This window comes from Nicotiana attenuata, unplaced genomic scaffold (genome assembly GCF_001879085.1).
Source record: "Nicotiana attenuata strain UT unplaced genomic scaffold, NIATTr2, whole genome shotgun sequence".
Taxonomy (NCBI): Eukaryota; Viridiplantae; Streptophyta; class Magnoliopsida; order Solanales; family Solanaceae; genus Nicotiana; species Nicotiana attenuata.
Window position 1 is genome coordinate 74936 of NW_017672974.1, and position 72089 is coordinate 147024.

Consider the following 72089-nt stretch of genomic DNA (forward strand, 5'->3'; position numbering starts at 1 on the left):
TTGTATATCCATTCTTCATTAGGCAATCATATTTATAGGTCTTAATCAGTCAACTGCAATTAGATATCATGTTCATATGCTTTAAATAAAATTCAGCACCTAGATATCATGTTTATAGGTTTTCTGCATTTTACCATGTCTATGAAAGGGTTTAAAGTCAACAACGCATAGAAAGCATGTCTATAGGAGCTATTAATCAAGTCTGAATCGCTTCACTCGCTTATAAGTCTAAAACCAGTAATAACGATGTGTTACCATTTGCAGAACCTATAACCTTTTGCTAAACTTGTCTTCCTTTAATAATCTGGCAACCTTTCTTAAATCAGTACGTATTCAGTTTATTTCATTGTTTCTGAAATCAGTAGATATCATGCCTATAGGACCATCGTCCAACACTTAGGCAAGCCTTAGGGTAAAATTATAAACTGAATCAGATTTTATTATTAGCTACAACCAACAGGTAGGCTTACTTCGGGCTTCTTATCTGAACTATGTAATAAATCAGTCTGCCTCAACCTTTAAGTTTTAATCAGACCCTAAACAGTATGTGTAAGTCGTGCTAAAATTATGTGCTTCTCTGTCAAAGGAGGTATATCTGAGCCTTTTACTTGTTATGTGCTCCCCTCCCCCCCCCAACTTGCTATACGTGTTTTTGTATGTCGCCTTAGAGTTTTACCTTTGAAACTATAAACAAGACTAATATCCCTTCCCTTTAGGATTAGTAGTCCCAAATGCCTCCGGGACTGATAGGATTGGGGCGGGTAATAGCATGCAATAAGCAAACGAGACCATTCCGCGCTTTAATACCTTAACGGGGTGGGAAAGGGTAGATATGGATATGATGACCATGCGATAACATCACGTGTAGCCCCTCACTGAGGAGTGATTACCGGATGTTGTGTTGGGTGATCCATATTATTTATAAACCTAGGACCCCCCCTCCCTTTCCCTTTGTTTGTTTGATTCTTTGCTTCTTTTTTTTCAAAATTTTAAACTATTTCTCTAAGGAAAAACCGGTATCCCTTTCGTTCTTTCTAACTTTGTTTATTTGTAACCATTATGTGAAAATCCCCTCTTACTTGAAGTTTTATTTGCCTTTGTGTTATTTGCACTTAAGTCACAACAATAGTTTGGCCGAGAACCACACTAGTGGATCCTGAGGGGTGCCTAACACCTTCCCCTCGGGATAATTTCAAGCCCTTACCCAATCTCTGGTTACTTAAATTAAACCCTTCTTAGTGTCCTAATGCACTTAAATCATTAGGTGGCGACTCTTCAATTCAAAACCCAATTCCCAAAAGGGAACGAGTTGTCTTCCCAAATGTCACAAACCCGATTTCGCGAGAAAAAGGGGGCGCGACACTTGGGGCAATAAATGTTAACGATTCGCTGCCCTTCCCCACATTTTCCGAGGGGAAAATTCGGTAAGCCCAGGCCATGGAGACCCCCGATATGGGAATGGCCCATGAAGGGGAGGTCTTTTTCACGGTTGCTTCACGGGAGTCGAAGATGCTTCCGATCTGGGTGATGCATCGAGTATCTTCGATAAGGCTCATCGATTCATGAATCAGGTAAGCCCTAGCTCCCTTTATCAATATTGCTTTTGCCTTTATTTCCACTTGCTTGATTTCCTTTCTTTTTTCACAGGCCTTGACGCTTCATCGGGAAGCGTTTTCTAAATCCCGGGCAGAGCTGAGCCGGTGTGAGGCTGATCTTAAAAGGCTCATGGAGGAGAGAGATGCCCTCAAACTTCTCAGTGGGCAAAAAGAAGAGGAGATCAAGGTCCTTCGAGCCGAGTTGGCCATATCCCAGAAAGAGCAAACCGACTTGATTGAGTAGGTAATGAAATTTTTTTAGAAGTACGATGTATCAGTTAGGGGATGACGATTAATACTTCGATCCTGCAGGTTCAGCAGAAGGATGAGAAGATCGAACAGCTCCATGAAAGGCCAATATGATGAGGGCGGAGACTTTAGGGTGAAAACAAAGCATGGATCGCCTTGCCTCGTAGAAAAGGACTACTCGAGCCCAACTGTCATCGGTCGAACGTCAGCTCCAAAGCATGAAGGAGGAAAGCTCAGCTCAGGGCAAGAAAATGGAAGAGCTCGAGGCTCGGTTGGTCATCGAACTGGCAAAAGCCAAATTCAAGGTTGAGATGGCTAAAGCCAATGCTGAGGTGATCGCGGGTGTCTACGGATCTGATGCCGAGGCTACTCAAGCTCGAGCAAAGACATTTCAGATGTTGCTCAGGCTCGAGCATTTTGCATTGCCTAGCATGCCAAATGCTAGTCTTGAAGAGAGACTCTCAAGGAGATTCATGCTCGTGGTTTTGACCTTGCTGTCGAGATCGAGAGTGCGAAAGAGCTTGAGGCTGAGCTAAGCATTGCTCTCTTCCGACGATGATGATTATAGGAGCGTGAGTGGTTCTGAGGTCAGTGAAGATGAAGATGAGGCTCCTGGGGAGGATTAGGCACTTAGAATTTTTTCTTCTTTGAATTTTTTGAGTAGGATCATGAGTGGTTTTTGTAAATATTTTTGCATATATGAAAGATCTCTTGACTCGTCTCCAATTTCTGTTTTGTGAAAACTCTGTTTTGCTTTTTAACTTACGATAACTTTGATATATTTTATACCTTGTGAGAGTTTTGACTCACTTCGTTGTCTTGCGAAAAATATGTCAAAGTTAGATTAGTATAGCCTCTATAATCGAGTGAGTACTTGCTCAAACTCGGAGTAGAAAAAACTCATAGGTATCAGTTGAGTGAGGGTAGATTCTCGAACTCAAAAATATAATGGCCCTTAGGTCTTGAATTGGGCCGATATGGGCTCAAAAGAGTGGTTTTTCCCTTTTTAGCTTAAAAAGTTTAATCATATAAAAATTTGTTATGCCTTAGCACGAGGTAAATCTGTACCCATCAGGATTCAGTGTTATCGAAGACCTTTTACTTTGTTATGCCTTAGCATATGCTTGTTCGAGAGTTCGAACAATTTGGTACCCCTTAAGGTTTTTGAGGGTTGATGTTATCGAAACCCCTTTGTAACTTTGCCGAGGTAGCCTTTTTTAACCTGTTTTATGAAAATATTTGAAGGCCTGTTTTATTACGGAATTCGGACGTCCCCGAACCGTGTTAGTTTGGCCGTAGCCTTTAACTCTAGATTTGCCCTTCGGGCTTGTTTCTCAATTACACCTCGAACTTGTTCGAAGCGTCAGTCCCCGAGCGGGAAGGCTGTGGCCCGTAAAGACAAGGGTTGCCTTTTAAGGTATTATAATCTTGAAGTTTAATAATTCGAGCATGTCGAGTTTTGGATGGCAGTCCCCGAGTACGGGGTTGTTTGTTCGAGCTTTAGTTGCGATCGACGCTTGAGCCAGTTTTCGCAATAGATCATAAGTATGAAATTGTAAAGTAGAAATTTCACTAAGGCATGGAACATCAGGCAAGGAAAAACTACTTCTTTCAATAGATTATTCATGCATACATGTTTTGTCATTAGGTCTTGAGTAACCTACACGGACACGGTTCATTTGACCGTTCGGCCCTTTACAAAATTTACCTATCGAAACCCTGTTGCACGAAGCATTTTCCTTGAAAACGTAACATCCGAGGGTGATGCCTCCCAGTATTCAAGGTTGATTGTAAAGAAGCCTCGGATACTGTTGAATTGCTCTAAGTTAGCACGAACAATGGTTGCCTCGTTAAAAACCTTGCCGGAAAAACCCATTTGGGATAAAAACCGATCAAAGGAAAAAAGAGTGCAATGCGTGCTTTCAGACCTAAGGACTTCGTTTTTGGAGAGAACTTCAATGTCTTCGATCGAACACCTGCAACAAGTAAAATTACAAATGAAAAAGGAAAAGGTCATACCTTAGCAATAATATCGTTTGAGGAGTGATATGTCCATTTATATGGCAATTGTTCGCCGTTCATCGTGCCAAGTTTATAAGATCCTTTTTGACGGTGTTGAGGACCTGATATGGTCCCTCCCAGTTTGGACCGATCTTTCCCTCGTTTGGGTCTCGAGTGTTGATGGTGATTTTCCTCAGGACTAAGTCCCCAATTTTGAAGTGTCGAAGCTTGGCTCTTCGATTTTAATATCTCTCGATTCGTTGTTTTTGGGTGGCCATTCGAACAAGGGCGGCTTCCCATTTTTCATCTAGCAATTCGAGGCTTGTATTCATAGACTCGTGATTTGATTCCTCCGTTGTGTATCGAAACCTGACGCTAGGTTCCCCGACTTCGATCGGGATTAGTGCTTCGGCGCCATATACTAAGGAGAACGGTGTTGCCCCCGTACTGGATTTTGACGTTGTTCGATATGCCCAAAGGACTTCTGGAAAAATTTCTCTCCATTTTCCCTTAGCGTCGTTCAATCTCTTCTTTAGATTCTGAATGATGGTCTTGTTTTGTCGATTCGGCCTGTCCTTTCCCACTAGGATGATATGGCATCGACAAGATCCTTTTTATTTTGTGATCTTCGAGGAACTTTATTATTTTATTGCCGATGAATTGTTTCCCATTATCGCATACGATCTCGGCGGGTATCTCGAATCGGCACATGATGTGATCCCAAATGAAGTCTATGACCTCTTTTTCTCTGGCTTTCTCAAAAGACTGTGCTTCAACCCACTTAGAGAAATAGTCAGTCATAAATAGGAAGAATTTAGCTTTACCTGGGGCCAATGGTAGAGGGCCGACGATATCCATTCCCCATTTCATGAACGGCCATGGTGATAGGACTGATGAAGTTGCTCTCCGGGCTGGTGGATCATCGGTGCATGTCTTTCGCATTTGTCGCATTTTCAAACGAACTACTTAGTATCTTTTTTCATATTGGCCCAATAGTACCCCGCTCTGATGACTTTGTGAACCAGTGATTCGGCACCGGAATGGTTCCCGCAAGTACCCTCATGAATTTCTCGTAGGACGTAGTCAGCATCTCCCGGACCCAAACATATTGCCAAACGGTCCATCGAACATCTTTCTGTATAATATTCCATCTTCGACCAATATGAATCGTGCAGCCTTTGTTCACAGGGTTCTTGATTCCTTAGGGTCCGATGGGAGCTTCCCATTTTTTAGATACTCGATATATTTGTTCCTCCAATCCCAAGTTAAGCTTGTGGAGTTTATTTTGGCATGGCCTTCCTTGACTACTGACTTTGAAATTTGTACGACAATCCCCGAGCTAATTTCGTCGTCTTCAACCGATGACCCCAAATTTGCAAGGGCATCGGCTTCACTGTTCTGTTCTCAAGGTACATGTTGTAGGGTCCATTCTCTAAACCGGTGTAGGGTTACCTGCAGATTGTCTAGGTACCTTTGCATTCGATCTTCTCAAACCTCGAAGGTCATGTTGACTTGGTTAACCACAAGTAGGGAGTCACACTTGGCCTCGATCACTTCTGCTCCCAAGCTTTTAGCTAGCTCGAGACCTGCAATCATGTCCTCATACTCGGCCTCACTGTTAGTCAACTTAGGGGGTTTGATAGATTGTCTAATTGTATTGCCTGTGGGCGGCTTCAAAATGATGCCTAGCCCAGACCCCTTCACATTTGAAGCACCATCTGTGAAAAGGGTCCACACCCCCAAAGATGTACCCGTTCTTAACAAAAGTTCCTTCTCGACCTCGGGCACGAGGGCTGGTGTGAAGTCGGCCACGAAGTCTGCCAAGATTTGAGACTTGATGGCCATTCAGGGTTGATACTCGATATCATACCCACTGATTTCGACGGCCCATTTAGCCAATCGCCCGAGAGTTTGGGCTTGTGCAGAACATTATGAAGAGGGTAAGTGGTCACCATGCAAATTGGGTGGGACTAAAAATATGGTTTTAATTTCCTAGAGGCTCTTATTAGAGCAAGCGCTAATTTTTCAAAGTGTGGGTACCGGGTCTCGGCTTCACCTAGAGTTCGACTAACATAGTAAAGAGGAAATTGCATACCTTACTCTTCTCGGACTAGGACTCCACTTACCGTGACTTCCGAAACTGCCAGATATGAGTAGAGCTGCTCATCCGTTTTTGGGGTATGGAGTAATGGTGGGCTCGAAAGATAACGCTTTAACTCTTCCAACGCCCGTTGGCATTCCGAGGTCCAAGCGAAATTGTTCTTCTTTTTGAGCAGTGAGAAGAACTTGTGACTTCGATCTGAAGACCTCGAGATGAACTGGCTTAAGATGGCTATTCGCCCCGTTAATCTCTATATGGCCTTAATACTGTCTATGACTGTGATGTCCTCGATCGCCTTTATTTTATCGGGGTTGATCTCGATTCCTCGATTTGACACCATAAAAGCCAAGGAACTTGCCCGAACTGACCCCGAATGCACATTTCTCAGGATTGAGCTCCATGTTGTATTTTCTTAATATGTTGAAAGTTTCCTATAAATGTGTCAAATGGTCCTCTGCGCGCAAGGACTTAACTAGCATATCGTTAATATATACCTCCATTGATTTACCTATTTGTTCTTCAAACATTCGATTCACTAGGCGTTGGTAAGTAGCACCGGCATTTTTTAGCCCAAACGACATTACATTATAACAGTAGGTGCCATACTTAGTAATGAAGGAAGTCTTTTCCTTATCCTTGGGGTTCATTTGAATTTGATTGTACCTGGAATAGGCGTCGAGAAAACTTAGGGTCTCATGACCGACCGTGGCATCGATCATGCGATCGATATTCGGTAGAGGAAAAGAGTCTTTGGGACATGCTTTGTTTAAATTTTTACAATCTATACACATTCTAAGTTTGTTCCCCTTCTTGGGGACTACAACTATGTTTGCTAACCATTCGAGATATTTTACTTCCCGGATGGACCCTATTTTGAGAAGTTTAGTTACCTCGTCCTTGATGAATGCATGTTTTATCTCGAACTGGGGCCTTCTCTTTTGTTTTATCGATCTGAACTTCGGGTCCAAGAACCAATGTGTTGTGATCTCAGGTGAGATTCCCGTCATATCCATATGGGACCAAGAAAAACAATCCATGTTATTTAAGAGGAATTGAACAAATTTTTTTCTTGAGCTCGGGAGTTAACCCCGTGCCCAGGTATACCTTTCGATCGGGAAGATGCTCGATCAATATAATTTGTTCTAGCTCCTCGATCGTCGAATTCATTGCATTAAAATCATCAGGGGTCATGAAGGTTCGAGGTATCATAAAATCTTCACCCTCGAAGATCTCCTGCTCCTCCGACGGGGCCGAGTACGATACGTGTGGTTGCTATTTGACTTCTTGTTTTCCCTTTGGCTCCAATTCCTTTGCTGGTGAAAGCGTCGATGTCGGTACTACTTCATCGATTGCAAACATCTATTTGGCGGCGGGTTGTTCGGCGTACACCATTTTGATTCCTTCCGAAGAAGGAATTTCAAGACCTGATGGATCGTCGAAGGTACTGCCCTCATATTATGAATCCAAGGTCTTCCGAGCAGCGCGTTGGATCTCTTATCACCTTCGATTACACGGAACTTTGTTTCCTGGATAGTCCCGACCACGTTTACTGGCAACATGATTTCCCATTTGGTGGTTTCACTTGCCATGTTGAAACCGTTAAGTACTCGAGCTGCATGCGCGATTTGATCTTGGAGGTCCAGTTGTTCTACGACCCTCGATCGAATAATGTTTGCCGGGCTACCTGGATCAACCAACACACATTTAACTTGAATTTTATTCATAAGGATAGATACTAAGCATGCGTCGTTGTGAGGCTGTTCGATCCCTTCTGTGTCCTCATCATTGAAAGATATGGTATCTTCTCGTAAGTAGTCCCAGGTACGTTTCTCCCTTGTGATTGTCACTTTGATGCGCTTAAATATCGGGCCTTGAGGAATATTGACTCCACCAGCGATCATATGAATCACGTGTTGTGGTTCCTCTTGTTCGTTTTTCCTGTTTGTATCCCTGCCTCTGAAGTATTTTTTAGCTCGGTCACTTAGGAATTCTCGAAGGTGACCCTCGTTGAATAAACGAGCTACCTCCTCCCTTAAGTGTCTGCAGTCTTCGGTTTTCTGACCATGGGTTCCATGGTATTTGCATATTTGATTAGGGTTCCTTTGAGCCATACCGGCCTGTAGAGGTCTGAGCCACCTAGTATCCTTGATTCGTCCAATGGCTGATACAATACCCGAGGCATCAATGCTGAAGTTGTATTAGGATAACCGTGGCGCTTCTTTGGGCTCGACATGTTTGTCGAAGCCATCCTTACTCATGAGCCCTCGGGAAGTTTGTCCTCGATCATTTCGAACGAGATTATGTCCTGGTTCGTTATTCCTACGATATGCATTGTATGGGTCGTATCCATCTACGTTCGATCGGGGCTCTCTGTTGATGTCTCTTTGAATCCTGCCTTCGGACCTATTTGGGTAAACAGAACCGGAAGGGGATCCTAACTAATCATCCTCGAATCTGATCTTTAACTGGTATCGATTATGTACGTCGCCCCAGGTCACAGCTGGATATTTATTCAAATTCTACTTTAGCGGTCGTGATGCTACTGAACTTTGCTCGTTCAATCCTTGAGTGAAGGCTTGGACATCCCAATCATCGATGACCAGAGGTAGGTCCATGCGTTCCATCTGGAACTGAGATACGAATTCCCTTAGCATTTCATTGTCCTTTTGTCTCACTTTGAAGAGGTCCGACTTCCTAGTCGCAACCTTTATTGCTCTGGTGTGTGCCTTTATGAATGAATCAGCAAGCATGGCGAAGGAATTGATGGAATTGGGCGGCAAATTGTGGTACCATATCATCGCCCCTTCGATAAAGTTTCTCCAAATTTTTTCAACAGAACAGATTGAATTTCATCATCCTCTAAGTCATTTCCCTTTATTGCGCATGTATAAGAAGTGACATGCTCATTAGGATAAGTGGTTCCATTGTACTTGGGAATTTCTGGCATGCGGAACTTCTTTGGAATGGGCTTCGGAGCCGCATTTGGTGGGAAAGGCTTCTGTACGAACTTCTTTGAATCTAAACCCTTTAGAATCGGGGGTGCCCCGGTATTTGATCAACCCGTGAGTTGTATGTTTCTACCTTTTTATCATTAGCCTCGATTTTTCTTTCTCTCGATTCGACCCGTTTAGTGAGCTCCTCGAGCATCTTCATGATGGATGGGTCAGTTCCCGATCCACTATTGTTTGATTTCTCCGTTACAGGTTCGACCCATGAATAACTTCTTGCGATGTATCTAGCTCAATTCTGCTTGGTGCTTGATTTCGATTTTGGAGCTGCGCTATCACAGCTTGCTGGGTCTGTAACATTTCAAATCTTATTCGAAGGCTAATTATGCCTTCTTCACCACTCTGTGCGTTCTGATCGGCTGCTCGAACATCTCTGCGAACACTATTTTTGGGGTCGAAACCCAAATATCTATTAATGGCAACATGGGATCCGACGCCCCCTTTTTCCCTCCCTTTTTACGGGGAAGAAGGTCCGGGTTTCGACATTCATGGGGGTAGTAACTCATTTCCTTTTGGGAATTGGGTATTTTGAAGAGTCGCCACCTAACGGATTATGGTGTGTTAGGGCACCCAGAGCGATTAACTCTTAGATTGGTTTGCATTACCATAGATTTAGGGTAAGGGCTCGAAATAACCTTGAGGGGAAGGTGTTAGGCACCCCTCGCGGTCCACAACGGTGGGTGCCGGCCGAACTTATAGTTACGAATTAGTCCATTAACAAATAAATAGTTGAAGCCGATGATTGCAAATAAAGCATGTTGGGCATTGTATAACTCAAATAACAAGACAAGAATTTAAACAAGTTGTATGCATAAAAAAGGGAAAGTAAAGTTTTCAAGTGAAGAGGATTTGGGAGAGAGGGGTCTTAGGTTGGTTAGACTATAGGATCATATTAGTACAATGCCCGGTAATCACTCCTTAGAAAGGGGCTGCGCATGGCATTAGCGCACAGGTCATCATCTCCATATCTACCCGTCCCACCCCTTAATGGTTATTAGCGCGAGTGTTGGGTAGCGATCTCTATTGCATGCTGTTATGCGTCCCTTTTTAATGATCCTGGAGGAAGTTTAGGACCTCTACCTATAGGTGGTTCTAGACAGACCCTTAAGGTTTTAAAGGAGAAAATACTAAGGCGACAAGCAAGAACACATAGGACTTTGGCAAATAAAAGCATGAAATAGCATATAAGGGCTCAAGTTCACCTCCACAGATAATGCATGTAAAACAGCACGACTCAGACACAAACAAAGGCCAGATTGTTAATCAGTATCCTAGGACATGATATCTAAGCGAATATCAGAACACACGAGACATGTAGTTTATAAACTCAGGAGTAGGAGCCCTATCAATTCGCCTATCGATTTTTAAGCCTGTTAGAATGACATTAAGCAGTAAACACAAAGAGGCAGTTTCCAGTTTTATAAGAGATTTGATTACCTAAGGCTTGCCTAGGCGTAGGGTAATGCACAACAATTATACGAGTTATTAAAACCGTTTAGAAGTTATTTTACCTAAAGCATGATGTTCTACGTGTTGCAAAGATATATAGGATTATGACCGGTTTTACTTAAGCAAGATAATCAAACGCGTGACTGTTTTTATGTCCTTTTTTTCATGCGTCAGTAGTTCAACTGTGTGACTAAGCGAGTGTGAGCGTGATCCTAAAAACAGGGTATCTAATATGCACATAAAATGCAGAATGATTTATATGCAAATTTTTAAAGCAGGATTTCTAAATGCACAGCATGACTGCATAATTTCCTAAAGCAGGATTTCTAAATGCATAAAAGGTTACAGTATTGTAGAGCATGCGGTCAAGCGTACAGGAGTAGCAGTTTTGTTTGAATGCCATTTTATCCTAGAAACAGGATTTCTAAAGAATAGTAAGAATATCAAAATGAGATGCTGAAACAGTAAACTTAAGAACATGATATCTAATGCATGACATGCTTAGAATGTATTGGTCCTAGACATGGATTTAATGCGCATATAGGAAACGTAAACCTAAGGCATGGTTTCTACCCATTGATATTGATAAGATATGTAACTACCCTCCCCTTTTCACTTGCCAACCCCAATGTCTGTTTACAAATAATTATTATAAACCAGATGAACAAATTACATACTGTAGATAAGAAAAAGAAGAAGTTACACTATAGGGAGCCTGAAGCAGGCCCAAGTGATTTCCCCAAACCTCCAATAGCCTCAAATGCCAATTTCAAAGACAATATCATTTTTAGGTGCGTCAGAGTTCCCTAAGGATCTCAAGGATCCGGGGCAGTGCTCACACCTAGACTTTGTAACCAAATTGAGTAAGTGCAGTGTGGAAGGGCCAGCCTCAGTGTGCCAGAGTTTAGAGGGTTCGCAGGAGGATCCCAAGGCAGTACACACACTGGAGGGGGCAGAACCTAGTGACTTAGGAGTAGAGTGAGAGTGTTTGACACAGTTTGAAAGGTTTCAGTAGGAAAACAGTGTTAAAAAGAGATTCTCTTGAAATAGTTTTGTAACAAAGCACATAGGGAGTTATTAAATAAAAAAATGGGTAAGGTGGCAAACAATCAATCAAACCAAATACAAAATCAGAAGAAGTTCATCGGCACTTCAATACATGGAGTCAAACAGGTGCACACATCCACTTAGGGGTAATGGGGACTTGGGGTAAGCATAGGGCACATAGTAAGCACATATGCAGCTGGCTGACTTTAGACAGTAGTAAGTAACACAATAGAGAGTAGAAAGCTTTTAGTGTAAAAGAGAGAGTTTTTGAACCAATGTCTCCTATTTGTGTTAATGAGAGAGTAGGTATATATAGTAGTTCGAAACTAGGTAAAATAAGGCAAGAATCACAATAGTATAGTAATTATGGAACTCAGAACCAATTAGAGCAAAATTAGTACAAGTACTCCCTTAATTTAAGGGAATCAGTTCAAATGGTAAGAACAAGTAACAAATAAGGAAAGAAATCAATGTACGACCAATAAGGAAAGATTTCAAATATAGTAAGTATAGGGTAAATAATTAGGGCTAAGTTCAGAAAAACTCTAATTAAGGAGATAGTCAGCAAGAATAAAGTACCAGTGCAGACAAGGTAGGCGAATCAATCAAATTGAATAGAAAGGGTAGGAATCGAAGGTTTAAAGGAAGGTCTTCTAATCAAACCATGAAACAGGGGATCCAGAATCAATCAAAGAGAAAGTCATGAGTCGTGTTTCAGCATATAAATAGAGTAACATAAGAATAACCAAACATAGCAAACACGAAGGTTAAACAACACTGATAGAAAGAGGCAAGTATTGAACAGTCAAGATGAGCACAAGCATATAGGGGTGATATAAGTTAGGCTAAAAACTCCGTAAGAACATATTCGAGGCAAGAGAGTCACAGAAACTCAAACAAGAACAAGCCAGTTACAAAAATCAAACGAAGAAGCCTAGAAAATTAGGGCTTTCAGCATAGACGAGTAAAAAATGTGATAAACTCATAGAATCAGTAAAAATAATACAAGAAATAGAAGTTTAAAGACAAAGAATCAGTTAAACAAAGTTTTAGAAGAATTTTCGAAACCCTAATTTTTAGAAGAAGGTGAAAAACACTTGAAATCAACGATTCTTGTAAAAGAGTTCCAAGGACAGTGTAAAACATTAAAGAAAAAAACTCAAATCGTTCTAGATCTGTACAGATCTTGGAGATATAGGCAGAAATTAGGGTTTTAGAGGAACCCATATAGAGATGAAAGAACCTGTCTAGAATCCCAAAGATCGTAACAAATATAGCATCATTTTGCTCGAAATCACACTGGAGTAGCCAAGAATAGACAAGTGAAGAACCCTATATGCAAGTCGGCATGGCCCTGGGCCCTTGAAGACCTTAGAGAAGGAAAGCATGGCATGAGAGAAGCCATTGGAGGCTTAGGAGTCGATGAGAAGACAGGAGAAGAGAGGTCGGCGGTTGAAGGGGCTAGCATTTGGTTGAGTTACTGAGAGAGGAGAGGAGATGAGAGAATACAGAGGCGGCGGGTTTGGGAGAATGAGTTAGGGTTAGGGTCGTTTAGGATTAAAAAAGGAAAGGGTTAATACAGAGACGGCCGTGATTTAATTGGTTTTGGGTCGGGTAGGCGGATGTAGGGTTTGGGTCGGGTAATTTGGTTAGAAATTGGGCTGGGGTTGGGTTAAAATTGGGGCTAAGATTGAAATGCAATCTGGCTATATTTTAAATAGCCAATTTATCCCTATATAATTTATAATAAATTGCAAATAATTTCTACAAAATAATTTCATGTACTAATATGTTTTAATATATATTTTCAACATTTTGAAAATATAGAAGGTCGATTTTATGCATATAAATGTAATTATACATTAATAGGGCTAATATTGCAATTATATGCAAATTACTTTTAAAAATACAAATGCAATTATAAAAAATGCACAAAAATATTTGAACCATATTTTGGCATAAACATAGAATTTAAATGACTAAATTACCACAACAGTAATTTGAGGAATAATTATTGGGGATTTTATGAGTAAAGGGAAGGAAATAAATCAATTTTAAAATCTTTAAAATTGTAGAAAAATTATAAAAACCTTGTGCATGCTTATAGATGCATATATATGCTATCTTGAAAGTATTTATGCATATATAAAAAATATAGGGAAAAATTGGGTATCAATAGTGGTTAACCAACTCGTCGGGGGAACTTCATGAACACTCCATATGCCGAAGCATGTGAAATACTTGATGAGATGGCGGATACCTCTTCGGCGTGGCAAAGTAGAGCTAATGTGCCACAAGGTGACCCTAATGTTATTCACCTACACAAGGAGCTTCATGACCATAGCCAAGCTATAGCCGAGTTGACTACTACCATGAACCAATTGGCCAAAGATCTATTACAACAAGTTCAAGGTCCAAAACAAGTGAATGCCATGGAAGGAGTGAATATGATGATCAATAAGAGAAGGCAACGAGGTCAACAAGTTCAAAACAATCCGGATCATTTTGAGCAAAGTGGTAGTGGGTACAATCAAGATGATACATATGATGATCAAAGTGAAGAGTTTCAATATGTGAAAAATTATCAAGGTCCACGAGGCAATGCTCCGAATCAACAACAGTGGAGATCACAAGGTAATTGGCGAAATCAAGGTCAACAAGGAAATTGTAATAGTGGCAACAACAACAACCAAGGAAATTGGGGTAACAACAACAATCAAAATTAGGGTAATGAAGGAAATCCAGGCAATTGGGGTGGCAACAATAATAGTAATTGGGTAGGCAATAACAATCAAGGGGTTGGAACAACAATAATCAAGGGAATCGGGGTTCGGGCTTTCAAAGGCCCCTGATGTATCAACTACCAAACAACCCGCCTCCATTTCTATCACAAGGTCCTAGCTCTTCTAACAATGAGATGGGATGGATTGAATCTATGTTCGAGCAAATGATGAAGAAAAATGCCAACTCCGATGCCCAATTAGCTTCCCACAACACTTCTATCTGCAACATGGAAATCCAACATGGCCAAATTTCTCAAGCTTTGAATACTCGCCCTAAGGAGGCACTACCAAGTGATAGGGTAGTAAACCCGAAGGGTGGGAACAATACAGGCCATGCTATGGCGGTGACTACAAGAAGTGGTAGAGGTGGAGTATCTAGTACTTCTAATCCAAGAAAGATTGTGAGTGATGATGTGTCGGTGCAAGATGAGGGTGAGCCAAGCAATGATGTGAAACCGAAGAATGAGAATGATAAAGTGAGGATAGACATCGATGACAACGTGGAGGAAACACAAAATCATGTGAACCCGTCTAGGGAACATATGACAGACATACCGAAAACGGTAGTGCCCAAAGCCAAGGCTCCTTTGCCAAGGCCCCCTCCACCATATCCTCAAAGGCTCGCAAAGAAAAACAATGAGAATTAGTTCAAGAAATTCATTGATATGATGAAAAGTTTGTCCATAAGTGTGTCGTTGGTTGAAGCTCTAGAGCAAATGCCGGGATATGCCAAGTTCAGGAAGGACTTGGTAACAAAGAAGAGATCAATGAAATGTGAAACGATTAAAATGACACATCAAGTGAGTGGCATTGTGCACTCCATGGCTCCAAAGTTAGAAGACCCCGGTGCCTTTACAATCCCTTGCACAATTTGAAGTGCCGATTTCGCCAAAGCTTTGTGTAGCTTGGGGGCAAGCATTAACTTGATGCCATACTTTGTGTTCAAGACATTGGGAATTGGGCAACCAAGACCTACGTCCATGAGGTTGCAAATGGAAGAGAGGACAATGAAGAGGCCATTAAGGATAATTGATGATGTGCTAGTTCGGGTCGATAAGTTCATACTTCCCGCTGATTTTGTGATACTTGACTGTGAGGTTGACTACGAGGTGTCAATCATATTGGGGAGACCTTTCCTAGCTACAGGGAAGGCCTTAGTTGATGTGGAAGCAGGGAGCTCACCTTCCGGGTGGGCGATGAAAAAGTTGTATTCCATGTTTGCAAGTGAATGAGGCAGCCTAATAGCAACGAAGTGTGTTCGTTTATGGATCTTGTGACCGAAGTGACTGTTAAGGACACAAGTGCTGTGATTAATGTGGAAGACCCATTGGAAGCTGTATTGTTGAATCATGATGTAGATGAGAAAGACGGCTTGGTGGAATATGTCAATGCTTTACAAGGAATGGGTTCATATACATATGAGCCCCGGAAGCTTTCCTTGGATGTTGAGAACCGGAAGACTCCACCAACAAAGCCCTCAATCGAGGAGCCTCCCATATTGGAGATGAAGCCTTTGCCTTCACACATCAGGTATGAGTTTTTAGGCCCTTGTTCCACTTTACCTGTTATTCGTTCCTCGTTCTTAACTAACGTGCAAGTAGATGCCACTCCTGCGGTGCTCCTAGGGAGGAAGAAGGCAATAGGTTGGACATTGGCGGATATTCGGGGTATAAGACCCGCCTTTTGCATGCACAAAATCATATTGGAGGAGGATGCCAAACCCTCCGTGGAACATCAAAGAAGGTTTAATGAGGCCATGCAAGAGGTCGTCAAGAAAGAGGTCATCAAATGGTTGGATGATAGTTCATGGACTTCACCGGTACAACGTGTCCCAAAGAAGGGGGGCATGCCGTTTGGCACATTTGCATTCTCAAGGATGCCGTTTGGTTTATGTAATGCACCGGCTACTTTTCAGTGGTGTATGATAGCAATATTCACGGATATAGTGGAGGAGTTCCTCGAGCTTTTCATGGATAATTTCTCTACTGTGGGGGATTATTTTGAAGAGTGTTTGAATAATCTTGATAAGGTATTGGCACGTTGTGAAGAAACCAACTTGGTGCTTAATTGGGAGAAGTGTCACTTTATGGTTGAGGAGGGCATTGTCTTCGGCCATAAGATATCCAAGAAAGGTATTGAAGTGGATAAAGCAAAAAATGAAGTGATATCAAAACCCCATCCTCCTACTTCCATCAAAGGAGTGAGGAGCTTTCTAGGTCATGCGGGGTTTTACCGTCGGTTCATCAATGATTTCTCAAAGGTGGTGAACCCCTTGTGCAAGTTGTTGGAAAAAGATGAAAAATTTGTGTTGATGATTGTAAGAAGGTGTCACGACCCAAATTGGATGGGCCGCGACGAGCACCCGGTGCCTTACTCAACCGAGTACCAACATAACATATCTTTCTTATCATACTATCATGGTAAATGAGCTAGAAAACTCGTCATGAGATAACAAGAATGAAACATCGGGGAATACTCAACATATGATGACCCACCATGATATGCAAACTTATACATGTGACATACGGGCCTATAAGGCCGACATGACCATTTGTAAACTCAAAACATAAGCCGAAAAGGCCATACAAGTATCCATACACCTGACATCTGTCTACATGCCTCTAAGAGTACCTAATATCATAAAGGTCGGGACAGGGCCCCGCCATACCAATCAATACATATCCAAAGCATACTGACCAAATAGGCAACTCCGAGGCAAGTGGAGTGCACCAACGCCTTCCGCTGAACTGATAGCCTACTTGGAGGAATGTCAACCTGTCTATCGGGACCTGCGGGCATGAAACGCAGCGTCCCCAGGCAAAAGGGACGTCAGTACAAATAAAGTACCGAGTATGTAAGGCAGGAGAGTATAAACAAGAACAGTAATGTAAAGAGAGATAGAGGAGATACAACCTGTAACATCTGAGTGCCTCTGGGGGATACTGACATGAAATGCATAATACATATATATACATAAACTTTTAAAAACATACGCCTCTGCGGGCATCATCATCATCATATCGTACCCGGCCTCAAAGAGGACTCGGTAAAAACGTACCCGGCCATCATAAGGCTCGGTAGAATCATACCCGGCCACGTGGAGCTCAGTAAAACCCAACTGATCAGTGGTTGCACAATAGGTGCCATACCCGGCCGACTATAGCGCGGCTCGGTAGAGTAAAGTAGATACGTATATAATGCATGCTAGACTCATGGAATCACGTTCTAAACCTTTTGGAGTGACGTAAAGTCATTGCACCATTGATTAACATTATGGACATCATACCATCAATATGATCTTCACTAGGACTCAAGGATCATACATACTTTCGTAGAATAACTTTGTACGGAAAGAACAACATGGACAACCTTAGTTTCTAGGAGTAGATTCATTATGAAATAGCGTATCGTTTATGTTCATTTCATGTTAGATCATGCCAAAAGAAAGAAGGAACTGCCTTAACATACCTTGTATATACTGCCCCAATCTCAAGCTATGCAATTTTCACGACTCCTTAGTCTACAGTAAGAGAAACGATACTGTAGTTATCATTCAAGCGTCATAACTATTATGTATCGACCACAACCTATTTTACGATGAAACGGACAGCACCTCCCCTATATATATGACTTCACACAATTCCAAACAATCACAAAACAGTCCAAACAACATCAATAATCATCATATTGAGCCTCCCAAAACAGTCCACGCACAACCTAATCACTTCATACATACGACGGCCACCGTAGTCGTGTCAAACGACCCGGAAATGTTACGAAGAACTACCAGCCCACAACCCTACATCTATATGGTGTTTTTCCACATCCTTCCTCCTCCAAAACTCCACAAAACAGTAGTAAAACACGCAGCCCAACAGCAACACAAAACAGTCCGCTACAAGTCCGCTACAAGTGAATAACTCGAACTCACGGCTTCCGATCACCGTCCCGTGAGTTCTTACATGTATAGAACGAATTACCATGAATTCACAGCAGAATAAATGTATGAAACAGAGCATTAAACTCACCTTACTTGTTGGATAACTCATCCCTTCCCTTGGTTCTTCAAACTCTAGGTTTTACCCCCAATTAGAACTTGAAAGAGAGGGAAAATCGATTAGGGTTTGTGGATAATTTTTGGGAGGATGTTTGCAGGGGTTTAGGTCTGGTTATTTGTGATATATAATGAGGGTTATATTGCAGGAGATAACCCTTTAAATGGGCTCTTTGGCCGACCCGAAATTTCCTATTTTTGGGCTATCATTTAACCAAGTAGGTGACACACCTACTTGTCACCTAGCAGCTTGTGCAGTCTCGCAAAAATGCCTCTATCTCTCTACTCCGATGTCGTATCGATGAACGGTTTAATGAGTTAGAAACTAGAGTCATAGATCTTTAATTTGATAGGTAGATCATCCCCTAATTCCAAGTATATTGGGAGAAAAAGTCAGTTACATTTGACCTAATTTTCAGCACATTTATGAATGGAACTTGTGATGACCTTTTTCCAACTTTTGTTCCACAACTCGCTTGACTTCAAAACATAACACCAACTATTGTACGACTAAAACAACTCATAATATAATCTCCTTATAATGTTAATAACCCTAGTATCACCCCAAAAGTACATGGTAAAACATTCCATCTTGTCGACTTTCGACGAAACTTATTTTCTTCAATTCGTTTAGCTTCTAAGCCTTCAAACCCTCTTGCTACTTGGTACTAATGATCATAAATATTTGTAACCTCCACGTTAACATGATGAACTAACTTTGTAAACTTTTAAAAGATGATTCCCTTTCTGAGCTTACATTAATTGACTTATGATGTATTCTTACGTACGAAAACACAGGGTGTAACAGAAGGCTTTTGAGCTACTCAAGTATAGGTTGACTACCACTCCCATCATTACCGCACCAAATTGGAGCATACCATTTGAGCTCATGTGTGTTGCTAGCAATGTGGCGGTAGGAGCAGTATTGTGGAAAAGAATTAACAACATATTCCATATGGTCTACTATGCTAGTAAGACCATGAATGAAGCCCAAGTAAACTATATGGTGATCGAGAAAGAACTCTTAGTCATTGTCTTTGCTGGAAAAGTTTTGCGCGTACCTCATGGGTACCAAAGTGATTGTTCACACCAATCACGCAGCGCTTCGTTATTTGATGAGTAAGAAGGACTCAACGACTAGATTGATGAGGTGGGTAGTTCTTCTACAAGAGTTTGATCTTCAAATCATAGACCAATATGGGAGTGAGAATCAAGTGGCGGACCACTTGTCCCGTTTGGAAGAGGAGGGGAGGCCCTATGATGGCCTTGAGATTAAAGATTCGTTTCCGAATGAACAACTCCTTTCCATGTCTTTGATCGGGATGCCTTGGTTTGCCGATGTGGCTAACTATCTTGTGAGTGGAAATGTCCCGAATGAGTTCTCTTCTAACCAAAGAAAGAAGCTCAAACGGGACTGCTTGGATTATTATTGGGACGAGCCATATCTTTTCAAAATTTGCACCGATGGTGTTATCCTGAGATGTGTTCCAGAAGAAGAGCTATTGGGTATTCTTGAAGCTTGCCATTCCTCGCCCTATGGTGGTCACCCTAGTTGGGCAAAAGCTGCTACAAAGGTCCATAGCTGTTGATTCTATTGGCCTACCTTGTACAAATATGCTAGCGAGCTTGTTAAGAGGTGTGATGATTGCCAAAGAGCCAGTGGGATTTCCAAGAAGAATGAGATGCCTCTCACAACCATCCTTGAGATTGATATTTTTGATGTATGGGGCATCGACCTTATGGGTCTATTTGTGAGTTCGTATGGGAACACCTATATTCTTGTTGCTGTAGATTACGTTTCCAAATGGGTTGAAGTTAGGGCTTTGCCTAACAATGAAGCACAGAGTGTGGTGGCTTTCTTGATGAAAAACATATTCACAAGGTTCGACACCCCAAGGTCCATCATTAGTGATGGGGGTTCTCGTTTTTGCAACAAAGCCTTTCACACTTTACTTTCCAAGTATGGGGTCACTCAAAATGTGTCAACCCCTTATCGCCCTCGGGCAAGTGGACAGGTTGAAGTCTTCAACAGGGAGATCAAGAGTATTCTATCCAAGGCTGTCAATGCAAACCAGACTGATTGGTCAAGAAAACTTGACGATGCTTTATGGGCCTATAGAACAACTTACTGTCACACCTCCTTTTTCCTACCCCCAGAAAGGGGTATTAAGGGAGCTTTTCCAATTTAACTGACAATCGAAACAGGATTATTATTTAAGAGCAGAGTCGCCACTTGGGATAGTTTATGGTGTCCCAAGTCACCGGTTTGAAATCCCGAATCAAGGAGATTTGACCTTTATCAATGTCTGCGAAACAAGAAAATTCGGGTAAGGAATTCTGTTCACCCGAGAGAAGGTGTTAGGCATTCCCGGGTTCCGTGGTTCTAGCACGGTCGCTTTGATCATACTTGGATTAATCAGATTGTTTAATTTCTTGTTTTAGAACCTATGTGCATTTGCCTCTTTTAATTAAGAAATTATCTTAAAACATGTCACACGTACGTGTACCCATTTGTTTGGCGCGTCGAAAATTATGTCACACGAACGTGTCCACAATTAATAACGCTTTATTATTATTAAGAAGGTTTAGTCGAAGTTGCGCAAACACATACTCTGATTTTGTTTTTAGAATCGTAACCATGTCACGCGAACGTGTACACACTCACGATGATATATTAAATGTGCCTAAAGCAAACTACGAGCATTCATTTTTATTATCTAAGTTATAATATTTGTGAGGGCCATGAGCTATCTAACTATGGATGGCACACCTCAATCCATTTTTAAGAAATACTTAATTAAATCTAAGGGTATTCTTACTTACAAAGGGTGTGAGTTTAATATATAACTATTAGTTGTAAACAAAATTGGGGTACATGCTGGGCCTCCACTATTTAAGCAGACCCTGGTTGAGCATAATGAAATCTTTGATTATTAAAGGAGAATTCGGGCCACTGTAGCCCATTGAGTGATCCACAGATAACCATCAATATCAGTTGGGCTCAAAGTTGAGCCCAATACGTAATTGGGGAACCAGGGGCGAGCAGGTTGGCTTGCCATGGCGTGGTCTTTTAGTTGGACTGATTTCCAGCCCAGTTCCTGGCAGGGAAACCAATTTATTTTTCAAAAGAAATAGAGCAGGAGTTCAAGGTCGTTTGGGCCTGAAGATGAGCCCAAAGACAATGATTAAATTCAAATGAAGGCAGCCCAGCCTAAGTTCCACCAGGAAACAATTCAAATGAAGAGATGCAGATTCTCTCTTCACAGCATATACGAAAACATAAAAAATCATCAGGAAAATCTAATTTAAATAATGCCATTAATAGGGACTACGCTTCAAACTAGACCATACATTAACTCATGCTATTGTGAAATTAGTTTGACGAGTATACAATTCATAGCAAAATGGTTTAGTGCATTAACTGTGGTCCAGCATGCCAATGCTAAATAAAACACAAGCTGGAATTTACAAACCAGCCTGTTTAACCAAGTTCTTCACAGTCCACTTATACATGAAACATGTTCAATGAAATGTTCGATACAATATATTACTTCTAAGTTGATTTGAACCTCTACGTTATGAGCACTATCCTAATAACGATACCATCCTTAATAGGAAAACAAACTATATAAGAACTATAAAACAAACATTTAGGCAGTAACTCGAAAACAAAGAACTGCAATTCCACAAAACGATTGAGCTACAACTTCATTTTTCTGCATTATTCAAAGTTGAAGACATACCTGAAATAACAAAGAAAAAAAACAGAAAGGAAGCTTCAGCAAAAAACAATGAGACAGTAGAAATCAACAGCAATGTTCAGCTCCTTTTAGACCAACCTTAAACCCAGAAAATCAGAAATTCCATGATAAAAGCTCTTAAAGTTCCAAGAGAAGATCAGGAAACAGCCAATAATGCAGAGAACTTTTGTATTTCTAGCATATTTTTCAGAGTGCTCCCTCTGATTTTTGTGTGAAGGAGAAGGCCTATATATAGCCCTTTAGAATTCCATGTGCTGAAGAGAATAAATGGAATTATTCCTTCAGTCACAAGGCATCTTTTTTAACCAACTTGGACAGTTGGGTGTCCCTCATTGGCTTATGCATTTTGTGCAATCCAAATGAGGCCAGCTGCCCCTATTCTAGAGCCTTCCAAATATAGAAATTATCTAAAAGTCCTTGTTTTATTTCCTAACTTAGGCCCTGAGTTTTCAGTTGTGCAATTAACCTCCCAGAAGTTCTAATGATTACAGACTAAGGCAAACAAAATAAAAACCTGAATTAAAAGTAAGGAAGATCAAGCAGAACAAAAATTCTCATTCAATTAAGCTTTTAACTAAACTTAAATTCTTTTACTAAGAACTGGAATCAAAAAACGGACAAAAACAACAGAAATATCTAATCCTAACACTAACATGAATCCAGCGGAAAATCATTAAACCCATTACTAGATTACTGAGTGGGGGAATTTAACAAACTTCTAACTAAGGATTGATCATAAGCACTGTAATTAGTCCAACTAAGTCATGCCAACTAAACGCTGAAGACAAGTATGAAACACAAAATCAACCAGAAGCAAACAAACAAGCAAAAGAGTAATACAAGATGAAGAATAAGGGAACAAGGAGAAGGAACAGTTACCGAAAAATGGAGGAAAAGCCAACAGACTTGGGTTTGACTTTTGATATTGTTTAAAATCGACCCTAAATGGTTATTCTTGTCAAGAAAAACCACTCGGGGTGAACTTTAACACTATCAATTTAGGAAACATGAGGAGAGACAGCCATGCACGACCTGGGGCTCTTAGAACTCTGGGACCCGGAACTGACCGATTTATAAGGGTTTTTTGACGGGGGATATTTGGTGACTAGTGGTGAGGGGAAGACAAGGGTTGTAGGGGGTGGATCCAGGGCGGTTTGAGTGAATTAGGATTTTTAGGGTTGCTGTTAAGATCTGAAATTGGAGGAGCTTGGTGGGGTTTTAAGGGAAACTGTTTAGGGATTTGGAAAGAGGAGAGGACGAGGATTATAGGGTGTAATTTTGGTGGTGTTTAGAGGTGGTCCGCCGACGTGAGGCGATTTCCCATCGGCAGACCACGACGGAGATGGTGGAGTAAATCAAGGCGGCTAGGGTTACTGGTCTTTGAATTTTTAGAGACGAAAATGAGACGGGTTTGAGGGTTTGGGGGGTGGGGAACCGGGTTTTGGACACTCTTATATAAACTACAAGACTAGTTCCCAGCCGTTAGATCCATGATGATAAATGGCTAGGATTTAACAAAGGTTAATACGGGGTCGTTCGGGAGTGGGGCAGCCCTGGATCGGGTATTTAGATGTTTGGGCTTGGACTTGGGTAAATTTGGAACGAGTTTGGCATTAAAAGCAGCCCAAAAATTCAAATTTAAGTCCTTTGTTCAATTACCCAATTCTTTCCTTTTCCCTTTTTCTCTTTTTTTTTTCTTTTTTCTTTAATTATATCCTAAATAAAATCTGAATTAGTCTAAAATGTAAAGTTAAACTAATTATCCAATTACAAAAATTATAAAATTACTATGATCCTAAATTAGAAGGGAAAAATCACCAATCTAACAAAATAAAAGGTAAAAATGCAAAATGGGACATTTTTGTGATTTTCATTTTTAACAACACAAATGATTAACCAATTAATCCTAAAAATGTAAAACACAACCTAAATGCAATGCACGGTATTTTTGACATTTTCCATGGTTTTAATAAAAAGTGAACGTGCACAACAATGCAAACAAATAATAAAATCCTACGAAAATCCTACAAAATTACAAATAATTGGAAAAAAAAATCTATTTTCTTGAATTTTATAGGAGTAATTCGTATAGGGCAAAAATCACGTGCTCAAAGCTGCCCCTCTTTGCTCGGAAACACGAAGAGTTTTTGTGCAAAGATAAAGTGAGCGGATACGAGCGATTTTTGCCCGTTTGAATACTCCGTGGGAAGCATTTTTGAAAGATTTGACCGAACCTTGCTTCCGAGGCTGCCTATATATCCTTGGCTATAAAGGAATCAGGTTAGTGTAGTTCGGAAAATTTTGGTAGCTGGGACTACCAGGAAGCTGTGATTTCATTGTTGCTGCTGTTGCTACTGCTTGCTGAACTCCTTATTACACCAAGACAAAATAAAAGAAGCTAGATTAAGATATGATCTATAAATTACAAGAATCCTGTCTACATTTCTTCAAACTTGATTTTGCAGTTTCTGCAACTCTGTTGTGTATCTGGAGCTGTTGACTCGTACTTTCCAGGTGAGCTCCCTTTGTTGCTAACTTGAATTGCATTCTGAGGTGAATTCCCTTGTTTTCCAGGGGGCGCCTGATTGCCGAAACTTGAACTGTCTTCCCTTGTTCTCCAGGTGGGCGCCTGATTGCTGAAACTTGAACTGCTTTCCCTTGAAACTTGAGCTGTTTGCCCTTGTTCTCCAGGTGGGCGCCTGATTGCTGAACTTGAACTGTCTTCCTTCTAAACTGCTTTCCCTTGAAACATGAACTGTCTTCCTTTGTTCTCTAGGTGGGCGCCTGATTGCTGAACCTCGAACTGCTTTCCCTTGAAACTTGAATTGTCTTCCCTTGTTCTCCAGGTCGGCGCCTCCTTGTTGAACTTGAAATCTCTTCCTTCGAAACTGCTTTCCCTTGAAACTTGAGCTGTTTTCCCTTGTTCTCCAGGTGGGCGCCTGATTGCTGAAACTCGAACTACTTTCCCTTGAAACTTGAGCTGTTTTACCTTGTTCTCCAGGTGGGCGCCTGATCGCTGAACTTGAACTGTCTTCCTTCGAAACTGCTTTCCCTTGAAACTTGAGCCATTTTCCCTTGTTCTCCGGGTGGGCGCCTGATTGGTGAAACTCGAACTGCTTTCCCTTGAAAATTGAGTTGTTTCCCCTTGTTCTCCAGGTGGGGCGCCTGATTGCTGAACTTGAACTGTCTTCCTTCGAAACTGCTTTCCCTTGAAACTTGAGCAGTTTTCCCTTGTTCTCCAGGTGGGCGCCTGATTGCTAAACTTGAACGGTCTTCCTTTGTTCTCTAGGTGGGCGCCTGACTGCCGATACTTAAATTGTCTTCTTCGAAACTTGAATTGTTTTCCCTTGAAACTTGAACTGTTTTCCCTTTTTCTCCAGGTGGGCGCCTGATTGCTGAAACTTGAACTGCTTTTCCGTAAAACTTGAGCTTCTTTCCCTTGTTCTCTTGGTGGGCGCCTGATTGCTGAAACTCGAACCGTTTTCTCTTTAAACTTGAGCTGTTTTCCCTTGAAACTTGAACTATTTTCCCTTGTTCTCCAGGTGGGCGCCTGATTGTTGAAACTTGAACTGCTTTTCCTTGAAACTTGAACCGCTTTCCTTTAGAACATGAACTGTTTTCCCTTGTTCTCCAGGTGGATGCCTGATTGCAACAAAACAGACAAAACAAAAGAAATTTTTCTGCCCCAGTTTGATATTGGGAACATCTGTGAGCGTTAACCGACTCTTGTTATCAAAAGAAGTTCTAAGGTAAATTCCCTTATCCTGAGAATTTCAAATTCAATCTCATCTCAAAAGTGGAAACTTAAAAGCTAAATTATATTTCCCAAAGGTAGAACTTTCGTCAGACCTTGTCGTTTATGAAGGTCTCAAAACTTACTAAATCCTGTTATCCAGGAGGGTCTTGAAAATTTACGGCCGAACCTGTCTGACACTTGCTTTCCTCACGAAGGTCCCTCCGGAAAAAAGGAAATTTCCTGCCCCTGTTTCAATCAAAGAAAAATCTTATCAATTTGAAAATGTGGTGGTTAGTTTGCGGTATTCTCACTGAAGGTGGCCTTCCCACTGCCATGCTTTGTTCTGATCAACTGCCTCTGACTGGCAAAGAATTGTTTGACCTTCTAATTGCGCCTTAACCACAGGACCCTGAATGACCTGAAACCCCCATACTCAACCTGCTGTTTTAACATTTCTGTCTTTCCAATTTGAGCCTCTACCTTTTCAAAATTCACGAAACCACTCGACCACTTGCACCTCTACTTACACCTTGTTTTCATTTCGCATTATGCTATTTCCGGTATGTTGTGGTCGCGCTTTGCTTTGTTCAATTTGGAAGTTCGTAATAAGCTTTGCAATCCTTTCTTGTTTGCTTTGCAAGGATAACATTGGAAAAGTTTTAGAGAAGTAGACCCAAAAGGAAATGAAATGCAATGACTTCGAGAGTTATGAATAAAGAAGAAGATTCAAAATAGGAAGACTGTTTGAGGAAAAAAAAAGGAAAAGGGACTTATCTGAGTAAGGCCGCTGGCATCAATGATCATGACATGCATTTCGGGTTAATCAGCCTAGTCCATTCTGTCAATCCTCTTTCAGTCTTCACACTTTACGCCTGGGGTTCCCATGATCCAATTCCTTTGCAAAGTCAACAACCTTATTCGGCTTGCGGCGCCCTGAAGGGTTTTCACCAACAAACCTCTCTCATTTATTCATCTCTCAACTCACCGTCGCCTTACGGTGCCCGTGAGGGTTTTCACCAATAAGAGTCTCTCATTTTTAATTTCTCTCAGCTCTCCATCGCCCTACGGTGCCCGTGAGGGTTTTCACCAATAAGACTCTCTCATTTATTCATCTTCCCTTGTGCAGGGCTGAGTGTTGCCCCTGATGCGAATCATACCTCTATCTAGCTTGACTGGCATTCTCAAAGATTGATCAGAAGGTCTTTCATTGGACCGTAATGTAGGCTTTTGGATAGGGTTAGAAGGAAAGGATATCATAAAGGCTCAAAACAACTTGAATGGGTTCAAAATTACATCTTTTGGAATCAAACCTATTACGAAACCACGACTTCTACCCCAGTTTCTTGGCCTGGGGAACTTTGAAATTTTATGGGACTGAACCGTGAGGCTGCCTACGTATCCTTAAAAAGGAATCAGGTCGAACGTAGTTCATGACATAGGAATTGCTTCGTTTTCTGTACTTTTCTCTCCTCATTTTTTTTCTTTTCTCTTTTCTTTTTTTTTTCTTTGTTGTTTTTTTCATTTCCTCTCTTCTTTGTTTGTATCTGTATTTCTAAACTCTACTTCTCATTCCAAAAGAGGGGTATGAAAGAAAATAAAAGGCTCAAAAGGGGTAACAAAGGAGAAAGTGTTTAGATAGCAGAATAAAATGCCTTCGTCATTCCAATCTTCAAAACATTCCAAGTACATACAAACAATTTAGACAAACCAAAGAAATTGTAAGGCCCTGGATAATTTCGCTAAGTAACCTGGGATCTCGTGGTGCCACGTAGGCTTATTATAATATTTTTTATATTTTTATGTGCTATTAACATGGTGTACATCAATTAGATTTGGTAAATATGTGTATAAGTCTTATGGTAAGTAATTTGGGGTCCAAGGAAAGGCCTAAGTCTAAAAAAAATTGGAAAAAGTTCATAATAGGCTAAAATTCCAAATGAGCTTGCACTAGTCCATACTTTGAACGATCATATCAACATATGTCTAAGGTTTTATGTGATGAATAACATATCAAATGAAAGGTCTTCGAGTCTAGTTTCCAACGCTTCAAACGGTTCGTCATTTGGGCATTCCTACGCAAAGTTATGATCAAATTACCAAAGGCTGGAAAATGCGATCCCATGTCAAATCTACGACCGGTTTTTGCAGTCACATTTCTGTCGCAGGCTGGGCCAGTGTAGCCCATTTTTGGGTGCCGATTTTGCGGTGTATTATGCGGCCAGCATTCTCGTTCTGCGGTCCGTTCTGCTATAGCAGACCCGACATCGGAGGGTTAATTTTTTAATTTTTATAACCCGACCCCATTTCAATATATAGGCTTTGGGGTTCAGTTTGGGGTCATTTCTTACTGATTTTAGAGAGAGATGATAGCATATAGAGAGAGAAAGAAGAGTTCTATCTTCCTAATCATCCAAACCTTTCATCAACCTTCAAGAATCAAAGAGCCCATTACTAAGTTCTTCATCCAAGAGGTAAGATTCTATACATTAGGTTTTAATTTCGAGTTTGGGGTATGAGATGGGGTATTGAGGTATGTTTCTTCGGTGTAATACTATTATGTAAACATGCATGTACAAATTAGGTTTGTGGGAAGATTGTTTAATATAATTAAGTAAAGATTTGGTTGGGAAGTGAAGGAAAACTTTGGAAAAGAGATTCGAAACTAAGATGCTCAACTAGTATTTGATAAAATGCTCAAATGAGCTGAAACCATGAATACCTTTCTAATTTGTGTTCAATTTTGTTATGTCTCATAGTAGATTGGAATTGCTAGAATTTCCGGAACGTTGTAGTAACTTAAGGAAAGCCTAATCGAGGTATGTATGGCTAACTTTGACCTTTGTAAAATCACGTTGTTTGGTGTACAAATATTTGGTATGTGATATCTACGTGGATTATTTGTGAAACTAAATTCTTGTGACTGGTATGTGTTTACTTATGCGGGATATTTGTGAATTCATATGATTAATGTGCCTTGAACGTTTTTGGTTAAGTCTTCCGATATGATAGTGCAAGTAAATGGCAACAAACCAAATGTGTGTGTGTGAATGTGGTTGTGTGGTAAGAGCCGTGTAACAAATGATGGAAATGAACCGTAATTGATGCAATAGAAGCAACTGTGGTATTATCATATGTCGCTTGTCGTGGGCAATTATCGTTGTGACTTAAATTGTACATTGGGCTGTTGAATAAGATGGAAACGGCATTGATGGTTATGGAAATCCTTTGTGAATTGTGCTGCTATTCCTTGAGAATTGTTGTTGTTGTCCTTGAGATTTATTGTTGTTGTTCTTGAGAATTGTTGTTGTTGTCCTTGTGAATTGTTGTTGTTGTTGTGTTGCTTGTGAATTATGATTGTTCGGTGGGAACAGGTTGCGCGCCGCAACACGAAGTAATAAGGTGTGGGTTGTGGTAATAAAGGTGGCCGAGGTAATAAGGGTGGCCGAGGTAATAAGGGTGGAAAGTGATCGAAATCACTATTGAAATGAAAATATGAGAAAGTTGTGAAATCATTGATGTGAAAATGTTGAAAGGGGAAACGGAGAGATTGTAAACTTGTTTGGCTTGGTTGTTTCCTTTCATGTATATTTGATTGTTGATTCCATTACTACTTGTTACTTGTGTATGTTTTGAGTTTGCTTAGGGTGATGATTGTTCATACATACCAGTACAATTCAAATGTAACAACGTCCCTTTTGCCGGGGGCGCTACATTCGTGTTATGATTGTAGGTGGATCCATAGCTGGTACTCCATTCCACCGTCCGTAGCTCCCTTTTCACTTTCCGTCAGCTGTATTGGTGAGCCCTTTTCCTCTCGGGGCCCTGCGTGGCTCATGCCGCTTTTATTCCGGAGTTATGTTTTGGGTAATTGTGTAAGGTATAGCCGGAGCCTTGTTACCAACAAGTATTTTATTATCCTTTGTATTCTTAGAGGCTCCGTAGACAGTAAATGTGGGTTACGAACTTATGTAAACATATATTTTGTATGTTGGGCGATGTAAGTTGTAAACCTCATTAAGTAGCCATGTTATGTAAGTTTTGTGAAAATGTGTTTTAATTATAAATGGCTAATCCCTTGATAAATGAGCAATGAAAATACGGGGTAACACGTGGGATAGGAAAGGCACCCAGGTCCGCTTGACTGGGGCTACCCGGTCGGGCGCCGGTCATGTCCCTCGGTTTGGGGTGTGACAAACTTGGTATCGGAGCCTAAGGTTTTAAAGTGTCCTAGGATGTCTCGGAGCCGTGTCTAGTAGAGTCCTTCTTATCAGTGTGTTGTTGATCACATCTATATGTTGGAGGCTATTCGGACATTTAGGAATTTCACCCTTCTTTGATACTCCATTCGTGCGATAGAGCTCAAGTTAGGGAGCTGATTTCCTCTCCATGTCTTGTTCTCAAGATTGGTAACCTTGATACCATAATCCGCGAATTTGAAGCATGTAAGGAGGGATTGATCCCACCATTGAGTCCGAGTGGATTTCCCAAGGACTTGTTAGGAGAATGTATTGAGCTGTGGATGGATTGGTAAAACATATCGCTGAGAGGGGAGTATCCTTGTCCCTATTGATGTCTCTGCACCACCAGGTCATGTAGTATGTCAGTATGTTACCTAAGTACGTTAGGGATGTGGAGTCGAGGAGTATCGATTAAGCTATTTCCCTACCAACCTAAAGTCATTAAGTGAGTCAGATCAGAATTTCTACTCATTGTATATGTACATCGATATTGAATAGTTCTCATAAACATGGTCTTAATAAGGTGTTGAATAACAAAACATGGCGTGTATCGACTCTTTGAACGAGACGCACTATTCGTGAATCTACTCTATTGTGAATTCTCTTATTTACATTCTTGTGGAATTAAGTTCTATGATTACGCCCTTGAATTGAGTTATAACTCTAGGATTGATACTTCCCACTTGCTTTTCCTAAATTCTCACCAAGGCACTATATCCGGTGAATTCCTTACAGAATCTTTTAATTAATTGGACAAAATCTACTCGCTTGTGCCTATGCATGTACCATCGTAAAATTTACCTATGTGGTGTCAAGTTCCATGCAAAGCATCCCAGCGTTGCGGTCCTTCTCGAGTCACTCTTTTACTCAGTTGTGTATATGGCTTATATGGTTTTTACAGTCAATCTAGTGTACCTCACATGAGTGCACGTCAATCGAAATGGTCACCGTGTGCATAAAGTCTTTCTGAAAATTGGGATCCTCACATCCCCGTCATAGGAAAATGTTGTGTTGCCATAACTTTCGTGTCCACTTGGGACACCCCGCAGTAAGTATCTCACTTTGTCCTAATATTGTGGTTGCACGTGGCATGGTCGTATATTGCAGTTGGGAGTTAATATAGCAGAAGCAAGTCCAGCTCATAACAAATGTTTATTTTCTCTTTACACCTTCATAGCATATGTTCATTGTGTTCTTTAGTTAGTGAATCCATTGTGCCAGTTTCCCCACACTTGTTCGAAAACCATGAGAGAACATATCCTTCTATGAGTCATTGTAACACTTCCTTTCTCATAAGGACCCCTACTAGGCCCTCTGTCAAGACCAAGCACACCTTCGGTGGTTATTATAGCACAACGTCTTTCTCTTGTTTTTCTGTATTTCATTAGCATCTGGGTAGTTCTCAAGTCAAAATCCATGGAGAACTCATTATGAACATCTGTGAACCCTCCATGATTATTCTATACTATCTCATTGGGTTCCCATACCACTTCAAGTTCATCAAGGGTTGATAGCATGTCGCAATTACTGAAATTGAATGATCTCTTTCCAATAATGGATTATCTACACTTGTGCTAGTCCAACGATCTGCTTATCAGTCTAACTCTCGCCTTTAGGTTTTGGGTTGACTAAGGAGAAATACACCTAGTAACACATTTATATATCAAAGCCTTTCTCTCCGTTAAGTCTTATAGCATCTCCCAATGTGGTTTGCAATAACTGGTTGTGTAGAAGTGTGTTGTAGTGCTTCATTATGAAGTAGAGTTTCTAAACATAATTGGATTTTAAAATTCTAGAGCTATATATCACGTGACTTCATACAGAGATCTTCTTTCCAAAAAAAGGGGGTAACATCTCGTAATCGCTTTATATTACCACCCTTCCTAGTGGATACAATGTAAAGGTTACTTCCATAAAGCTCTTTCACTTCCTTTTCATTTGTATTGCATGGTGTGTTGTTTACCCGTAATCTTCAATACTATATTATCTCAATGTCTTGACTAGTCATCCAACTATACGATCCAATTAAATTCACCTCATTTTTATACTCTCCAAGTATCATTTTCTAAAAGGACACTGAAAGTGGGTAAATCCCCCTTTTCTATGGACTTTTAATATCTTCGACTTAGTTTAAGTTTGTTGGTTCCAAATGGTGCTCATTAGTTTTGCTACACTACTATCTATTTCATCTAATAACTCTCATTGTAGAAAATTCATTTACGTCTCATGGCATCAAAGGGGAAGTCTCGTAGCATTAAGGAAGGGGACATATTCCTTTTGTTAGAATAAATAAATATTGCTGGTCGTCTTTGTAGATGTTCTTCTAACAACCACTCATCTTCTCTGCTTATCCATGTGACTAGATAACCCAGGTTACTTCTCCTCGATAAATGCATTAAGACGTCTCATTCTTTCGAACTGATCATGTGAGCACTTTGAGGTCTTGTTTTATACCAACTCGTGATGGTTTTAAGTACTTTCTCGTCATTGTTAATAATTTTGTAGGACCACGAGGGAATATCTATTGGGTTTCAAAAAGTAATGATTTTTCCTCAAGGCTCAAGATTTAATTGCCATGATTTCAAACCAAATTGTATGTCCTTTTCAAAAGTCTTAAATGGGTCGGATTGAATGGGTTACGTGTCCTCCTTCTCACTCGACTTCTAGAATAATTGACTATATCATTTTCATGTGAGGGGAGTTTTGCTACCCTTGGTATTCCACCTCTTTGGGTGGATAGGAGTGTCATTTGTCTTTCTCCCCGGAGCATCATGTTAACCATTAGAACGCCTCTAACCAATACATGATTTCATCCCAACATTTAGATGCCCGAGCTATGTGGGTTTACTCGTGAAAGGGGTGAGATTAGATGCCTTCAGAATTTCTGCACATATCATGAGCATATTGATTTGAAAGACAAGTGTCCCTATCTTTAGTTCTCTCATATATGATCAACTATCATGAAGGGTTAAGCTGTCTGAAATGTGATAGTCTCATAATTGTTCAACTTCTTTTCATTCTCATGGGCTCACGGCATAGATTCCTTGTGTCAGCTAACGTCAGGAGTGTAATTCCACTTCATGTATTTTGAATTCCATATCGCATTCAAGGTAGCAGAGCATGAATTGATTTTTCCCCTCACCCCAGGAAATGACTGGTTCATGTACTTGAATATTCCTCCTTAATGATTCCTATTGCCAATGTACTACTTACCCCTATGCCTCATTTGCGTAATAATTGACGTCGTCACAGTGATTAACCATGTCAGCACTGTTAGTTGTAACTTTCGTGTCCCTTAGCATATAACCTCAGAAAGTACTCTACTCAGCGCATTAGCGGATTCCTGAATAACTCCAGCCTGATCTTGAACTCTGTTGTTCCTCATTGTATTAGATCCATTGTGTATTGTAAGTTCAGACGAGTTAAAGATGAAGCTTCACAGTGTGATTACATGTATATTTGATAGGTAATTTTATGGTCAGTTCATGATAGCACATCTTAGAGTAATTGTTGAAGGTCATCAAGGGTTTAGTGTGAGTGTTCGCTTAGAGATTCAGAGTTTGGAGGGTGAGCAGGATATTCTCAGTATTTTCCCCTGAAGATGTTATGTGAGTTGATAATAAAGGTTGCATAAGTGAATTCCACATTAGGCCGCACTAGGAGTATGAAGAGTCCCCATAGTTGTTCGCCATATATTTTGTGGATTCACATGTCAATGTCTAAGAAAGTAGGTGGAGATCAATTATGTATCATTCCGGTGGAAATTATTGAAGGTGAAGTTAGTGGATAGTTAGCTTATGCGAGATATCTACTTGTTATCCTTATAAAGTAAGTTTAGGGGTCGAAATTGCTCCCGTGTGTGTGTTCTAGCGAGGTCTGTAGATATAAGAGGCCATTGAAGACCGAGAGTGTTGTGGAAATAAAATATTTTCTCTTGATTGCACAGTAGTTGGTTTTGATTTGAAAGGTACCTTCTAGGCGATATGATTTAAAAATGTGCAGTCCATGCCCAGGTATCATCGTGATAAAGTAGTGTTTGTAATGCTGAGGTTCTTTTCATTGATATATAAATATTATGGTGCTTTATCAAGTTGAGGAAGCCACATGGGAAGTGGAAGATGAAATGAAAGAAGAATATCCCCATCTGTTTGAGCAAGTCTAGTAGTAATCGTGCGAACTCTTATCTCTAAGAAAACTAATGTTGTGTTCCATTTGGTGCAAAGACACCCCATATCTCCCCTAAATGCTTTACTATTGTAACTCATCAAGTTGTGAAAGAATTGTATGTGTTATGATTATTTGAGTCATGTGCAAACCCTTTTTGGTAAATAAAAGTTTTGCAAGAACTCTTGTGATAAGTGAATGATTAATTGAAATGCGTATAGTGTATTGGTTGAACTGTATGGGACTCATTGGAGTAATCAAACTATATGCAAAAGTGTGTCAAATGATTGGATATGTGTAAGTAGAGGGGCGATAAATTGTGTACCAGCTATAAGGATAATAGGAACTGTGTAATGGTGCATAAAAATGTGTTTTGGGGGCTCTCTGACAGGTAGATAGGTCCAAATTACAAAGGAAACTCTGGCAAAATTTTTCTAAAATATGGGAGTTAGTGGAAAATTTGGAAACTTGCATATCACGTTTTTCAAACCAACTGACTTTCAAAAACCCTCACTCGAGGACGAGTGATTTTAAGTGAGGGAGGATGTAAGGCCCCGTGAAATTTGTACTCAAAGCATAACACTTCGTCGATTTCCGTATATGTGTTGAGAATATGTAATATTTTACTGCTTTTGCACTTAAAAATCAAGAGTCAAAATTTTCCAGAAAATTGCCATTATGCGGTCCAGAATGCGGTCGCAGATCAGTTATGCGGACCGCATTTCTGCCGCAGAGTGAAACAGAAGAATTGTCAAAATTGATGTTGAAGATGCGGTCCATTATGAGATCGCATAACCAATATGCGGATCGCATAATCGTCGCATAAGTTCCTCAAGGATTTGTGGAGGTCAGTTCTGCGGTGCAAAGTGCGACCGCATAACAGGAATGCGGACCACATTCCTGTCGCAGACCCAAACAGACCCTTCAGAGTTTTGGGGGCACTTCTCCAGTCCAATTTGCGGACCGCATTTCGATTCTGCGATCGCAGAATGCGACCGCAGAATCTTGCTCGGGCTTCTATTTTTCTAAATTTTAAAACCCGACCCCTTTGTAATAAAACACCCCAACCCCTCATTTTTAACATTCTTCTGAACAAAAATAAGAGAGAGGAAGAGAGGGTTCTTGAGAGAGAAAGCGATTTCCATCAATTTGGTTCTTCAAAACTATCCGGGCCGGGAAAATTCAAAGTAATTGTCCTCATCCCCATCCTAACAGGTAAAATCCCTAACCTTTTTCCTTGATTTTCAGGTTTAAACTAGGGGGGGGGGTATCTCATGCATTAATTCTTGAAACTTATGGTTGAAATTGTGCATGCATGTCTAATTAAAACCTAAATCTAGTAGGAGTAAGTTGGGTGGGAGCAAAGNTCTATACATTAGGCTTTAATTTTGATTTTGGGGTATAAGATGGGGTATTGAGGTATGTTTCTTGGGTGTAATACTATTATGTATACATGCATGTACAAATTAGGTTTGTGGGAAGATTGTTTAACATACTTAAGTAAAGATTTGGTTGGGGAATGAAGGAAAACTTTGGAAAAGAGATTTGAAACTAAGATGCTCAACTAGTATTTGATAAAATGCTCAAATGAGCTGAAACCATGAATACCTTTCTAATTTGTGTTCAATTTTGTTATGTCTCATAGTAGATTGGAATTGCTAGAATTTCCGGAACGTTGTAGTAACTTAAGGAAAGCCTAATTGAGGTATGTATGGCTAACTTTGACCTTTGTAAAATCATGTTGTTTGGTGTACAAATATTTGGTATGTGATATCTACGTGGATTATTTGTGAATCCAAAATTCTTGTGACTGGTATGTGTTTACTTATGCGGGATATTTGCGAATTCATGTGATTAATGTGCCTTGAACGTTGTTGGTTAAGTCTTCCGATATGATAGTGCAAGTAAATGGCAACAAACCAAATGTGTGTGTGTGAATGTGGTTGTGTGGTAAGAGCTGTGTAACAAATGATGGAAAGGAACTGTAATTGATGCAATAGAAGCAGCTGTGGTAATATCATATGTGGCTTGTCGTGGGCAATTATCGTTGTGACTTAAATTGTACATTGGGATGTTGAATAAGATTGAAATGGCATTGATGGTTATGGAAATCCTTTGTGAATTGTGCTGCTATTCCTTGAGAATTGTTGTTGTTGTCCTTGAGATTTGTTGTTGTTGTTCTTGAGAATTGTTGTTGTTGTCCTTGTGAATTGTTGTTGTTGTTGTGTTGCTTGTGAATTGTGATTGTTCGGTGGGATCGGGTTGCGCGCCGCAACACGAAGTAATAAGTGTGGGTTGTGGTGATAAGGGTGGCCGAGGTAATAAGGGTGGCCGAGGTAATAAAGGTGGAAACTGATCGAAATCACTATTGAAATGAATATATGAGAAAGTTGTGAAATCATTGATGTGAAAATGTTGAAAGGAGAAATGGAGAGATTGTAAACTTGTTTGGCTTGGTTGTTTCCTTTCATGTGTATTTGATTGTTGATTCCATTACTACTTGTTACTTGTGTATGGTTTGAGTTTGTTTAGGGCAAAGTTTGTTCATACATACCAGTACAATTCAAATGTACTGACGTCCCTTTTGCAGGAGGCGCTACATTCGTGTTATGATTGTAGGTGGATCCATAGCAGGTACTCCAGTCCACCGACCGTAGCTCCCTTTTCACTTTCCGTCAGCTGTATTGGTGAGCCCCTTTCCTCTCGGGGCCCTGCGTGGCTCATGACGCTTTTATTCCCGAGTTATGTTTTGGGTAATTGTGTAAGGTATAGCCGGAGCCTTGTTACCGGCAAGTACTGTATTATCCTTTGTATTCTTAGAGGCTCCGTAAACAGTAAATGTGGGTTATGAACTTATGTAAACATGTATTTTGTATGTTGGGCGATGTAAGTTGTAAACCTCATTAAGTAGCCATGTATGTTATGTAAGTTTTGTGAAAAGGTGTTTTAATTATAAATGGCTAATTCCTTGATAAATGAGCAATGAAAATACGGGGTAACACGTGGGATAGGAAAGGAACCCAGGTCCGCTTGACTGGGGCTACCCGGTCGGGCGCCGGCAATGTCCCTCGGTTTGGGGCGTGAGAGAAATCATACATAATATATTTTGACCGCATTAGAATTGATAGCCATGTATACACACTTTCCTTCTATATCTGTTAAATACAAAGCACCATTGGACAACACTCTCGTTACAATGAACGGCCCCTGCCAATTTGGGGCAAACTTGCCTTTCGCTTAAACTTGATGTGGAAGGATGCATTTCAATACTTGCTGACCCACTTCAAATTTCCGGGGACGCACATTCTTTCTGTATTCTCTTGCCATTCTCTTTGATAGAACTGACCATGACATACTGCCGCCAGTCTTTTCTCATCAATTAGACTTAATTTCTCCAATCGGGTTTGACCCACTCATCATCGTCAATTCGAAGGGATGGAATATCACCCTCCGCGGGTATCACTGCTTCAGTACCATATACCAAGAAATAAGGAGTCGCGCCTACTGAAGTGCGAACAGTAGTGCGATAACCCAGTAAAGAAAAAGGCAATTTTTCATGTCATTGCTTAGAACCTTGCACCATCTTTCGAAGTATCTTCTTTATGTTTTTGTTGTCCGCCTCAACCGCTCCATTTGCCTTGGGGCGATACGGAGTGGAATTTCGATGCATAATCTTGAACTGCTGGCATACTTCCTTCATCAAATGGCTGTTAAGATTAGCACCATTGTCCGTGATAATTACCTTTTGAATTTCGAACCGACAAATGATTTTAAAATGAACAAAGTCAACCACTACTTTCTTGGTCACGGATTTGGAAGTAATAGCTTCAACCTATTTAGTGAAATAATCAATGGCCACCAGAATGAACCTGTGCCCATTGGATGTTGCTGGCTCAATTGGTCCAATGACATCCATGCCCCACGCAACGAAGGGCCAAGGTGCAGAGATTGTATGCAATTCATACGGGGTAGAATGGATCAATCACCGTGCACCTGGCATTGATGACACTTAAGCACAAAGCTGATGCAGTCTCGTTCCATGGTGATCCAATAATAACCTGCTCGAAGAATTTTCTTTGCCCGAACATACCCGCTCATATGCAGCCCGCAAACTCCGGAATGCACTTCGATCATGATAGTCGTGACTTGTCTAGCATCTATGCATCTCAACAATCCAAGGTCTGGAGTTCTTTTGTACAAAACTCCCCCACTTAAGAAAAATCCACTTGCTAAACGTCGAATTGTTCTCTTTTGATCTCCCGTGGCCTGTACCGGATACACCCTGACTTGATGTACTCCATGATCTCGTGGAACCAAGGTTCACTATCGAGTTCTTCTTCCACCATGTTACATTAAGCATTCTAATCACGAACCTGAATGCCCAAAGGGTCAATATAAGCCTTATCTGGATGATGTAACATTGATGCCAGAGTAGCCAAGGCGTCAGTAACCTCATTATGGATCCTAGGGATATGCCTGAATTACATTGGTCTGATTCGCTGACAAAGATCTTGCAGACATTGTCGATATGGTATGAGCTTCAAGTCTCGAGTCTCCCATTCTCCCTGAATCTGGTGCACCAACAGATCTGAATCTCCCAAAACTAGCACTTCCTCGACTCCCATGTCCACAGCTAACCTTAAACCCAATATGCATGCTTCGTAGTCAGCCATGTTGTTGGTACAATAGAAACGAAGTTGAGCTATGACATGGTAGTGGTGCCCTGTTTCAGAAATGAGCACAGCTCCTATTCCAACACCTTTCGTGTTAGCAGCCCCATCAAAGAAGAGTTTCCGACCGGGCTTTTCACCCTGCTCGACCTCGTCAACATGCATTACCTCTTCATCAGGAAAGTAGGTCTTTAAAGGTTCATATTCTTCATCCACCGGGTTCTCGGCCAAGTGATCGGCTAAAGCTTGGGCTTTCATCGCCGTGCGAGTCACATAGACGATATCAAACTCTGTGAGAAAAGGCTGCCACTTTGCGAGTCTTCCTGTGGGCATAGTCTTCTGAATGATATACTTTAAAGGGTCCAGGCGAGAAATGAGGTAAGTAGTATAGGAAGACAGATAATGCTTCAACTTCTACGCTACCCACGTCAGGGTGCAACATGTCCTTTAAAGGGGAGTATACTTAACCTCATAGGATATGAACTTCTTGCTGAGATAATAGATGGCCTGCTCTTTCTTGCCAGTGATGTCATGTTGACCCAACAAATAACAAAATGAATTATCTAGGACTGTCAAATGAAGAATCAAAGGTCTCCCGAGTTCCGGCGGGACCAATACAGGTGGGTTTGACAAACACTCCTTGATCTTTTCGAATGTTTCCTGGCACTCATCAGTCCATTTGACTGCACCATCCTTCTTTAGCAACTTAAAGATGGGTTCACGAGTGGTCGTGAGTTGAGCAATAAACCTGCTGATGTAATTCAACCTCCCTAGCAGACTCATCACCTCACTATTGTTCTTTGGCGGTGGTAATTCCTGGATAGCTTTGATCTTTCACGGATCCAGATCAATGCCTCTTCGACTGACTATGAATCCTAACAGATTGCCCAACGGAACACCAAATGCACACTTTGCGGGGTTGAGCTTAAGATTGTACCTGCGGAGCCTCTGGAAGAACTTTCTCAGGTTGCTGACGTGGTCGGACTGCTTCCTGGACTTTATGATTACATCATCCACGTAAACCTCAATCTCCTTGTGTATCATGTCATGGCATATGGTAGTCATTGCCCTCATGTAAGTTGCCCCAATGTTTTCCAAACCAAATGGCACGACCTGGTAACAATATGTTCCCCATGGCATTTTGATGCATGCCATCTTTTCCCAATCGTCCACATCCATTAAGATATGATGATATCCCGCATAGCAATCCACAAAAGACTCAATATCATGCTTGGCACAATTATCAATCAAAATGTGGATATTTGGCAATGGGAAGTTATCCTTTGAACTTGCTTTGTTGAGGTCACGGTAATTAACACATACTCTGGTCTTACCATCTTTCTTTGGCACAGGCATAAAATTAGCTAACCACGTGGGATACCGAGTGACTCAAATGACCTTTGCATTAAGCTGCTTTGTGACTTCTTCTTTGATCTTCACACTCACGTCGGTTTAGAACATCCTTAATTTCTGCTTGACGGGAGGGAAAGCTGGATCAGTTGGCAATTTGTGGACCACCAAGTCGGTACTCAAGCCCGGCATGTCATCATATGACCATGCAAAAAAATCATTATATTCAAACAATGCTTTGATTATTTCTTCCCTGATTTGTGGTTCAAGATGGCCACTTATCTTGGTTTCTCTGACATTATCTGGATCTCCTAAATTGATTGCTTCGGTTTCATTCAAATTAGGCTTGGGTTTTTCTTCAAAATGATTTAATTCTTTACTGATTTCCTCAAGTGCCTCATCCTCATCATATTCTGTTTCATCATCACTCTCTATTTCTTGGATTATTATTTCAAAATTAGATTGACTTTTAAGACTTGGCCGAAGATTCCTCATGCATGTCATGTCATTGAAACCAGCATAAAAAGAACTGTACAAGGAAGAAAAGAAAACAAAAATAAAAACTATCAGGAATGATGGAAAAAGGAAATTGCATTTCATTGAAAATAAAGGATAACAGGGTTTGTACATCAAACAAGCGAAAAGTAAAAAAATCTATGTCACAGCCCTGGAATAATCCAGATGGAAAGGAAAAGAAAGCAAACTACCAAAACTCCTTCCGAGTAGGGAGAGGAGTAGCCTTCCAATTGTTAAGCATTACTTTCAGCCCGACGAACTGCACATCCGCTTTGCTGGAACCTTCTCCAATTTCTACCATGTTCACATTATCAAACAACCTCTGGAACCTTTTCAATTAACTCTTCATCAGTATCAACCATAGGAATTGGAACTGCTGACACTGGGCGTTTCACGGCACCGGGCTTGACAAAGGACCTGGAGAGACGCGGGATAGGCTTCGGAAGTGCCCACGCTTCTGTTTCAACCTTTTAGCCCTTTTCACATCCGCCGCTGTGGGTTTGAATCCTAGACCAAACGTATCCAAGTTATTAGGCAGAGACACTGGCTGCACGATACCTTGTAAAGAAGTGCCCAGGCCTTTGCCTGGCAGAAAACCATTCTTCAGCATTTCAGCCGCCACCATGACAGATGCAGAGGCTAACTTTGGCCCCGGAATGCACTTCTCTTCTGGAACGTTCTCAACTGGCACTGTTTCAGAAATTTGGTAGACCCAAGGCCCTTGATCGTCTTCGGCCTCACTAAATGGGACAGAGGCATCATTGTAAGCAACCGAGCTCTCATCACCTTGCACGACAATCTCCTATCTGTCCCACTCGAACTTGACCATCTGGTGCAAAGAGGACGGGACTGCTTTGGCAGCATGTTTCCAGGGCCGACCTAATAGCAAATTGTAAGCGACGGACACATCCAGTACCTGGAACTCCATGGTGAATTCGACTGGCCCTATTGTATGTTCGAGCACAATATCTCCAACAGAATCTTTTCCCCCTCCGTCAAAACCTCGGACACATATACTGTTCTTGTGGACACTTTCAATATCAATTTTCAACTTGTACAGAGTGGAGAGAGGGCAAATGTTCGCACTGGAACCATTATCCACTAGTACCCTAGTGACTACAGAATCTTCACATTTCACTGTAAGATAGAGAGCTTTGTTGTGTTTGGTACCTTCCACAGGCAACTCGTCATCAGATAAAGTGACTCTGTTCACCTTAAATATCCTGTTGGCAATCTTCTCCAAATGGTTCACTGTGATTTTGTCAGGGACATGAGCTTCGTTCAGAATTTTCATCAGGGCCCGACGAAGCTCATCTGAATGGATCAACAATTATAGCAAGGAAATCTGAGCAGGAGTCTTTCTCAACTGCTCTATGATGGAGTAATCTTGTACTTAATTTTTCTTAAAAACTCCTCCGCCTCTTCTTCAGTGACTGGTTTCTTTACTAGAACCGGATTATCTCTGAGTGTTTTAGCTTTCCTTATCTCTTCTAGGGCAAAGCATCTCCCTGGATGACTTAATCCCTGTGCCTCATTAACTTCTTCCTTCACTTCCTTTCCCTTATAGGTCACTATCACCCGCTCGTAGTTCCATGGGATAGCCTTGGTGTTGATTACCGGTAGTTGGGTTACAAGCTTGATGATGACAGGGTCTGTGCGGGCACCCTCTACATTATGATAGGCTTATTCGCCAACCCTGGCACGATCACTTTTGACTTCTCTTGCTTTGCTTCAACATCACTTGGGATCTCTGCTCAATTACCACAGATGGCTTATCAATTTGCATGCTCAACTTGTCTGCTAATCATTCAGCTATCGAAGAGGTGGCTTTTGTGACAACTGCACCCTTGCCTGGCTTAACCTCACTAGACTGGATCATCATGATGGATTGTGAAGGCTTCTTGTGCTCCCCATCCTTGTGTATTATCTCAATCATGTTTGTTTCATCATGGGCTAGCAGTGGGTTCTGATTGATGTTGGGTGCTTCCGGAGTTTGCACCACAATCTGGTTTGTGTCGATGAGCTCTTGGATGGCATTTTTCAAGAGCCAACACTTTTCCGTATCATGCCCTGCAGTACTAGAACAATATGTACAACTGAGGGAGTAATCCAAATTCTTTGGAGGAGGGTTTTGCAATTTTGACTCAATTGTCCTCAGCACATCCAACTACCTCAATCTCTAGAATAAGCTGGTATAAGAATCCCCCAACGGGGTGAAAGTTATCTTCCGCTGCAACCTCTCATTCCTAAATACTGGCTCGGGCCGGAAACCTGGATCGGCAGGGTTTCAGTAGATTCGCGGAGGTGGGTATGCATTTTGTGGAGCTGGGTAGGTGTTTTGTGGGGCTGGGGCACGCCATTATGGGTAAGAAGGAGTTTGAGTGTATCACTAGGTGTGGTGGACGGAATACTGAGGAGTAGTTTTGAGGTGGATTATATGGGGTTTGGGTGTAGGTTCAGTGATGTGGTCGAGGCTGGGTGTAATGGTGTGGTGTGCCCCTCGGACCGTGCCACGATCCCGAGTCAACTGTTGCAATATCTTCTTTCTTATTCCTTCCGATCACTCCTCCAGTACCATTCTGAATAGCTTGGGTGGTTGCTTTGATAGCTGAGTAGCTCATGATTTTGCTTGATTTAAGCCCTTCTTCTACCATACCGCCCATCTTCACTACCTCGTTGAAAGATTACCTATGGCCGATATCAGATGACCAAAGTAAGTAGGCTCCAGAGCCTGGAGAAAGTACTCCACCGTTTTGCTTTCCTCCATCGGAGGGTTGACTTTTGCCGCCTGCTCCCTGCAGTGAAAACCATATTCCCTGAAACTTTCTCCCGGTTTCTTCTCTATCTTAGTCAAAGACAAACGATCTGTAACAATTTCTATGTTATATTGGAAGTGTCGCGCAAATGCTTGGGCCAAATCGTCCCACGTATACCATCTGCTGTGATCCTGACTTATGTACCACTCTAATGCCGTGCCATTCGGACTCTGGCTGAAGTATGCCATTAACATCTCATCTCTCCCACCGGCTCCTCTCATTTTGCTGTAAAATCCCCTTAAGTGTGCCACAGGGTCCCCGTGCCCGTCATATAAATCGAATTTGGGCATTTTGAATCCAGCAGGTAACTGGACATCAGGAAACAGACACAGATCTTTGTAGGCCACACTCACTTGGCCTCCCAATCCCTGCATATTTCTGAACGATTGTTCCAGGCTTCTTACCTTCCTGAACATCTCCTCCTTTCCGGGTTTTTGGGTAATTTATCAGTCTCGACAGGAAGATTGGAACGGGGGGCGGGGGGGAGGGGGGGTATATGAGTAATGATCTGGGATTTTGAAGGTGGGCTCCGGGGCGTAATACTGGTTGTCTTGGGCTTGGAGTGCCGGTTCGCTGGAAGACCGGTGGTGGGTGGTTGGTGAAGGTGCCACGAAAATAGGGGTAGCTGGTGGAGGGGGACATGCGGTCGATTTGGCTAATGGAGCTTGGACAGTTTAGGAGGAGGAACCCGTATAGTGGTGGTAAGGGTTGAAGCTTGGGGTATGTTGTGGGGATAGATCAATGACAGGGGGTTCCTGAGCCAGTGGTGGGACGAAAGTGGGGTTGGCAGGGTATGACGGGGGAGGATTCCCTTTCATCCATGCCTGGTACATCTCAGTCACCTGTTGTTTCAGCTTATACAACTCTTCTTTCATACCGCGCTCAGACTCTTCTACCTCCCTTGGCGGGTCAATAACTCTTGAATCCAATTCTTTGCCATCCATGTTCGCCTTGTTCTTAGATCCGGTATTGTACGGGTGACCTGCCGGAATGCCGAACAAACCAACCACCTACATGTACTTGATGACAACAAGCAAACTTGTTAGCGATTAAGAGCTTAACAGATAGGCAATCACACGTTGGGAATGCAATCCACCTAAGCAGTTAACCACTTCTATTATGCATTTGAACGACTGCATGCTTCATCCCGGCTTTCACTAATTCCTTTCATTTTGCATTTTTCTTTCTCTCTTTCCTTTTCATTCCCCCCTTTCTTTGTTGGTTCTTTTTTCCTTCTTTTATTCTCGTATTGTCTTTCCTCTCTTGTTTTGCCATTATTTCTTTCCCCTCAGTTTCTTTTATTTCCACTCTTTTTTTTTTCTTTTTCATTTTTATGGTTGTGATCGAATCCTAAAGGGATTGCCTACGTATCATGACGCCGCATGAATCAGACCAAGCGTAGTTCTGGGAAATAAATGCGAAATAAAAGAAAAACACATTTTTCTTATTTTTTTCTTTTTGTTTTCCTTTAAATTTCATAAAATAAAACAAGATAGAAACATCCTGATTACAACGACTTTCCTACAGACTGAAACATTTTCAAAAATTAAAACAAGACTTAAAATGGACTGACAGACTCTAAAAGAAACCGCAACACAGACTCAAAAAATAAAAATCAAGAATACATAAGTGCTTCCACTGCTGCTCAAGTTGGCCTTGCTGCGGGCCTATATGCCATGTCTTCTTGGAGACGAAACAAGTCATCCATGATCTGTCGGACAAAAATCATAACAGAAGCGAAGAACATGGACTGGGTCATGTCTTCACACTCGTTGCACTTCATCACAATGTAGTCCGCAATCCTCCTAACCCATTCCCTGATAATACCCTTCTCTTGTAGCAACCGTCCAATCTGCTAAGATCGGGCCCACAAAACTTGTTCGACAGTATGATTTTGCTCTTGAAGCTGCTGTAAGTCCTTTTCTAACTGCGACATCAGGGCATAGTAATGTTCCCTTTCTGCTTTGAAATCTCTTGCCTGCTTGGTCATTTAATTTTCAAGGACATTGACTCTTTTCTTTAGACCCACCATTCCGTTGTCGTACTTCTCCTTCAGCTGTCAGACGAAACTTGCACGTCCCTCCGCATTCTTAGCTAACTTGGCATGGGCATTTACAAACTCCTTTTCGGTCCTTTCTAGGTCAGCCTCGTAATCACACACCTTCCTCCTAAGGCCGTTTATGAGCTTCTCGTATTGTCTGCTTCTGGCCGGATTTTCGGCGGCGATTTTCATTCTTTGAGTTTGAGCTCGTAGGGCTTCATTTTCCAAGGGCCAATTTACTTCTTTCTCCTTCAGCTTCTTGCATTTGTAGATCATTATTGAACTCAACGTTTCTCAATTTTTCTTCCAGAGTGTGGATGGTTTCTTGATACTTTTTCTCCTTCTCTCCCCAGGCCAATCTTTCCCTGACTTTGTCATCAAAAGCCTGCACATGCGGTCTCTTTGATGGTCTCTCAAGCTCTGGTTCGGGCTCCGTCTCATTGCTTGCACCTGACTTTCTTTCAAACCATGCTGCATAATTCGGATTCACTTCCCCTTTGGCAACATCTGGTACCTGGGTGCCATTTTTCAGATACCGGCAACTATTCCAATCCTGCTGGACTAAAGCCTCGGGCAACGCGGCCTCTGGATGGAGCTCGATGACCTGGGTGGTTAGATCTTTATCTTCAGGTACCACCTGATATCTCCCTAACTGCCTAGAGACCCTCTGTGGTGCGTACGGCTGGACCTCCCCAGACCCATCAACATAAAATAACCCTTTGTAGCTGTCATATATATGATTTCTATCATTGTCACACCCCAAACCTTGGGGAGCGCGACCGGCGCGCGATCGAGGGAACCCGGTCGAGCAAGCCTACCTAGACTTTCCTTCCCAACTCATCGTATACCCGAAGAATTAATGCATTACCAATTGTTAGACATGTGAGGGAGAGTTGTTGTATAAACGCATAAGCATTGCTAGTCAAATTCTTACTTAAAATACAACATGCCATAGTTAAGTTCCCAAAAGTACATACAGTTGACAATCTAGAAACGAAAAGTTTCAAAATACAACGTGGTCCTATGACCACCCCAGCACCCATACATGACCCACATAAATGTCTACGGAGCCTCTAAGGATACAGGAGACCAAAATAATGCCGGCAACAAGGCCCCGGCCATACCTCAAAATGTGACAACTTTCACAAAAGAAGAACTACAAACCCCTGGGAGGAATGGGGCTCACCAAGACAGCTGTGAAGAGAACAAGAGAGCACCACTATCTGCGATCGGCACTATCAGCAACAGAACCACCTACATCCATTCAAAGATGTAGCGCCCCCGGCAAAAGGGACGTTAGTACTATCGAATAGTACTAGTATGTAGGGCAAACACAATTCTTAATAGGATGAACAGTGAACAAATTGAAGATAGATATATCACCAACAAGCACATCATAGGATTACAAGGAGGGGCACCAAATAGGGTTCACATGATTCTGGTTAACTCTTTCCGTTCCTTTAGGTTAATGTTCTTTAGTGCCAAATACCACATCCTAAAATATAATGCCACCGTGGGGTTTTTACACGGAGTCCGGTCTCGGCCCGATCGGCTAAGCCATCCAAAGTGAGACACATCCATGTTCATAATAATATTTTGGAATCCAATATAAATGCCACCATGTGTACAGCATGGCGTCCGATCTCGGCCCGATCGGCTAAGCCATCTCACTTGGGACATAACTTCTTTTAGTTACTCCTTAGTTCCCATGTACTTCCATCTTTTTCCAACACATGGTACAACACCTCTTTTCATTTATTTATTTCTTGGCACTTGGATACATCAATACAACACAAGTCTTCCCTTTATTAATTCGTTCATGTAATTCTATCATCCATTTGATAAGGGCTATCATACAAGGCATGCACACACATAAGAAATAACGAACACTTGAAGAACATGATCACCTTTTCAATTATCATGATTTCAAAATAAACACATAGAACAATTTGGGACGAAAGTCCGTCACCCAACACATCAATGCAATTCATCAAGTATGATCAATTTGAAACTGAAGCCAACCATTCGAACACTATGAGTTCAACACTAAAAAGAAAAGGGTTAGCCATACATACCTTAATGGATCCTCCCTTAAATCCTTACAATAAATTTCGGAATTCCTTAGTAACTTCGATCTATTTTATGAGAACCACGAATTAAGCCAGGAATTAGAGATACGACTAAGATTCTAGCTCATTTGAGCATATTGTCAAGCACTAGGTGTACATTGTGGTTTTTGGACCTTTTGTGAGAGATTTTTATCACTTTCTACCCCCAATTACCATCTTTTTAACTCGCAATCTTCCCATACCCCATTGACACTCATGCATGAAAGATAGTTAATTCCCATACCCATGAAGTCACCCTTGATTACTCATTTTTAGATAAAATTTCGAAATTATAGATTATGGCACAAGTTTTTACCTCTTAGGATGAAAACCTAGCTGATTTACTCGATAATCTTCAAGGGCTTGGGCAAAGATCAAAGGGGGACTTGGTGAAGACCACCCTCTCTCTATCTAGGACTTCCTCTCTCACTCTATTTTCAGGAAAAATCGCATAAAAGGGGTCTAGGGGATGTTTTTAATGGAATGGGGTCGGGTTTTAAAAGTTAGAAAATAGGGGCCCCAGCAAAATCTGCGATCGCATTCCTGACATGTGGCCTGCAAAATTGACCGCAAAATCGTCCCAACAACCTGGAAGCACTGTCTAGGTATGCGGTAGAAATGCGGTCTGCATACCCGTTCTGCGGTCGCATAATGCACCGCAGAACTGCCCCTTACAAAATCCCAAGGGGATTATGCAACGACTATGCGGCCCGCATATCGATTATGCAATCGCATAACTGGCCGCATAGTTGACCTCAAATTGACCAACATACTGCTTCATTCTGCGGTGACTATGCGGTCCGCATAGCTGTTATGCGACCACAGAATCGCACTTTTTTGGAAAACATAATTCCTTGACTTTTTAATGCATAGATCAGTCCAAAGGGTCCTAACATGGCACTACGAGCTCTCGAGTTTAAAGTAAAAAATCTTTCACGGGCCTCATAAACGACCCCAGGTTTGTGAGGGCATCGACTTTGTTGTTTTCCTCTCGAGGTATGTGAACCAGAGTCCATTCTTTGAAGCGGTGCAATGTGACTTGAATTTTGTCTAAGTATCTTTGCATCCTGTCTTCCCGAACCTCGAAGCTCCCATTTACCTGATTTACCACCAGGAGGGAATCGCATTTTGCTTCAACGACTTCAGCTCCTAGGCCTTTGGCCAATTCTTGACCTGTAATCATAGCCTCATACTCGGATTCATTGTTAGTTAACCTTGCGGTTTTTATAGATTGTCTAATCACGCCGCCCGTAGGTGGCTTTAGAGCTATGCCGAGCCCGGATCCTTTTACGTTTGAGGCGCCGTCAGTGAACAGGGTCCATACCTCGAAAGATGTGCCTTTTTTAGAAAAAGTTCTTTCTTGACCTCGGGTACGAGGGAGGGAGTGAAGTCGGCTACAAAGTCTGCCAAAATTTGAGACTTGATTGCCGTTCGGGGCTGATACTCGATATCATATCCCCCGAGTTCGATGGCACATTTGGCCGGTCGGCCCGATAATTCAGGTTTTTGCAGTATGCTTCAAGGGGATACATTGTTAAAACACAAATATGATGACATTGGAAGTAAGGTTTCAATTTTTGAGATGCACTTATTAATGCAAGAGCTAGCTTTTCCAGGTGCGGATATCTAGTTTCGGCATCACCCAGGGACCGACTTACATAATAAACAGGGAATTGCGTACCTTGTTTTACTCGAACCAGTACACCACTTACCTCTATCTCAGATACGGCCAGGTACAAGTACAATGTTTCACCCTCTTTTGGGGTGTGGAGCAAAGGCGGGCTAGTCAGGTATCGCTTCAACTCCTCCAAGGCGCGTTGGCATTCCGGAGTCCATTCAAAGTTGTTTTTCTTTTTCAGCAAGGAGAAGAAATGATGACTCCTGTTTGATGACCTTGATATGAACCGACCCAAGGCTTCTATCCGCCCGGTCAGCCGCTGCACGGCCTTTACGTTATTTACCACCGTAATTTCCTCGATGGCCTTGATTTTGTCGGGGTTGATCTCGATTCTTCTGTTAGATACCATGAAGCCTAAGAGTTTGCCCGATCCTACCCCGAAGGTGCAATTCTCGGGATTGAGCTTCATGTTGTAACTTCTGAGGATGTTGAACTTTTCCTACAAATGAGTCAAATGGTCCTCTGCGCACAGGGACTTAACTAGCATGTCGTCAATATAAACTTCCATGGACTTGCCTATTTGATGTTCGAACATCTTGCTAACTAGGAGTTGGTATGTGGCCCCTACATTTTTTAGCCCGAAGGGCATTACATTGTAGCAGTACGTACCGTACTTTGTGATGAACGAAGTCTTTTCTCTATCCTCGGGGTTCATCTGAATTTGATTATACCCCGAATAGGCATCGAGAAAAGTGAGGGTTTCATGGCNCCATAGATTTCCTGCTAAGGGCATCCGCCACGACATTGGACTTTCTGGGGTGATTGAGAATATCGATGTCATAGTCTTTAAGCAACTCGAACCATCTCCTCTGCCTCAGATTCAATTTTCTTTTGCTTGAAAATATATTGAAGACTCTTGTGGTCCGTAAACACATCCACATGGACCCCATACAGATAAAGTCACCAAATTTTTAGTGCAAATACCACTGCCGCAAGCTCTAAGTCATGGGTTGGATAGTTCTTTTCATGGTTCTGGAGTTGCCTAGAAGCGTAGGCTATAACCTTGTCGTGTTGCATTAGCACGCACCCAAGCCCGATCCCAGAAGCATCGCAATGTACCACAAATCCCTCTGTTCCCTAATTTATGCTATCATGGAGGGCATACCAGTGAATGTGGGGCAGATTATTTTTCATGAGATAGCATAAGTTGTTGCGGGTGGACTAAGAGTTTATTCTTTCCATCCTTGATCACTTATTTATGCTATCAGGTGGGGGTGGAGAAGAGGCGTACAAAGAAATAAAACAACCCAGAGAAGCTTATTCATCTATTGCTGAGAAAGGGAGTAGGAAATGCACAAGAGCAAAAGAAAGATTGATGTAGCATCTCCCTCATTTGGCCAGTTTCCTAACACCATTACTGAGATGCTCGATTCTTCTGCAGATGCCACAGGGACTTCTACTGCCATTGTACCACTTGTGCAGGGACCTCTCACACTCAAGTATATCTCTCGTCAGGTAATTGGCATGGAGACACAGGTTTGCCAGCTTGTGGCAGGNATCAATAAGAGCATATACGTTATGAGATTGAACAGTCAATATACCTGTAACAACATCTGGGGAGGCCTCTGCACTCTGACGACCACTCATAGCATAAAACCGGCTGGGTCCTCCCGAACCCTGTGCACCACCCCTAGCTGCACCCTGCCCGGTGGGTGCTGGAGAGCCTCGAGCTGGAGGGTGTGCTGAAGATGTGGCAGCTGTAGGACTGGATGACTGGGCTGTACCCCTGCCCGCCCCCTGGCGGGATGCATGATAGTCCCTCTGAATATGGCCTCTCATCCCGCATTCGTAGCATACTGGCATGTCTAGGTAGCACACTCCAGAATGTACCCTCCCACATTTAGGGCATGGGGCCCTCTACTGCTGCTGGGATCTCCCTCCCGATCGGCCCTGCTGATGGGACCCCCTGCTGTCCTGGCTGGGCCTAAAGCGACTTCTCTGCTGCGGACTATGCCTTGATGGCGGGGCACAGGCTGAAGACCGAGCATAAGACTGGGATGGCCTTGATGATCCTCTCCGAAACGCTAATCCCTCACCTCCAAACGAATCTCCAAGGTGACCTGCTGATCGAGCCCTGTTATTTCCTTCTCGTTCCATCCTATACTTTAACTTTCGAGCTTCGGTAGCTTGGGCAAAGGCTACCATGCTTCCATAGTTCATGTCAGAATTTAGAGCGGCTGTGGCAGCCTCATTAATAACCAAGGGGCCAAGGCCCTGCACAAATCGATGCACCCTAGCCTCCATAGTCGGCATCATCTGAACAACATACTTTGACAGGCACACGAACTCCATATGATACTCCCACACACTCTTGCTACCTTGTTTAAGGGTCTCAAACTCTACAGCACGGGCAGACTTAGACTCGGCAGACAGGAAATGGTCTATGAAGGCATCCGCAAACTCACTCCATCTCGCCGGAGGGCTCCCTCCTCACGGGAATCCTCCCACATCTCGAACCAGGAATATGCCACCCCTTTCAAACGAGAGGATGCCAACTCCACTCCGTCCGTCTCGGTAGCACGCATAACTCGGAGGGTCTTATGCATCTCATCATTGAAATCCTGAGGGTCTGCTCTGGGGTTAGTGCCTGTGAACACCGGAGGGTCCAACTGAAGGAACCTGTTTACTCTAGAACTAGATGAATCCCCTCGCAAGCTAAATGAGGTGGTTGAAACATTTGACCTCTGTGCCTGGGAAGCCACTAACTGAGTCAGCATCTGAATAGCTCCTCTAAGATCCCCATCCGAAATACCGGAACCAGAAGCTGGGGCTGGGGGTGGAGCAGGAATATCAGCGAAAGGGATGGTGGTACCCTCCGTAGGTGTAGGAACTGGGGTAGTCTGCTCTGGAGTGGAAGAACCAGGAAAAGTGATAGCAGGGCGATTGCCCTCCCCGGCAACATCAAGTGGGGATTCATCAGCCACTCCCGAGGGGGCATTGGCTTCTTGGCCAAATCTCGCTTTCTTCTTAGGTGACATTTACTGAAAGGTAGAACAATGCACGAGTTAGAGGAAAGCAATCTCACACACCGCTCTATCACACACCGCTCTAACGCACGATGAAGAACAGAATGAAGAGTATGATTCCTAAATGTCCAAGCAGCCCCCTACTTATAGATGTGGTCGACAACACACCGATAAGAAGGGCTCTACTAGACACAGCTCCGAGACATCCTAGGACGCTTTAAAACCTTAGGCTCTGATACCAAGTTTGTCACGCCCCAAACCTTGGGGAGCGCGACCGGCGCGCGACCGAGGGAGCACGGTCGAGGAAGTCTACCTAGCCTTTCCTTCCCGACTCATCCTATACCCGAAGAATTAATGCATTACCAATTGTTAAACATGTGAGGGAGAGTTGTTGTATAAACGCATAAGCATTGTTAGTCAAATTCTTACTTAAATTACAACATGCCATAGCTAAGTTCCCAAAAGTACATATAGTTGACAATCTAGAAACGAAAAGTTTCAAAATACAACGTGATCCTATGACCACCCCGGCACCCATACATGACCCACATAAATAGCTACGGAGCCTCTAAGTATACAGGAGACCAAAATGATGATGCCGGAAACAAGGCCCCGGCTATACCTCAAAATGTGACAACTTTCACAAAAGAAGAACTACAAACCCCTGGGAGGAATGGGGCTCACCAAGACAGCTGTGAAGAGAACAAGAGAGCACCACTATCTGCGATCGGCACTATCAGCAATGGAACCACCTACATCCATTCAAAGATATAGCGCCCCCGGCAAAAGGGACGTTTGTACTGTCGAATAGTACTAGTATGTAAGGCAAACACAATTCTTAATAGGATGGACAGTGAACAAATAGAAGACAGTTATATCACCAACAAGCACATCACAGGATTACAAGGAGGAGCACCAAATAGGGTTCACATGATTCTGGTTAAGTCTTTCCATTCCTTTAGGTTAATGTTCTTTAGTGCCAAATACCACATCCTAAAATATAATGCCACCGTGGGGTTTTTATACGGAGTCCGGTCTCGGCCCGACCGGCTAAGCCATCCCAAGTGAGACATATCCATGTTCACAATAATATTCCAGAATCCAATATAAATGCCACCATGTGTACAACATGGCGTCCGATCTCGTCCCGATCGGCTAAGCTATCTCACGTGGGACATAACTTCTTTTAGTTACTCCTTAGTTCCCATTTCCTTCTATCTTTTTCCAACACATGGTACAACACCTCTTTTCATTTATTTATTTCTTGGCACTTGGATACATCCATACAACACAAGTCTTCCCTTTATTAATTTGTTCATGTAATTCTATCATCCATTTGATAAGGGCTATCATACAAGGCATGCGCACACATAAAAAAATAACAAACACTTGAAGGACATAGTCACCTTTTCAATTATCATGATTTCAAAATGAACACATAGAACAATTTGGGACGAAAGTCCGTCACCCGACACATCAATGCAATTCACCAAGTATGATTAATTTGGAATTCAAGCCAACCATTCGAACACTAAGAATTCAACACTAAAAAGAAAAGGGTTAGCCATACATACCTTAATGGAGCCTCCCTTACATCCTTACAATAAATTTCGGAATTCCCTAGCAACTTCGATCTATTTTTACGAGAACCACGAATTAAGCCAAGAATTAGAGATAGTCTAAGATTCTAGCTCATTTGAGCATATTGTCAAGCTCTAGGTGTACATTGTGGTTTTTGGACCCTTTTGTGAGACATTTTTACCACTCTCTACCCCAATTACCATCTTTTTAACTCACAATCTTCCCATACCCCATTAACACTCATGCATGCAAGATAGTTAATTCCCATACCTATGAAGCCACCCTTGATTACTCATTTTTAGAGAAAATTTCGAATTTATAGATTAGGGCACAGGTTCTTACCTCTTAGGATGAAAACCTAGCTGATTTACTCGATAATCTTCAAGGGCTTGGGCAAAGATCAAATGGGGACATGGTGAAGACCACCCTCTCTCTATCTAGGACTCCCTCTCTCACTGTATTTTCAGGAAAAATCACATAAAAGGGGTCTGGGGGATGTTTTTAATTGAATGGGGTCGGGTTTTAAAAGTTAGAAAATAGGGGCTCCGGCAAAATCTGTGGTCGCATATGCGATCGCATTCCTGATATGGGGCACGCAAAATGGACCGCACAAATGGTCCCGAGAACCTGGAAGCGCTGCCTGGGTATGCGGCAGAAATGCGGTCCGCATACCCGTTTTGCGGTCACATAATGCACCGCTGAACTGCCCCTTACAAAATCCCAAGGGGATTATGCGACGACTATGCAGCCCGCATATCGATTATGCGATCGCATAATTGGCCGCATAGTTGACCTTAAATTGACCAACACATTGCTTCATTCTGCGGTGACTATGCGGTCCGCATAGTTGTTATGCAACCGCATTCTCGACCGCAGAATCGCACTTTTCTGGAAAACATAATTCCTTGACTTTTTAATGCATAGATCGGTCCAAAGGGTCCGAATTACGGTAAGCTCTCGAGTTTAGAGTAAAAATCATTCACGGGCCTCACAATCATCGGGAGCCATCCTATAGTCCATTCGACTTGACTTGCTTTTTGACTTTTCAAATGGGAGATCCAAGCTTCAAACCCTTCTGGAGCGTTATAATCTTTCACCCTTTCCTCATAGCTTTTGATGAAGTTATCTTTGCTTGAACCATAGCTCATGAACTTGATGTGATGGCGGAGATGCTCGATCAACCACATTTGTAGAAGAACTCTGCAGCCTTCGAATAATTGAGCCCCGGATCTACAAAATGTCAATGCCCGGTAAATATCTTCCGGTACTAGAGGAGCAAGTGTGTGATCTTTCTTTGTAATAAGGGTTTGTGCAACTCTAGCCATGTGGTTATCTACTGTCCCTTCAGCATTTGGAAAGATTATGATTCCCAGGAACGCAACTATGAAGGCGAACCTACGATGAATTTGCCAAATGTTCTTGTCATGTTTGTTGTTCAATCCTTTTTCATATGTTTCGAACCCGACCGAATGCCAAAATATGGAAAACAAAAATTGAAAGGAACAACATCCGTTGTCCACATGAGCCTTCTTCATTTGTTTGGTGATATTAAGAAGATCAAAGAATTTATGCACTGATGGGGCTCTCGGTAATATCAGCTGTTGTTTTCTCAAGTCCCGGCCAAAATGAATGTACCCAGCTATTTCTTCCAGTGTAGGGGTGAGCTCAAAATCCGAGAAACGAAAGACATTGTGCACAGGATCCCAAAAGGTTACCAAAGCTTTGATCAAATCTTCCTGTGGTTTGATTTACAATATGCCGGTGAGAGCACCCAACTGTTCCTGTACCCAGTCTTGGCCATCTTTATCCAAATCATACCACCACATGCGCAACTGTAACTAAGCCTGCTCTATGACTAGTAGTTTCGAGTCCTGGACAGTGTTCATCTTGGTACCTGTGAATGGTTAGGGTTAGGGTTGACTCCGATGGATTTTTGAGTAAACATTTCTTTAACTCCCAAAGGAACGGGCAAAAGAAAATGACCCTTTCCCCTTCTACACAAAAGTGGCTGATTTCGTAAATGTGGCCCCTTCGCAATTTCAAGTAAATTTTGAGGCCGGGGGAAGGCACTTAGAAAAATGAACCCTACTGACAGATTTGTTCGTTCTCTACGAAAATAGCCCTTCGACAACTGAAGATATTCTAAGGCTATCTTGGTGAGAATGGCATCGAAGCTGGGTCGGCATATTCTTGACTAAAGACCTACCTACAACTTCACTTTATTTGGTTAATTTTCTAAAAAGAAGGCCGAACCCTATGTAGGTTGCCTACGTATCCCATATCCGTTGGGAATCAGACCTGCGTAGTTCGGGCAGTTTTGACATAATATTAAAAGAAAACACGAGTGACTCATTTTGAAATGACTCTTTTTGCTTTTCTTTTTCAAATCCCACATTTTTGGAAAAATTCGGCAGAGTTTCGGGACATTTTCAAATACCGAGATTTTCAAAATCAGGTTTATTTCCTTCCTATGCCACTCTTGGTTTTTCCCCTGATGTCCGGTTATCATGCAGGCCGAAACAAATAAGTGTTCACATAGCACGTAAGATGCATTAGAATGGTCTGTTATTTTGGGTACACGTGTCCTAGACGGAACCAACCCTTGTGTTGAGTCCCCTAAGTCAAATGCACGTGATGCAAACAAACGTTTCTACTAGGGATCCGGCATGAGGTTATGTTCTTCAAGCTTAAACCTGGGGTTGTGTTCTAGATCTGGCTTACCGGAGCAGACAACTCGAGCCGAGGTGGGGGTAACGTACCAGGAGCACGAATGTCTACCCGACCTTGTTGCTGACCCAAGCCTCGTTCTAACTGGTATGACTTCTGACAGAAAGTGGGCCACGCGTACGTGTACACCAAATTTTAGAAGACTTAGAAGGGTGGCGCAAGAAGGCATCTTAATGAAATTCAAGCAATATTGAAATGGCAAATAAATAGCAATTAGCACATTAGGTTCACAAAATACAGTAATATTAACAATAAATAAAGCTAAGCAACAATCATATTAACAAGCTCGAATTCTGAACCCTGAACCAGAAGTTTTGGGTTCTTTTTCCCCAGCAGAGTCGCCAGAGCTGTTACACCTACCCCCGGAAAGGGGTATTAAGGGAGTTTTTCCAATTTAAGTGACAATCTAAACGGGATTATTATTTAAGATCAGAGTCGCCACTTGGGATAGTTTATGGTGTCCCATGTCACCGGTTTAAAATCACGAATCGAGGAGATTTGACTCTGTATCAATGTCTGCGAAACACAGAAATCCGGGTAAGGAATTCTCTTAACCCGGGAGAAGGTGTTAGGCATTCCCCGGTTCTGTGGTTCTAGCACGGTCGCTTTGATCATAATTGGCTTAATCAGATTGTTTAATTACTTGTTTTAGAACCTATGTGCGTTTGCCTCTTTTAATTAAGAAATTATCTTAAAACAGGTCACGTGTACGTGTACCCATTTGTTTGGCGCGTCGAAAATTATGTTACACGGACGTGTCCACAATCAATAACGTTTTATTATTATTAAGAACGTTTAGTCGAAGTTGCACGAACGCATACTCCGATTTTGTTTTTAGAATCGTAACCATGTCACGCGAATGTGTACACACTCACGATGATATATTAAATGTGCCTAAAGAAAACTACGAGCATTCATTTTTATTATCTAAGTTATAATATTTGTGGGGGCCATGAGCTATCTAACTATGGATGGCACACCTCAATCCACTTTTAAGAAATACTTAATTAAGCCTAAGGGTATTCTTACTTACAAAGGGTGTGAGTTTAATATATAACTATTCGTTGTAAACAAAATTGGGGTACATGCTTGGCCTCCACAATTTAAGCAGATCCTGGTTAAGCCTAATGAAATCTTTGATTATTAAAGGAGAATTTGGGCCAACAATAGCCCGTTGAGTGATCCACAGATAACCATCAATATCAGTTGGGCTCAAAGTTGAGCCCAATACATAATTGGCGAACCAGGGGCGAGCAGGCTGGCTTGCCATGGCGTGGCCTTTTAATTGGGCTGATTTCCAGCCTAGTTTCTGGCAGGGAAACCAATTTATTATTCAAAAGAAATAAAGCAGAAGTTCAAGGTCGTTTGGGCCTGAAGATGAGCCTAAAGACAGTGATTAAATTCAAATGAAGGCAGCCCAGCATAAGTTCCACCAAGCTGCCTCTCTTGGGCCTTGGCCAAGCTCAAACCAAAACTCAGATTCTCTCTTCACAGCATATACGGAAACATCAAAAATTATCAGGAAAATCTAATTTAAATCATGCCATTAATAGGGACTACGCTTCAAACTCGACCATACATTATCTCATTCTATTGTGAAATCAGTTTGATGAGTATACAATTCATAGCAAAATGGTTAAGTGCATTAACTGCGGTCCAGCGTTGTCAATGCTAACTAAAACGTAGGCTGGAATTTACAAACCAGCTTGTTTAACCAAGTTCTTCATAGTCGACTTATACATGAAAAATGTTCAATGAAATGTTCGATACAATATATCACTTCTAAGTTGATTTGAACCTCTAGGTTATGAGCACTACCCTAATAACGATACCACACTTAATAGGAAAACAAACTGCATAAGAACTATAAAATAAACATTTAGGCAGTAACTCGAAAAGAAAGAACTACAATTCCACAAAACGATTGAGCTACAACTTCATTTTTATGCATTTTTCAAAGTGCAAGACATACCTGAAACAACAAAAAAAAAACAGAAAGGAAGCTTCAGCAAAAAACAATGAGACAGTAGCAATCAACATCAATGTTCAGCCCCTTTAGACCAGTCTTAAACCAAGAAAACCAGAAATTCCATGATAAAAGCTCTTAAAGTTCCAAGAGAAGATCAGGAAACCAGCCAATAATGCAGAGAACTTTTGTATTTCTAGCGTATTTTTCAGAGTGCTTCCTCTGATTTTTGTGTGAAGGAGAAGGTCTATATATAGCCATTCAGAATGCCATGTACTGAAGAGAATAAATGGAGTTATTACTTCAGTCACAAGACATCTTTTTTAACCAAATTGGATAGTTGGCTGTCCCTCATTGGCTTATGCATTTTGTGCAAACCAAATAAGGCCAACTGCTCATATTCTAGAGCCTTCCAGATATTGAAATTTTCTGAAAGTCCTTGTTTTATTTCCCAACTTAACCCCTGAGTTATTAATTATGCAATTAACCCCCCAGAAGTTCTAATGGTTACAGACTAAGGCAAACGAAACAAAAACCTGAATTAAAAGTAAGGAAGATCAAGCGAAACAAAAATTCTAATTCAATTAAGCTTTTAACTAAACCTAAATTCCTTTACTAAGAACTGGAATAAAAAATGGGATCAAAAAAACAAAAATATCTAATGCTAACACTAACATGAATCCAGGGGAAAATCATTAAATCCCATTACTAGATTACTGAGAGGGGGAATTTATCAAACTTCTAACTAAGGATTGATCATAAGCACTGTAACTAGCCCAACTAAGTGATGCCAACTAAACGTAGAAGACAAGTATGAAACCCAAAATCAACCAGGAAGCAAACAAAATACCATTAATCATCCTAGCCAAATCAACTTAAAATTCCTGACCTTAATTAGCTAACCATGAAATTCAAACAAATCTGACCTAACAAATGGCGATTACTTAAAAGAAAAGTAGATGAATCGAAACTCCGAATCAAGCAAACAAGCAAAAGAGTAATACAAGACGAAGAATGAGGGAACAGGGAGAAGGAACACTTACTGAAAAATGGAGGAAAAGCCAACAGACTTGGGTTTGACTTTTCATATTCTTTAAAATCGACCCCAAATGGTTATTCTTGTCAAGAAAAACCACTCGGGGTGAACTTTAACACTGTCAATTTGGGAAACATGAGGAGAGACAGTCATGCACGATCTGGGGCTCTTAGAACTCTGGGACCCGAAACTCGCCGATTTGTAAGGGTTTTTTGATAAGGGATATTTGGTGACTAGTGGTGAGGGGAAGACAAGGCTTGTAGGGGGTAGATCCAGGGCGGTTTGAGTGAATTAGGGTTTTTATGGTTGGTGTTCAGATCTGAAATTGGAGCAGCTTGGTGAGGTTTTAAGGGAAACTGCTTAGGGATTTGGAAAGAGGAGAGGACGAGGATTATAGGGTCTAATTTTGGTGGTGTTTGGAGGTGGTCCACCGCCGTGAGGCGATTTCCGGTAGGCGAACCATGGCGGAGATGGTGGAGTAAATCAGGGCGGCTAGGGTTTGTGGTCTCTAAATTTTGAGAGACGAAAATGAGACGGGTTTAAGGGTTTGAGGGGTGGGGAACCAGGTTTCGGACACTCTTATACAAACTACAAGACCAGTTCCCAGCCGTTAGATCCATGATGATCAACGGCTAGGATTTAACAAAGGTTAATACGGGGTCGTTTCGGGGTGGGGCAGCCCTGGACCGGGTAATTAGATGTTCGGGCTTGGACTTGGGTAAATTTGGAACGGGTTTGACATTAAAATCAGCCCAAAAATTCAAAATTAAGCCCTTTGTTCAATTACCCAATTCTTTCCTTTTCCCTTTTCTATTTTTTTCTTCTTTCTGTAATTAAATCCTAAATAAAATCTAAAATTAGTCTACAATGTAAAGTTAAGCTAATTATCTAATTACAAAAATCATAAAATTACTATGATCCTAAATTAGAAGGGAAAAATCACCAATCTAACAAAATAAAAGGTAAAAATGCAATATGGTCCATTTTTGTTATTTTCATGTTTAAGAACACAAATGATTAACCAATTAATCCTAAAAATGTAAAAACAACCTAAATGCAATGCATGGTATTTTTGATATTTTCCATGGTTTTAATAAAAAGTGAACGTGCACAACAATGGAAACGATTAATAAAATCCTACGAAAGTCCTACAAAATGACAAATAATTGGAAAAAAAATCTATTTTCTTGAATTTTATAGGAGTAATTCGTATAGCGCAGAATCACGTGCTCACAGCTGCCCCTCTTTGCTCGGAAACACGATGAGTTTTCGTGCAAAGATAAAGTGAGCGGATACGAGCGATTTTTGCCCGTTTGAGTACTCCGTGGGAAGTATTTTTGAAAGATTTGACCGAACCTTGCTTTCGAGGTTGCCTACATATCCTTGGCTATAAAGGAATCAAGTCAGTGTAGTTCGGGAAGTTTTGGTAGGTGGGACTACCAGGAAGCTGTGATTTCACTGTTGCTGCAGCTGCTACTGCTTGCTGAACTGCTTATAACACCAAGACAAAATAAAAGAAGCTAGACTAAACTATGATGTATGAATTACAAGCATCCTGTCTACCTTTCTTCAAACTTGATCTTGCAATTTTTGCGGCTCTGTTGTGCATCTAGAGCTGTTGACTCGTACATTCCATGTGAGCATCCTTCGTTGCTGACTTGAATTGCATTCTGAGGTGAATTCCCTTGTTTTCCAGGTGGGTGCTTGATTGCCGAAACTTTAACTGGCTTCCCTTGTTCTCCAGTTGGGCGCCTGATTGCTGAAACTTGACATGTCTTCCTTTGAAACTTGAACTGCTTTCCCTCGAAACTTGAACTGTTTTCCCTTTGAAACTTGAACTGTCTTCCCTTGTTCTCCAGGTGGGCGCCTGATTGCCGAAACTCGAACTGCTTTCCCTTGAAACTTGAGCTGTTTTCCCTTGTTCTCCAGGTGGGCGCCTGATTACTGAACTTGAACTGTCTTCCTTCGGAACTGCTTTCCCTTGAAACTTGAACTGTCTTCCCTTGTTCTCCAGGTGGGCGCCTGATTGCTGAACCTCGAACTGCTTTCCCTTGAAACTTGAACTGTCTTCCTTCGAAACTGCTTTCCCTTGAAACTTGAGCTGTTTTGCCTTATTCTCTAGGTGGGCGCCTGATTGCTGAAACTCGAACTACTTTCCCTTAAAACTTGAGCTGTTTTCCCTTGTTCTCCAGGTAGGCGCATGATTGCTGAACTTGAACTGTCTTACTTCGATACTGCTTTCCCTTGAAACTTGAGCTGTTTTCCCTTGTTCTCTAGGTGGGCACCTGATTGCTGAAACTCGAACTGCTTTCCCTTGAAACTTGAGTTGTTTTCCCTTGTTCTCCATGTGGGCGCCTGATTACTGAACTTGAACTGTCTTCTTTCGAAACTGCTTTCCCTTGAAACTTGAGCTATTTTCCCTTGTTCTCCTGGTGGACGCTTGATTGCTGAACTTGAACGGTCTTCCCTTGTTCTCCAGGTGGGCACCTGACTGCTGATACTTGAATTGTCTTCCTTCGAAATGAACCATTTTCCCTTGAAACTTGAACTGTTTTCCCATGTTCTCCAGGTGGGCGCCTGATTGCTGAAACACGAACTGCTTTTCCTTGAAACTTGAACTGCTGTCCTTTAGAACTTGAACTGTTTTCCCTTGTTCTCCAGGTGGGTGCCTGATTGCAACTAAAAAGACAAATGATTTTCATTTTTAACAACACAAATGATTAACCAAATAATCCTAAAAATGTGAAACATAACCTAAATGCAATGCATGGTATTTTTGACATTTTCCATGGTTTTAATAAAAAGTGAACGTGCACAACAATGCAAACAATTAAAAAAAATCCTACGAAAATCCTACAAAATGACAAATAATTGGAAAAAAAATCTATTTTCTTGAATTTTATAGGAGTAATTCGTATAGGGAAAAAATCACGTGCTCACACTTACAATACTCCAATTGGTATGTCTCCATAACGGTTGGTGTTTAGGAAAGCATGTCATCTCCCGATGGAATTAGAGCACAGGGCCATGTGGGCATTGAAGAAGTTGAACCTAGAGTGGGATGTAGCTGCCAATCTTCGGCTGGAGCAATTGAATGAACTTGATGAGTTCCGGTTCCATGGTTACTCCAATTCGTCATTGTATAAGGACAAGATTAAGTACTTACATGATAAGTATATCTGGAACAATGAATTCAAAGAAGGTGACCTTGTTCTCTTATTCAACTATTGGTTGCGGATGTTTCCGGGAAAGCTAAAGTCAAAATGGAGCGGTCCCTTTGAAGTGGTGCATGTGACTCCTTTTGGTGCTCTAGATTTGAAAAACAAGAATGATGAGATCTTTAGAGTCAATGGGCACCGAGTGAAGCACTACCTTGGTAAGGTTGACGAGGCCACGTTGTGGCATTGGTACATTTCAAGTGAATAATGGTAACATGCGTCGTGCCGCGACGTTAAACCAGGCGCTTCTTGGGAGGCAACCTATGTGTTTTTTCTTTCTTTTGATTTTCTTCTTAGATTAGGCATTATTTTGGACCATCTGGTTGTGATGTGTGTATAGGAATTGGTTGTGCAGTGCAGGCAATTGACATGGAAGAATTTGGCTAAGTGGTGAAATTTTACGGACCGTGCCCAAGATTATGCGAACCGCATAAGTACTTCAGGGCCACACAAATGTGACGCGGATCGCATAGCTGAATGATGGAAATTGCCAACTCTTTAAATTTGGCCTGTTGAAATTCCTTAAGTATTCGCGGCCGGGTTCATTATTCCACAGTCCGCACAATTTGTGCGGCCGCTGCCAGTTTTTCGCGGACCACGTCTAACTGAGCTACAAAACATAAAGAGTGCGGACCACAACAAAATTTCGTGGCCGCACTCAGGTAAGTCAGTGGGGTCACTTGGGTCAGAGTATAAATATGACGTTTTGGAACTATTCACACTTTACAAACCTTGACTTCTCACACACACCTAAATCACAGTGCACTCTTTCTTGCTTTTAATCTCATTCATCAAGTGTTGATTTCTCATTACATTTCACTACTGGTATGTTCATTTCAATGATTTAATTTCATTTTTTTCTTTTCTTTTTTCTCTTCGTTTTAGATTTCCTTTTTAGTTAGGGTTAGATTCATGCCTAAATGTTGAATTGGTGCAAAAGTTTTGCTTGAAGGCATGTGGGTAGTGTTAAAATGCATAATGAGGGATGGGGTTAGTTGCTTTGCATGGTTAATTTACTTAAATTTTGGTTAAGTAGTGAAAACCCTAGTATCAGGTGTTCATATGTGCCCATGTGATTTGAACTTCGTAGCCGCGCACATTTTCGTGCGGTTCGCATTATGGTATTCTACCGCGTACAAAATTATGCGGTCCGCGACACCCTAGTTCAGAGGCACTGACATTTTCTAGATTTTGCGGCCGTGGTCAATTTTGTGCGGACCACGATTGATCTTTTGCGGAAGCACTTAATTTTATGCGGACCGCGTTTGTAAACTTCAAAGAGTCAGTCATTTGTCTTCGTGGCCGCGTTCACTTTTATGCGTTCCGTGATGGGTCTTTCGTGACCTCATTCATTTTTATGCGATCCGTGGTTGATCAACTTCAGTGACCAGTCATCTGAGCCTAGTCTCTTCGCGGTCCGCGTTCTCTTTTATGCGGACCACGATGGGCAATTCGCGGCAGCACTCACTTTTGTGCGGTCCGCGCTGCCCTGTTCTGAGATGCACTGTCTGTCATTTCCTCTATAATGCTTTAACTCATGTAGAACACCAAGCCTAACTGTCTTTCACTACTTGTATGTTGCAGACAGTGGTACGTTCCTGAGGTATAGGTGATACTTCCAAAGGGAAGGCAGAACCCTCCCGAGGCCGGGGTAGAGGAAAATCCAACATACCCCTGTCAGTTCAAAGAGTAATCAACAAGAAAGAAACCACTAATAGAGCCCCGGACACCTCTGATACTAGTGAATATGTCCCATTCGGGGAGAAGGGAACTCCGGGAAAGCACAACCGGAAGTACAGTCCCAACAAATCCACACACAATTCCCGGGGAGACTGCATTTGGTTTATGAACCCTCATCCTCTGAGGGTTCATCTGAGGGTTTGGAAGAGGGAAGTGAAGATTTTGAACCCTCCCCCTCACATGCTGCCCTAGCTGCAATAAATTTGGATGATGATGATGAAGTCCCGGATGACGGAAAATGGGATGATATAGTTGTGGGAGGCTTAGCTAGATCAAGGAACCCGGCGGTGTGGGCCGATAGGTTTGTGAGTGAGATAGCTTATGCTAAATTTCGAGAATGGTGTTCCCAAAGGTCGCTTACCATTGAGCGACAATTCATGACAAAAGACCTGAGCTAGCACAATTCAAATGTTCTAAGACAATTCTCGGCGAGAAAAGGGTGGAAATGGTTCTCTGGCCATCCCCTTGATGCCAATGAATACCTCATCAAGGATTTTTATGCCAATGTTTCCCATATCAAAAAAGGTACAAACGTGACGAAGGTCCAGAACTTGCAACTCTGGTTTGATGGCAAAGCACTGAACATATATGCAGGGTTTGAGGAGGTTGAGTCAGTGCAATACCTGGAGAAGTTAGCCTTGGGTGAGGGAGTTCGTCCATGGCTAGCTGAGTTACTTACTATTCCGGGGTCGACACCTGTATGGCTCACAGCAGGAGTGCCAATCCTTAGAAACACCTTTAGCTTTGAAGCAAAAGGGTGGCAAACATTCGTGTCCAGCCATCTTGACCCTTGCCAGCATGACCATGTCCTTCCAATTTCCCGAGTAGTGTTGGTAGCTTCTATCATGGCAGGATATCCTATCAATGTAGGGAACTTGATGTCTTACAACATCTCCAACACAGTGCAGAAAGAAGAAAGATCTTATCCCTACCCCAACTTCCTAACTGAGTAATTCAAAGACCAAGGGGTTGAGCCGAGGCACTTTGATGTGGAGGTGAAGGCTAAAAGCCTTTCTCATGGTATCACCTCGAGGGAATGGACAACCCTAAATTCAAGGGTAAAGCCACTACCTCTACTGGCCAGTATGAAGAGCCAGGGTAGTGGCCAAAGGATCAGTTGTCGAGCCCTCCACAACCATCAGTACTTCTACCGGAGCAGCAGCAATGCCTCCTCCATCGCCAGTGCCGCTGTCGGTGCAATCATCTTCTACTACCCTCAGACTGCACTGAGGGTTTCCCAAACACTAGCGAGACTCAACAACTGGATGCACGCAGCTACCACAAAGCTGTCTGTCATATCCAGTTCAGTGGCAGCATAGTCTTTAGTCCCAACAGAGCTTCAGGTTCCTTCATCAGTGGAGGACTCATTGAAGAAGATTCTGGACAACCAGAAGAAGATTCTGGACGACCTAAAGAACATTAGGGAGACTTTTGATGCACATGGGAAGGTAATCAAGGATCTGGGGAAGCAGGTGAGGAAGCTGAAAAAGACTCAAAAGGAGTCGGTTGGGAAGTTGGCAAAGGAGGTGGAGAACATTGCACATGCGAGCGATTTGCCTATGGACCTTCTCATGGAGGAGACAGTCCCAGCAGCACATGCAGTAGAGCCCGAGGCACCAGGAGCAGCAGTCGGCCAGTCCGAGGAGCCAGCTGCAACAGCACACACTGCCCAGTGATGTGCCGGAGGCTAGCAGCTCACAGGTCCCAACCCCAGTTATGGACCAGCCGGAGATTCCTCCTGCAGTTGTGCTTCCTCATCAGGCCGAGCCCTAAGTCTCAGTTCCCGCCTCGGAGAGTGACCCTCCTAGCACAGAGCAGGCTACTGACTCCCATAGCGCTTAGTGCGCCTCAGGGAGCCCCTTACACTCTTTGTCTTTGTTTTTCTGCATTGGGGGAAATGCATGATCTTAAGTTGGGGGTGGTAGCCTTGTGATGATATATTGTTAGCCTTGTGATACTGGTATCTTTGTGACATTAGCAACTGCGGGACATATGTGTATTTTTGTTTCCTCTGTATGTTAATATGGGTTCTGTACAGAAGTGGTGTTGTTTAGTTTGTGAGCATGTTTATATTAGTGTTTCTGTGATTTAGATGCAAAAGTTATGGTACCCTTGTGAATATGATACCCTGATGCATATATAGAAAAAAAAAGTAGATAGTAGAACCAGAACAGTAGAATGAAAAACCTTGACCTATTTGGTGTAATTGTCTAGTCTCAAGCATGTGTGTCTGTATATAGCATATACCCTTCTAGAGAAAACTATCAACTGTGTGAACTTGAGGCTCGCTCTGTGGCTCTATGTTTACCTAGATTTATACTTATACATATGATTAAAGCTTTGAGTTGCCAAGTGTTGACTCGAGGGTTTCAAACTATGTGAGCCAAACAGTTCGTGTGCCATGTGTGTGAGCTCTTTGGGGTATATAATTCTTGTGTTTACATCTGCCATCTAGAACTTGCCCAGTTGGTCTTTCGATGCTTATAATAATTACAGTTGGTTGGAGAGATGACCTTAGGCAGTCTTTGTGATCTTTCAAGCCAGTTAGCCTTTCAAGCCACCCATTGTGGAGTTAACATCCTTAGTCACCCCATTTGAGCCTTTAACCTTTTCTTTGGATACCTCATTACAAACCTTTCCCTTTTTTGTAAAATAATTCCCTCTGTTGAACCCGTCCCTCCTTGAACATTGCGAATGAGGCTAAAAGCCTAAGCTGGGGGTGTGATGTCAAAATGGAAAGTGGTAAGGTTGTACATTGAGTGTAGAATCATATACCTCAAAGTGTGTGTGCTAAATTATTCAAGCTCCAAAAAGAAAACTTGTATAAAAAAAGGGAGAAAGAGAGAAATCTTTGTATATAAATAAACGATGGAGCCGTGAATGAAATGAGAGAGGTATTTAAGGTGGTTCTACATTGGGAACTAAATGCCAATGAGGCTTTGTGGGTTGAAAAGGAACATAGTGCAAAAGAATGAAAAAGGTGAGTAGTGTTCAAGGAGGGTGAAGTCACTTATATCCAAATGCTTATCCTACCCTTCCCCGAACCTACATAGCAAGCTTAAAAAGACCTTATGGGATCTCCAATCGAGCGTTCTTAAAATAAAGCGATGAATTAAAATAAGGGCAAGCCTATGGTATGGTATGTTGAAACATTTGAAACTTTTTCCGAGAGTGAGTGTCTTTGTGACTTTGTCCCTTTTTGTTGTCATTGTATATAGTGTGATTTTGGGACTTTCTTTCTAGTGAAGGCACATGAGCTGTAAGGTTGAATATAAGTTGAGCTTTGGAGTCAGATACAAGTGCACTCAGCCGAGGGTAGCACTTAGTCACCTTGTCGGAGCCTCAAAATTCACAAGTTGATTAGTCTTCCTTGTATATATTGGTTGGTTCAGGGAGGGTAAAACAATAGAAGTCACATGCTTGAAGTACTAGCAACAAACACCACCCATGGTCATTTTTGGTTCATGTTCTGTATATAGAGTCTAGAGTAGAATAGTGTCGTGTTAATTGCTTGAGGACAAGCAAGAGTTTAAGTTGGGGGTGTTGATGTGCCGGAGAATTTCGGCACATTTCAATACTAATTGCTTAGATTTTAGCTTATTTTAATGCAATTGTCTCTTTTACTTATATAATTTTGGTGTTTTTTCAGTACATAAGGACTAAGGACCCAGGAGCATGGAAATGAAAGCAAAAAAAAAAGACAAGAAAAGAGCAAAATGCAGCAAAAAGATGGTTCTGCGACGCATTATGCGATCGCGGATCATATATGCGAGCCGCAGAATGAACATTCAAATCGCAGACAAAAACAGACTCTTGGGCAAATTTCAAGTCAAGAATGCGGTCCACTATGCGACCGCAGAACCTGTCTGCGAGCTGCACAGTGAACTGCAAACCAACCATGTAGGTTGCTGAAGGACGAATGTGCGATGCAAAATGCGATCGCGTTTCTGCAATGCGAACCGTAGAGCTGGAATGCGATGAAGATGTGAAAACTAGGGTTTCAGTCTGCTATGGAGACGTCCAAAATGCGGACCGCATGTCACTTATGCGACGAGTATGCGATCGTTTTTCTAACCTGAAAGGGTATTTTTGTCCAATTTCTATCACGATTTTCAGTCCACTATAAATAGCTTTATGATGTTTTTGTGGGCTCATCTTGTCTGGTTTTTGAGCTACATTCCAAGACATTAATACTCCTCACTTTTGGAGTCTTTTGGGGTCAAGAATATTCGCTTAGTAAGCTTTATGGCTTTTATTATTCTCTTGCTTTTGTATTTTAGTATGAGTAGCTAAGTCAACATACTTAGGTTGTGGCCCCTAAATGGGTGTTATGTTAATGGGTGTTTAACATTGCATATATATATATAATGGTTGGTTGATATTTATTTATTTTTCGTACTTCATTTATTGTTGGTGGTTGCAAACATTAACAAGTGCCATTAAATTCTACTTTGCTTGGGAAAGTGGGTTAGAATTTGGTAGAAGTAAATATCAAAGACTCAAGGCTTTAAACCTTGTTTAGTAAAATCTCTTAGGGATAAGTGGGTTTTATTTGGCATGTACTGATTGTTATTAATTTCAACTCTTTTACATTTGGGAAAATTATAAAGAGGAAATACTACCCAACTAGTGGGAAATATTGGGTAGTTACTTAGACATCATTTGCATATCAAATGGACCAACCATTAGAAATATATCGTATTAGCACCGATAGAATTACATTTCATTAAAGGGGACACAACCTTGGTTTCTTTAATCCTATTAATTACACCTTAAATATTCCAATTGGTTGTTACTTCAAAACAAACTAAATTCATACTTTTGTCTCTATTAATTCACACTCTTGTTACCGTTAACTGGAGAGGATTACGACTTTAGTCGAGTAACACACTATTCTAGTAACCTTTTCACACCTATTCCCTGTGGGATTCGACCCCAACCTTGTTGGGTTATTATATTTGATATCGACCGCCTTACACAATTTATAAAAGTGTAATTTGAGCGTATCACCGAGGAGCTGATCCAGATGCTCAGCAACCCTGTAGTCCCCAGTCAAAGGATGAGGAGATACATTTGGAGGATGTTGATGACACTGTTCACGTTGAGGACCGAATGCAGACAGAGGCAACATAAGGAGTTTTCTTTACTCTCTACCCCTTTTTCCTGTTCTTATTTGATTATTAGCATTGAGGACAATGCTATCTTTCATTTGGGGGGTGGTCCGTTTTGATTTATGACATTTGGTATGTAATAACCAGTACACTATTTTTTATCTTTACTTATCTTTATTTTTACTTGTGTATATATTCGTTATTTTCAAATTTGGTATGTATATATTTTACTATTTGATGTATATATTCATTTCCATTTATGTATATATTCGCTTTACTTCAATTTTGCATATATTCATTTTAATTTCTGTAGTTCAATTCATAACTTCTTTCGTTATTTTCCCTTAGTAGCATAGCTTCTTATTTCCTTTAGTAGCTCCTTTTTAAGTTGTTAGGTTCTTTTTTACGTTTTATTTGAACAATAAGCCTTTGGTTTGCTTAATTCCACGGTTCTTTCCAAAGGTGGATGTTGTGTGAACCGGGTGGCTCTTCCTAACGATGGATGGCGTGACAACCTTCTTAAGGGATTGAGTCCGTTTTATTTATGTTTTGGTGTAAATAGTAGTAATGCATAAAACTGTCTCAAGCAGGCTTCACTTGGTACTAACACATTTACCTTTGATCTTATGGTTAGAAACAAGTGATTGGCAAAGAATAGCTCTAGTTGTGACCTTTAGACTCTTGTGTTGACTAAAACAAACATCGAGTGGTTTCTTTGAGCCATTTGTGATGTTCAATCTTAGCTAAAGTTGTTGTGGGCCTGGGCCCTCGACTCTATTCTCTTTATCAATCCAACAGCTTGTGAGGTGAGGTATTGAATTGCAAGTCCATGTACCGTTCCAATAAGTCTAGAACTTGCCCTGAATGTTTGTCTAGGCAAAATTCTAAGTGTAGCTCGACTTGTGAAATGATTGTAGGCTCTCCCTCATACAATTCGAAACTTGAAAGCTTCCGTAGCCTACCAATATGATATCCCTAGTCAACCCTTTGAGTCGAAGCCCTTTTTCTTTCAATAACCACATTACAAGCCTTTATCCATCTATGATGACCCTCTCTTGGCACCCGATCTTTCCTTGGCATTCTTGATAGACAAGTGGCAAAAGCATAAGTTCGGGGGAGAGACGAGGAATGTGAAAGTGATAAAAGGTACAAAGAACAAAAAGAAATGAAGAAAAGGGAAGGCAAAAGAAAAGAAAGAAAAGCCAAAAAGAAATATGTCAAAAAGAAAGTGAATAAGATAAAAAAGTGAAGGGATTTAAAGAAAGCAATGATGAAAGGTATGGAATAATTAGAAAAGGAGAAAAGTGATTGTCATGACCAAAAAAGAGTGGCAGTATGTCTCTCTAGTTCCCCTAAGGAAGAAGAAAATGACTCAAAGAGTCAAGAAAGTATGAGCTGAAATGAGAAAATGGAGTGCTTAAGGACATATGAAACCATCATATGCCGCTAAGTCCTACCTTGATCCAAAAGCCTTCATTACATTCCCGCAAAAGATCAGAGAGCTCACAACTTGAGCAAAATAAGGAAGTGCGGTCCACGTTAGAATTACGCGGTCGCGGAAGTCCATTACGCGACCGCGATTCAAATTATGCGGCCCGCAAAACACATCTCAACCTAGATCTAGATTCGAAGAACACGGACCGCGGTCATAATTATACGGCCGCGAAAACAAGAATGCGGCCGCGCTTAGAATTTCGCGGCCTCACAACCTATGCAGGGGTATTTTTGTCTGGAAATTTCAGCTTAGTATAAATAGATCTTTTTGACATTTTTAGGTTATGTTATGATTTAGCTGAGCACGTGAGATGGCTGCACATTCCGTTTTGGGCAATTTTGTACTAGAATTATCTTTCAACATTAGATTTTCATCTTTTAATCTAGTATTATGAATTTTATCTTCATTTTCTCTTTAATTTAAGTTATTTCCATGAGTAGCTAAACCCATAGCTAGAGTTATGACCCAACCCTAGTGTGGGTATTTAATGGGTATTGAATTTTAGGGCTTGAATGTGTATGGGTTAGTGATATTTAGCGGAGTTCTTGCTAGAACTATAAAATTAGTGGTTGTAATCACTAATTCATGCCTTTATGACTTAGTCTCTACTTGAGAAAGAGGGACTAAGTCTAGGAAAACTAGGCTAACAAGGAATTGGGGTGAACTCGAGAAATTGATAGCCCCCAATTAAAGGGTTAAACCTAGAGATAGTAATACCCGACTTGAGCTAATATCACTTAGAGTTGCACGAATACCCATTTGGACTTGAGAAAGCCAAATTGGGCAAAATCACTCAGACTACTAAGAGGTATGGAGTGAGTACCCGGGTGTGATAGCAATATCACGACCCCAACTAACCACACGATTGCCCTAGATTCTTGCTA